This window comes from Abramis brama, assembly GCF_963993115.1.
Source record: "Abramis brama genome assembly, chromosome: 1".
NCBI classification, from domain to species: domain Eukaryota; kingdom Metazoa; phylum Chordata; class Actinopteri; order Cypriniformes; family Leuciscidae; genus Abramis; species Abramis brama.
This window is the reverse complement of record NC_139963.1, coordinates 67,994,067-68,066,155: the sequence shown is the minus strand read 5'-3', so window position 1 is coordinate 68,066,155 and position 72,089 is coordinate 67,994,067. Positions and strand designations below refer to the sequence as shown.

The following is a 72,089-nucleotide window of genomic DNA, read 5'->3' as shown; positions in this document are numbered from 1 at the left end:
CATGTTTCTGTTTAGGAGTAAAGAAGTGTAGCCTATGCAGGGTTTAAAGGGGACGTTTTTTTCTCCTCTCTAACCTTTACTTGGATGGGTAGGGGCCCATAGCCTACCTTCGCCTTGGGCCCCCGATTTGCTAAATCCGCCACTGATCACTAGAGCCAGCATGAGATAGGAAGAGAATACTAGACTCGAAGTGAGGCTTCCACACGAACCATACAAGACACGACACGACACGACAGGACTAGATTCACTTGATAAGAGAGGTAAGAGATAGCCTACGTCTTCTGCATAAAATAAATCGGAATAAACTGACAAAGAAACAGAGAAAGAGAGTGTTAGAAATAGCAGGAAACATCAGGGAGGAAAGGGGAAACAGGTGAGATGAGTGAATGGAGATTAAGGATAAATGGGAACAGCTGGTACTGATGAGACCAGGGTGATAGTGTGGTGAAACAGTGTGAGAAGTGGCCACAAGAGGGAGACAGAGAAAGAGGGAACCCGGATCATGACACTTACATAATGAAATGTTGTGTTTTTCTTACCTTAGAATGAGCCATTTCTATTTGCTACTACTACTACTAGTAGTATTGTTCAAGGGCCGTATTCACAAAGAATTTTAAGGCTAAAAGTAGCTCCTAACTGGCGAATTTAGGAGCAACTCCTAAAAATAATGGGCGTGTCACTCGTAACTTTAGGACTCCTAATTTTTTTCACTAAGAGTAATTCACGAAGCATTTTAGCCCTAGAAGTAGCACCTAAGCCTGGGACAGCTTAAAAGAAGTCGAGAGGACTCCTAACTCACTAAGACCTATTCACAAACCGCTTTTTGTGGCAGTTCACGTTGCGATGTTTTGAAATGCGTATATGCGGCGGCTACAGGAGCTTCCAATCGCGAGGGAACAATTTTGCATTGTAGGCATAACTAGGCAGAGGCGGACAGAGTACACAGCTTCATTACTTGAGTAAAAGTACAGATACCCCTTGCTAAATTTTACTCAAGTACAAGTAAAAGTACTACAGTCAGATGTCTACTTAAGTAAAAGTACTAAAGTACTTGTTTTTAAAAGTACTTGAGTATCAAGAGTACAAGAGTACATTTTCAAATATTGCATTACTACTGCCACAGTGCTTACATTGGTAAACACAGCAAACACTTGAAGCGAAAACTATCATTAACTTGTTCAGAAAATTTAAATAGTCTGGCGAGGTGGGGCCACGGGTTTTTTCCCAGGATGGTAGGGGAAGACTCATGAATATTCATTAGGGAAGTCATCCCTGATTGGTCTGATGACCTACCCATAACCCCACCCCTAAACCTACCCATCACTGGGGGTCTTATAACCTCCCTAACCCCGCCCCTAAACCTACCCGTCACTGGGGTTAAGACCAATCAGGGATGACTTCCCTAATGAATATTCATGAGTCTTCCCCTACCATCCTGGGAAAAAAAATACTCCCGGGATGGACCTGCTGCGTCTTCATCCATTGTTTCGTCCATGGTTTTGTCTCTTATCTAAATCTGACCATGGAGTTGACTTTGGCGGAAAGCTGAAGGTGATTGCTGATAGGCTGTCCCAATCAGTGGCGCCTGCACAATCCAATCACATTTGAGAGGGAAACAACAAATGGAGGGTTTCCGAGATTTCCGAGTTTCTTTTTTCCTTTTTTTTAATTTTTATTTATTTATTTTTTTTTAGAAGAAGTAACGGGTACTCACAGTTATGGATAGAAATGTAGTGGAGTAAAGAGTACAATATTTGCCTCTCAAATGTACTTGAGTAAAGTCATGAGTACTCCCCAAAAATGATACTCGAGTAAAGTACAGATCCCTCAAAATTATACTTAAGTACTGTACTCAAGTAAATGTACTCCGTTACTGTCCGGCTCTGTAACTAGGGATGCAATAACGCCACCAAGAACAACCAAAACTAGGCTACTCATTCATTGCATGTAAACTAATTGTAACGTTTCATTGTGAATCAAATTAAAATGTTCTTCTCTTTGCAAATGTAGGCAGAGGCATATAGTGACAGATTATCAATAATGTTGCAAAGATATTGCATCAATCCATATGTTTCATTAGGCTACTAGGCTATTTGTTTAACCTTACTCTTTATTCATTTAGGCTATTTATTCAGTTATTCATCATCTTCCGTCCTTCGCACTACTTGTGTAGCGCACGCATTCTCTGACCTGTCACCTGTCACTCATCATCGTAGGGGAGGGGTTAGGAATCATTCCCGCGTTACAATCATCAGCCAATCAAGGTGGTCACTTCAGTCAAGCTCGTGCATGAGTAATGACGTCATCCATAGCAACGAAGACTCACTCTTAGTTTAGGAGTTGTCATTTTTCTTTACTAAGAGTAGGTCTGAAAGGCGTTGTGAATAACTTTTAAGAGAAAACTCCTAGCTAAAATCTTTTAGTGCGATTTAGGAGTACTCCTAGTGATAAGATAAAATGCTTTGTGAATACGGCCCCAGATCAGTAAACTGCAGCAAAAATGTGAGCGTACGAGTTTCTTAATTTGTGATTTGTAGAATAGGATTTGTGAACCTGCAATGAAGAATTTGAGAAGGTGTAACTGTTGTTCTGTCTTTGAGGGAGAGAGAAAAAAGTCTCTGCAGATTTACTGATACACATGTGTGGCTATTCTCTACAACTACAAATTCCACTGTCACAGGCGTTCAGCTGATTTGCACCAAAAATACCTTCATAGTTCTGCTTTACTTATGAAATAATTGCAAGTGGAAGACCAGATTAGTTGTCTGAGGAACTGCATTAGTTCGGAGGAATTTGTTAATGCAATAGAGTCATTGCAATAGAAGAGAATGCTTTCTCCCATGATAAGTGGAGGGAGAAATCTCTGCTGTGGCAGTGAAGTAACACGGTTTAATCGAAAAGGATTAGATGTTGTACTGTTGCTGTCTGTCTTATCAAATTTGCTTTATACGGTAAATGAGCACGCTAGCGGTGTAGGTATGGCGTGATGAAGACATCCTTTTCAGATTCTTATCATGAGGCGAAGTTTGTAGCATGCTTGTATGGCAGATGCAGTCTCTTTAGCCCAAACTGAGCAGTTCATCTTCAGAAATAGGAAGGTGTGGTAGCAGTGACTTACTTGTGCTGTTTTTGTAGAAACACTTCAAAAGGGGAAATCACAAATTATTATTATTAGTTATTATTAGTTAGAAGAAAAAAAAGAAGAAAAAAAAAGTCAAGAGAGCTTTTTTTTGTGAAACACACCAGTAGCTGAAAGCAACCCATGCTCAGACCACCAGGGCCTGAGATCTTTGGAGTCATAAACCTAGCGATCATGCTCAGGCTCCTGAAATGAGACAGGCGGGAGGTCCACAGCGGTGGTGTGGGTCGGGTTGGTATGAGGGCGGCTGTAAAGAGGGTGTACGATGGCATATGAGCTGATGTAGGTAGTGGCTAGTGAAGAGGAGAGCAGAGGCAGGAACCTTTTGTGGAGGCAGCCTTTTATTATACCTTTATTTAACCAGGAGGTCCCATTGAGATTCAGAATCTCTTTTACAAGAGAGACCTGGCCAAAGTAGCAGCCAAATCACAACAAATGCATACATAACAAACACCAAATTACATTTTCACGATAAAAGAAGTACAAAATGTTAAAATAAAACTATAAAACACAATGAAACTATTAAGAAAAACAAGAACATGTCTCCATCACAACACTCTTTACAGTAGTTTTAAATTCATTTATGGACATAAGAGTTTCTAACTTTAGCTCTTTTGTTGATTATTCCACCCCGAAGGTGCTAAATAAGAAAAAGCAGTTTTTCCCAATTCGGTTGTAACTCGTGGCACCTTAAAAAGCAACCACTTTGAGGAGCGTAGCTGATAGGTACCAGAGCAAACAGAGAGGAGGTTACAGAGGTACAGTGGAAATTTGCCAAGTATAGCTTTATAAATAAAGATATACCAGTGCTGTTGTCTACGAATTTTAAGTGATGTCCAACCAACTAAATCATAAAGAATGCAGTGATTGGTAAGGGACTTTGTATTTGTAATGAATCGTAGTGATGCATGGTAAACTGAATCATAATCAGTTACAGGCAGAAAAGTAGCTTCCACAAGTTTCTTCTTAGCACTAAAAGTAAAGCAAGATTTGTTTCTGTAATAGAAACCGAAAGTTTCTTAACTAAAGCAGTAATATGTTCATTAAAAGGAAAGCTTATCATCTATCCATATCCCCAAGTACTTGTATGAAGACACTCTCTCAATTGATTTCCCATCCAATGACAAAAGGCCACAATTGTCGAGTAGCTGCGCTCAAGCTTTTGAGAAGACCATACACTTTGTTTTCTGTGTATTTAAAACCAGATTTAGACTCAATAATGTGTATTGCAATGCCTGAAATGCAGTCTGAAGTTCCTGCACTGCTACTGAAATGGTGGAAGCCTGGGTGTAAACCACTGTATCATCAGCGTATACATGTAATTTGGCTTGTTTTACCAAGCCTCACGCTGGGTTTAGCGCTACCGAAAGGAAAGTTGTTGGAGGAAACAAGAGGTGTGCAAAGGAGGAGTTGGAGCAGTTCCTCGTTGCGGAGGCAGCCTCACACTGTCTTTGGGCAAAGCTAAGTAAATCACCAGTGGTTAGGAGCGAAGACTGTTCACTTGGCGGCCATATTCGCAACGTCACTGGGCAGCTATTTCGGGCATCCAAGATGAAGTCCTATCTATTTGGATAAGGAAATAAAAAACTGCTTGACACAAGCATATTTATTATAACAGTTCAATTCAGCAATAAATCTGACGTGAACTGTACCATAAATATAGTTTTTATGCTAAAATAGCGTTTAAAAGGCTTATAATTTGTGCTGGATCCAACGAGCCAATGCACATGTGCAGTTTGTGAATCTCAGTACACCAGCTGTTTGTACAGCAACCGGAGCTTGGCAGATAACTGACATATTAGGAATGCTCCATTTTCATGGCATGAAAAGTGAACATTTTACTTGAAAATGTGATTTGTAAGAGCTTCATACTCAACCGATAGTTTTGTTTTATTTATATATTTGTGAAGATCTTAACTAGCAGAACAGAACATCATATTTGTTTGAATAAGAGATCAAACTACACTGAGTTGTTTTGTAAGAAGAAATGTTTTTACATAGGCAACTGTAAACAGTAGGCTATATATATACAGTATATACAGGAAAGTTGTCGCTGAGAAGATGCAGGAAAGACAGATCCGGCTTTATAAACACCAGCAGTAGCAACGAGAAACAGCTCTGGGGTTTCGTTTGAGACATGTACAGTGTTTCGCTTCCAGCTCAATTCAGAGGATCAAAAACTTACATTAAAATTTACAAAAACTTAAATATGACTGATCCAAACTACATTAAAAGCAGAACAGTCTGTTGAAAATCAAAACATGAAAGTAAAACATTTATACTATACACTATTTTTTATAAATGTGTAAAAGTAAAACCCTTTTTAAAACCTTGCTTTAAATTTTTAAGTAACTCTAACGGCGAGTTCCCCAAAAAGCTGTTTTTGTGATCAAAATCGTTGTACAGACAGAAAGAGGAACAATCTGACAGACGGAAAGTAACAATATTTCGATACGCCAGTCACTCGACTCTTTGTTCAGTGCAGTGTACAGCCTGAGGGCTTTCAGTGATGTCCTTTTCATCTGTTTCTGAGGTCTTGTTTTCATTGTCCTCTGCAACTGTATCTGATCTATAGCATTCTTTGCCGTTAATCATCTCTGAGAATGGGATGTGTATGTAGACTGGTTCATTAGGATTAGCACTGGGATTATGAACTGGTTCATTAGGATTAGCACTGGGATCTCCTCCAGACTGCTGTCTCTCCTTCTTTACATCATCAGACTGTCTTTTATTCTCATCATAACCACGACTTCTTTTCATCACCTGGAATAATATAGCAAGAGACCAGCATTTTCTTCTGTCTGAGAATGTGTGCATTGTTTCTGTTTTTCTCCAAGCTCTGTTGATGAAGTCATCTGGCCAGCATTCAGGCAGTGCTTCAGTAGTATCATAATACTTTTGATATTTCTTTGTAATATCTTTTTCATATTCTTTAAAGTGAGAAAACTTTTTTAAAATATGATGATACATTCTCAGCTATGTCATCTAGTGGGACATCCTTTTCTTCCTCTTTCCTGGAAGCATTTTTATCCCTTCCAGAAGATTTAGGATTGGAGGATTTACTTTGGTTTTCACGCATCTTAAGACAGATGTAGAGCTAAAACACAAGGTCTTCAAGGCCGGGATAAAATAATGTGTGCTTCTGGAAAAGAAAAAAATAACTTTTTTTCCAAATTTTCCTCAATTTCAAGACTTAATTTCATTCAGAGGAAAGGGAAATATTTACTCACGTCAACAGTCTGTAATCTGTCAGATAAACAGAAACTTCTGCTGCTCTGATTTCACTTCAGTTCTTCTGTCCTACACAAACACAGACACAAACTTATTATGTATTAAAGCAGAGCAACTTTAGACTTAAGACCAAAGCAGTTACTGAAATAATGATTCATCATAACATGTGTGTAAAATATTTCGTCATACAGAATAGCATTATCACGGTTCGCAGGTTTGTCTGTTCATTCTGTGTGTGTTCGGTTCTATCAGTGTCAGCTGTGCTGACGAGCAATCAGATCAGCAGCAGGTGCATCTCGTTTATGGATCCTATATGTAGTCTTGTGTTTGTCATGTTCATATAGTCAGATCGTTGTTACTAGTTATCTGTGTCTCGCTGTCTACGCAGTTCATCTATCCAGTTCCTGTTCCTGTTCCTGTTCCTGTTCCATTTCTATCAGACTATCTTGCCTTCAGTGCCTCAGCACAGGACGATTTGCCCGGGTTTGCTTCTCGCCGTTGTTTCCTTCAGCGGTTCCTGTCTTCTACACTGTTAGACTTTTCAAGGGTTTTTTACAGTAACTTACTGGCAACACTGTTACTGTAATTAAGATTTACAGTACAAAACCGTATTTCAGTTTTACAGTACATGATACTGAAATTGTGTAATACAGTGCATTACTGTAAAAACAAAGCTAATCAGTACACTACTGTATTTATTTTTATTTGTACTAAATATAAATTAGATTTCATAATTTTGATATATGATTAATTTTTATTTTTATCCTACATAATTATACTGGCATACAAGCCAATTAGACAAAGTTATCAGAAAATACCATTTTTTTATTTAAAACATTTCATATATATCACAAAATAAACATGCCAATGCTGGAAATGATGTGTGAAATTTTTACACATTAATGGGTGAGTTTAGAGACAACATTTTTTGTGTTAATTTTAACTCATTCATTGTGTTAATGATTTTAACAAAGTAAATATGTCAGAAAGGTTAGCACAAAGATGTGTAAACGTGTTAAATTAACACATTATGTGCTGTCCTTCACTGCACACATTTTTAAAAACATACATAAAACCATAAACAAAACATTAGTATTTGACACAATGAATGTAGAGTCATTGGTTGTTTAGCTTATACAAGTATTATAATGAAATATCAACCATTACATTCATAAAACTGCAGAATGTAAATATATTTTTAAGCAGTCAAAAAGGAAATGTCCAACACAGGACAAAACACAGTTCTTTTCACAATACATCACACATATGTACACTGGTGGCCAAACGAAGTATTTAAGTGTCTTAATGTTTTTGAAAGAAGTCTCTTTGATGCTCAAGAAACATTTCTTATTATTATCAATGTCTGACTGTCTACTCCTCCATCTTTTCTACAGCATAGGAATAAAAGTCATCATCAAAATAATCTTTAAAAAGCCAACACCTCTGTCCATCATGGCCTTCTAATCATCCCCATATACTGATATACTGATTGGCTTCATCACTGTCTCCTCTCCACCAGTAAGCTGGTGTGTGGTGGGCGTTCTGGCGCAATATGGCTGCCGTCGCATCATCCAGGTGGATGCTGCACATTGGTGGTGGTTGAGGAGATTCCCCCCCTCTATGTAAAGCGCTTTGAGTGCCGAGAAAAGCGCTATATAAATGTAATGAATTATTATTATTTATTATTATTAAATTCTGTCCAAAAATGCTGAGATCCATAGAGAGAAAGACTGACATCGATGATTTTAGCCCATTTCAGCTTGTCTGCAGTGAAGGAGTACCTGTTTGAGACAAATACACAGTAAGATACATGCAAGAAATCACTGAGTGATGATCGTTCTCCTTCCTACAGTAGTTAACCCACCTGTGCGCTGATATTAGGACCTTCCTGGTCAGGTGGGACTGCAATGTTAGAGAGTCTTTTGCCTAATAAAATATCTAAATAATGCAAAAATATTAACTTAAGTTGTTTAGAATGCTAGATTTGGTATGAATGAATTAGTGAGAGTTTTACTGCAGTGCTTACCTGAATACATTTAATCTGGTGAGACTGAACAAAGACAATGGTCCATCTTCTGATTGGTTCATTTGCTGTGTAATAAATATAAAGTTAGACATGATGCAAAGGTCACTTATTTGATATAAAGTTAGCCAATTTTATAGAGATTTTATAAGATATTGTAAGCTACCTAGTCTGCACCAGTGGCTCCAAAGCACTTATCACATATTGCTAATCATTTCAGCAAACTTATCTCTAAATATATCACAAATGGCCTACCTCCGGAATCTTGCTAGAAGTCACTGGTGTGAATTGGCGCTTTGTTGCAGTTGCCTTTAAACACATATAAAAATGGAAAATATTAAATTCCATTAAAAAAAAACCTATAATATGTTATAGTTTGCAAACAAATGCTAAAACTATAAAGGTTCTCATCAGTAGGCCAACATTATCTACAACAAAAACAGAATTTCACATTAGTTTATTCACATTTATTGTTAATGTAAATGCGTTGCTCACAAAACAAACACAAACATATTATGTATTAAAGCAGAACAACTTTAAAACTTGTTATTAAGACCAAAGCAGATACTAAAAGGGCCACCATGAATATTATTTTGTGTACAGTTACCTTCCACTTTATCACCATTGTTTAGTAAAGTCAGCTTTATTCATAATGGACCCTACAATACACTCGGCCCGACACAGTTTTAATTTTCACGTCCTGCGCCACTTTGTTTAAATAGTAAATGCATTTGTGCCCATCTGTGCACCCATGAGCGGCTGGTCTGAAAACGAGGTGTGTGTTCAGGCGCATTGATGGAGCGTTGCTATTTTGAGGAACGGAAATACACTGAGCCGTTGACCAACTGAAACCTGCTCTAAACAGTCCCTCCAGGATTTCACAATTTTTTTGTGTGATTTTTGCGATCAAAATGACTGATTTTGTGGTGGTAATTTCCAGAAATTTGCGAAAAAATTTGCGATTTTTATATTTTATAATTAGGACATCACATTTACCATAAAAGTATTATGTCAGATGCACAATCGTCATACATGACATAAATCACAAACAAAATGCATAAAGCTTGTTTATTTTGGTCTAATCAAATTCTCATCAAATTAACTTTTAAAACAACCTATGGGCACAACCAGGAACATCCAAGAAATGATTTAAATAATCAAGTAAACACTCAGTAATGAAATAAGAACACAGGAACAAATAACAAAAATAAACAAAACAGGACAAATAAATACAAGGATACAGTTACAAACATGGATAATTTAGTTTTTTTTTAATTGTGCTGTAGCTATTGTTGTTGCTTGATTAACATTAACAACACTGACAACAGCAGGTAAATTAGGTTACTGTCACTTTAAGACCTACTACAGTAATGACAAACGTCCCAATCAGTTATTACAGATAGTTTTACGTAAATACTCGCCAAGATTAATATTTTGAAGTAATTGTTGCTATGTGTATTTGTTCAAGCGCCATAAAGAGAATTTACGCTGACAGGCGGTGACACGCAGTCAGTCACACACACACACGCACACGCACGCACGCACACACACACACACACACACACACACACTGCAGTCAGGCAGTCACTCGGTCAACACAAAACAATTTACCCCCACTCCTCTCGTGCAGTATATCAGGATATTGCTTAGCCCGCTCCTTGGCGCTTATGTGAGAGGGCAGGTGAGACAAATTTTCTTTCGCCATGTTTCTGACAGACCGCTCACAGACATCACGCGTGCGCAACATCTGTATCCACGTAAAATGCATTGAAACTTTAATTAAACTAGAGATTTTTCAATTGGGTGATTATAATTTAATGTTTTGTGAGGTCTTTTTCATTTTTGTGATTATTTTGCGGTTAAATTAGGAATTATGCAGGATCGCAAAAAAATGTGACAATTTGTTGATTTTGCGTTGTATTCAGCGATCGCGGAATCGCGAAAAACTGGAGGGACTGTCTGAAGTCAATATTTATTTTGTTATTTAAAGAGTGCATTAATAATGTGAGCCTATAGGTGGGTCCACAACACACACACACACACTCTGCTTATTACACACACACACACACACTCTGCTTATTACACAAACACACACACACACACACTCTGCTTATTATACACACCCTGCTTATCACACACTCTGCTTATTACACACACACACACACTCATCTTATTAGACACACGCATTCTGCTTATTACACTAACACTTTGCTTATTACACACACTCGTAGGCTATTATTTGTCACGTGTCATGTTTAAGCCCCGCCCCTCACTTCCGGTTCTGGTGCTTCGGCTCTGCAGTGGTTTCTTCGGAAAACTCAAACACACGTGATCAGTCCAGTTGAGCACTTAATCCATAACGCTGCCTCTCAATCAAAACTTATGATGTACAAAACTCGGCAAAAAAACAAACAAATCTTTTCAAGAGTCTCTAATCAAGCAAATTTGTACTTTATATACACTCAGTTCTTGTGGCACTCACGATATGTCACTTACCGCGTCACTCCAGCAGCTAATGCAATCCACAGGGAAAAAACTGTCCTTTATCCAACTTTTACCCCGATAATATTCCTTATCGAACAAGCTTCTCAAACACGACACAACACACCACTCTTCACAATAACCACCCGTTAAATATAAAGATTTACCAAAAATTATTACTTTTTATTATACTTTTCAAAATGAGTATAAATGGGCTCGTTCTGGGCTTATCTGCTTGCTTAATCGATCAAGGGTGTATCCTCCAACATTACTAATGCATTAAAGCGCGTTCAGCACTTCCACATTGAGCATTTTAAAATCACTAATTTGCCTATAACCTGCGTGAGACACACACGCACAACATAAACATAAAACACAGGCTACATTATGAATAAAGAAAGAAAAAAAAAATTCTCTAGGCTCTGTTCTGGGAATGTTCCAACAAAACATTCCCAGAACGCACATGATTCAAAACAGGTTTTAGGAAAAGTGCAATAACACATTAATGTAAATGTGAAAAATCAGTGTTCCAAACAGCAAAACTGAGTTTTTCAGCTGGATAGTAAAACAGATGTCTTGTTTTTTTGAATTCCTTTGCTGCGTTCCTATGACACTACACTGAGGGCTTAAAAAAAGTGTACTCATGTAACATAAGATGCATGTCAGCCAAACAGGATCTGCATCTTACTGAAATGCCAGATGTCTGCTCTCTCTTTCCAGTAAATCACATGACTTATACCACTGGAAAAAAACACAGTATGGGTCTGGGTGGGAGAGTGGGAGGCAGGATTGTGACTGTTGTGGTGAGATCTGGTATTACTCTTACTTTCCTGATTAACCCCTAGTATCAATGTGTCTAGGCAGCCTTTTGCTGTCAGGTCAGAATAGGAATTATTCCCTCACTTGCTTGTTGTAATTTATACCAGTAAATCTAGGTGTAGTCCCTATACTCCCAGGGAACAATAATAATCATTACTTTCTAGACATATGAATGAAGTTCATGCTTACCTTCCAGCAGAATCACTCCTAGAACCCTTGTTTTTCTTTGGTTACAAAAGGATTAATATATTGCTCTGTCTTTTGTTAATAGAACTGTTTTTAATGGCTGAAGTAAGACTTAACAGTGATTGTCTTTAGAAATAAAAATGTATTTATACAAAAGATAAAAAACACTGGTTATACAAAGATTAATACTCGTAGCAAATTATAAGAAAAAGTTACAGGATATAAAACTTCAGCTTATTCAAACTCAACAGGGCAGTCCTGTATGAGTGAATGTCACAAAGGCTAATTACCTTGTAAGCAGTTCAAGCAATTGGAGTAAATATTAACTTGTTCTCATCCGAGGTTTTCCAAGTTACAATAATACAGCAGAGCAGTTTAAACCAAAAGAAATTTAGCTAGAATTAAGCTAGAAGAGATTTAATTTCTCTCTAGGGATGCAATCAACATCAAAATAAAAAATGCAGCAACTCAACAGTCAAAATGCAGTTATATTTATACGGAACTGGGTTACATTGTTCCAATACAGTTTATTGGGTTTTTTCCAGAGGAACTAAAACATGTGACATCAACCTTCTTCTGATGTCGACATTGTTCCCCATATGGGCATTCTTGCGTCCTTTCCGTCCTCTGCGCTTTGGGCTTCTGTGTAAGTGTGTGCGTGCATATGTATCTGGAAGTGTTTGTAGGTTCATAATATCTATTAAAATTCACATATTCCACTACACTGTAGAAAATAACATAAATGTCTTATTTGATCTTGAGATGTCTCAAGACACATAATCTATGTATACAAACCAGATGACTGTTGGATGTTCATTGAATGCATGGTTTGTCATTGTTATACATAACTATACTGTATATTATTGTCAATTTGGCACTGATTTGATGCTATGTGAAGGATGTGCTACTCCAGTTGAATCAGCTCACTCGTAATATTCCCCCGCCTGCTGGTTGAAGCTCTTCAGGAATGACAAAGACTCACTTGTGCTGCTTCATTATGGAGGTTCAGTTTGTAGTTATAAAAACCGTCCTTCCTCTGTCATTTACACTGATGTCTTCTTCAAGCTCTTGCTCTTCTTCACTGTAGTCTTCATCTGTCTGGTAGTTTCAGCATGTTCTCCTTACCCCCATGGTTGGTTAAGAAACATTAAGTTCAGGAAACTAACTTTCACAACTTCGGCCCCCGGAAAAGTCCCGCTCGTGAAGTTACTAAACAAGCTGCGTGAGAATGAAACCTGATCGCCGAACATGGAGGGGCGGGACGGCATATTTTCAGCCTTTTCAACAGCAGCCGCAACAGGAAATCCTTAAAACGAGACAAAAAAAAGGTGCTGCGTCAATTGCGTTATTTTTTGAATGCGTTAAACATCTCAAATTAATCGCAAAGATTAACGCATTAATTCCCCCAGCCCTAATATATATATATATATATCAGACAATAATACAAATCTAATGTTGTATTTGTAGCAAGATACATGAATAGCGAGATATTATAGCAGTCATGAACTAATCACTTCTGTTTTTGCATTCAGCCTATGGGTTTGTGACTTGAAGAACGAACGACTCGAACCCGAAAAGACTCGAGATGAACTAATCAATTCTCTTTCCGGGATGAGAATGGGATGTTGCGCGCATGCGCGGTCAACACAAAATGAATGAATCACTCTCTGAGACAAATTGGTAGTCCAGAGTCATATTAAAGATTCGTTCAAAATGAACGAATCGTTCATGAACGACACATCATTACTCAGGGTGATTTTCACATAGTTTTGAAGCAAATATTCTAGGCTACGTGATACAATTTTCAAAAGTCTTGTGAAGAAATAATCAGTATGGGTTTCATGACCTTATTTCAGTGACATTTTTTTTTACAAACCATGCACAAACATAATTTTCTCAAAACTACAAACTTTTACATACATGCTGCTGACATATTATTGTAGCAGAGTTTGTGCTAAATACAGTGTAATCAAACTTTAGCCATGAAAATGTCACAAGAAATAAGAAATAAGCACCACTAATTGCTCACTGAAAGAGCTTCTGAGTCCTTTAAAAACATTGTGTAGTGGATGGCCTTCAAAAAGTAAGACCATTTTTAGTTTCGACCTCATCCTCTTCTCCACAGTAACCTCAAATCTGGGGTAAGACCAATAACTGAACCAGCTCTCTTGATGAGCTTATTTATCCTATTTTTGTCATCAACAGATATGCTTGACCCTTGACTTTGATTAAGTTTGAAATTTTTTACAGTATAGAACCACTATGGTTTGAGGGTGATGTCATCCCCAAAGCCCTTGTTGATGTCTTGGCAGAGAATGAAACAGATGAAGATGAAGATGATTTGACTGATAAAATCCATACGAATATAGATGAAGAGGAGGAAAATGATGATTGAGAGTTTATATTCTTCATTAATACAATACACTAACATGACCAGTCGTCAAAGCATGGATAAGTAGCAAAAATATCTAAGAACCAAATAAATGTTTTCTATTTTATTTTTGAGCTGTATTTTAGTTTCACCATTTGGCTGTAAAGAATGTTTACCTGTACAGAAGGTTACTAACGTTTACTCTATTGAAGGTAGGCTTTTTGATAACAGACTGCTCATCTTTATTCCTTGTGTTGCGAGGACTTTGTGGACTTATGGAACCCATACGGATTGATAATGCTTGAAAGTTCTGTTTCCTCCGATTTGAGGCAAAGTGGAGAACTTTGGTTATACCAGCTGTAATCCTCTAGATAGAAAGGTCATCTTGGACTTAAATTGAAGCTTATAAACTTGGGAAGTTTTTCATGTACATTTGAGGCAGTGATATATATAATAAAATGCTTGAAATTATCACTTTTGATGACAATTTGTTAGGCGGACAGACATTTTTTTGTCTGTTGGGGTATGTTGAGGGTGATATTTGACAGCAAAAAGGCAGCAATCCCCAGAATCTTTTTCTGCTAGTTTCCCCTAAGTGTCAGGATACACCATGCAAAATCTTAGGGTTATATGGCCATTTATGTAGCTGCAGTACCTTAATATTCACAATTACATCATTCCACCAAAGGCTTTTCCCAAAAAGGGAGTTTTTTGGCCCCTGAGACCAAACGGGGCCGAGTTGGGGGTGGTCGTTATCAACTTGTGATGGCCCAAAGTATAAGATAATAGGAAATAATAGTGAAAAAAAGGTAGCAATCCTAAGGAGTGGACCTGGCTCCCGGCCTATAAGTCATTCCTCCAAACACATTCTATGTTTCAAACAAAGAGCTTAGCATTTTTTTCTAGTATAACAATTTAAGATAATTCAAAGCCCTTTGTCTAAAACAGAATGTGTGTTTGGTAAAGTATAAGATCATTTAATAGACTTTATCAAACACACGTTATAAAGCAGATCAAAGAACTATACGCATGTAAATGTACATATCTTCGGACTTCCTCGGCCAGTCGCTTCTCAGCTTGGTCAATCTTTGTTCTGAATGAATGAGGCATTTATATAGCACTTCATGTGTACTACTGTACACCCAAAGCGCTTGACAATCATATCAGGGAATCACTCCTCAACCACCACCAGTGTGCAGCATCCACTGGGATGATGCGACGGCAGCCACAGTACAACGGCGCCAGTGCGCTCACCACACACCAGCTATAGGTGGAGAGAGAGAGAGAGAGAGAGAGAGAGTGATAGAGCCAGTTCAGTGGATTTGGATTATTAGGAGGCCATGACTGGCAAGGGCGATTGGAGGGAATGTGGCCAGGACACCGGGTTACACCCCTACTCTTTACGAGAAGTGCCATGGGATTTGTAATGACCACAGAGAGTCAGGACCTCGATTTTACATCTCATCCGAAGGACGGTGCTCTTTGACAGTATAGTGTCCCTGTCACTACACTGGGGCGTTAGGACCCACACAGACCACAGGGTGAGCACCCCCTGCTGGCCTCACTAACACCTCTTCCAGCAGCATCCTGGTTTTCTCAGGAGTCTCCCATCCAGGTACTAACCAGGCTCAGACCTGCTTAGCTTCAGTGGGCAACCAGTCTTAGGCTACAGGGTGATATGGCTGCTGGTTTTCACTGTATGTCGCAAGCGGAAATGCGTATGATGAGATGTAACACTTTTGAAGATTTTTTTTAAACCTGAGGGAGGGGTTCTAGCAGACCAATCACAACGCTTAGGCTGACGTAATTCCTCTAATGTTGATTTCTTCATAGCAATTATAGAGGATTCAATAAAAGTTCTTAAATCAGGAAAGAACATTTCGATCTTTGGCTTTCTCTGATGTAGCTTTCAACTAAAAGTTGTTTAGTTGTTCCACAGTAACGACACTTTGCAAATTTTCCAACAGTACTTTCCTGTGAATTAATTTCAGACAAATCATCAGTAATCAAATCCGAACATTCACTATCCAAATCACTATCAATTACTTGTGATTTTGTCTTTTCAGCCAACAAATCATTATCATTGTCAGACACGTTCCTAATTGATGTCTGCGTCTCATTCGAACCATCACTCACTTCAGGCCCATCTCTGGATTTCTCTGACTCACCAGCAGCCTCCACACTGTCTTTTGTTCCACTCTGTCCAGCATCAGATATTTTCGCTACAGTCTCAGTGATATCAACACTACAACCTGGACGCAATTGTTCTCTGATTTCAGTAAGCATGGACTTTTCAGCTTTTGAATCGGCTGCTGTGCTTTCATTAGTAACTTCACCTGGATCATTATTCTCCGGAGCATTTGAAATCTGCTCTGAATTGGGTTCATTTTGAGGCTCTCTAACAGGCTGTTTTAATGTGACCATATTTTCCACAGACAAAGTATTTCATTGACTCAATGCTGATAAAGATCCTATAATCTTTTCCAAGCAATGTTATTTTAACAGACACCTCAAGCGTTGTGAATTCAGCATTTAGTATTATAACAGCCTGAAGTCTGAATGGCATGACCTTTTTCAACTGGAATCATTTTTATTGGCTCGAACCAATTTTCCATAACAAGCTAAAATACTCTAAAGCACTTTATCAGAGATAAACGGAGGTAAGTTTGACAACATCATATTTTTCGAGAGGTTAGACAAGGTATACAGAGTACTGTTGTTAGCCTAGGAAGGGTATTTTAACACTATACAGCCAATGAGAGCAAACCTGTCCTCCAGTGAATGCTGTTATTATATGTTTAGTCACAGTGAAAGTGATTTCACCAAGTACTGGAACAACATCTTTGTTGATCTTGGAACAATATGTCTAACTTGGCAAAACCACTGTGACTCTCAGTAGATGTACAGGAAATATTACATAAAAATAATGAAACAGTGTATGGGAATAGTCTGTTTTTCATTTGAGCTCCATGAGATGACGCATAGGAACATTCTGTTGCTGTTCACGGTCAGGGACTATTTTTTTCTAGCGGAAGGAAGGCTTTTAGTGATTTTACTTCATAAAAGATGCATTGATACATATTTTTTGGCTTTAATATTTGTATTGTGTGGTAACCATTTTATAAAAAACAATAAGGTACTGGAGGCTAGTGCTGTATTGTGAATAAGTCACGGCTGAAGGGGTTACTCCGCTTCACGTCATGCCTAACAACACCCTTTGGCCGTGACTTATTCACAATACAGCACAGCCTCGAGTATCTTATTGCTTACGTGTGCACTTTATATGCATCCCCGAATGCACTTTATTTGAAACCCAAACAAGCAGTTCATGCAGAGACTGAGATTGTGTGGAGCAGCATTTACTGTTAATGAAGCAGCTCTGAGAAACACGTAGTCACTGTTGCTCTGTCTGATAAGCCATGGGGCTCTCACGCCAAACATCATGTTCTCACGCAGTGAAAAATCCATCGTAGAGCAAAGAGGACACTGACAACATGCCAACAGATAAGACAGAACAGTTACTTTTGATATGAAATAATGTTTCATATTGTATGTAGCACCTCACTTTAAGCAGCATGTGAACCGATCATCTCTTCTAGTTATAGCACGTAATAAACATGAACGAACATCATGTTCTCACGCAGTGAAAAATCTTCACACAACGATGAAGATGATAGTCATTTGATAGTCATCAAATAAACGTATTTAATATATAGATTTCAACCAAAAATCAACGGTAATAGTACTGATTCAACATTACAAAGTGATATTTTTATCAACATCACTTTTGCACCCTCAGTTAATGTTGAAACAAAGGTAATGCTATTGAATCAACATTACACTATGATTGATTCTACATCACCGATGCGGAATCAACACTGAAATTAACAAAAATAATCAATGGTAATATTGTTGAATCAACGTTACACTATGATCTTGAATCTAAATCACTGCTGTTGAATTAACACTGAAATTAACAAAAATAATCTTTGGTAATATGGTTTGATCAATGTTAAAATGTGATGTTGATTCTAAATACATTTTGTTGAAACACTGAAAATACAACAGAAAAGGAATGTCAAACAATGTTGCCATCTGATGTACCAAGTTAATGTTGAAACAACATTAATATTTCAACTACACTTCAATGATGCGTCAACAAATTCCTGACCATTTCAAAACTTGGTGAATTTAAAAAAAAATATATAAAATGACAATTTATTTTATTCAATCAATCAATCAATGACAAAAATATATATATATATATATTAAAAGATCATTCTTTAAAAAAGAAAGGGGGAGAAATAGGACAAAAGCATTTCAACCTTTAAAAATAAAATTGGCTTCAGAAGTCTGATGTCATAACTACAGGTGGTCCAACGGTTCAGGTCTTACATCAGACTACTGCCTCTTTTCCTTTGGGTTCTCTGAAATCTGAAAAAGAAAGCATGATGTTACTCAAGAACAAGTCAATTCAGTTGGCATACAGTACATACATACATACTAAACACAATATGATTCACTTTTTAAAAAAAAGTTGCTCAACACAAAACATTCTAACTATGAGTTTAGAGTCGTTACATTCTATTTATTTAATTCTTTTTTCTAAAATCTATTAATGCTTCAATATAAAAAGAAAGCACTATGACAGGGGTGTTATCTCTTCCTCTTCTTCTTCTTCTTCTTCTTCTTCTTCTTCTTCTTTGGTTGTTTAACGGCGGATGCGGACTAACTTAGCGCACTACCGCCACCCTCCAGATAAATTGTAGGTGTTATCTCTTATGGCAGGGGTGTTATTTTATCTCCAGCCCTAATTAAACACATCTGAAGCAGCTAATCAAGCTAATCAAGGTCATTAGGATCAATGAACACTTCCAGGCAGGTGTTGGAGCTAAACTCTTCATGAAGAGAAACAAACACCTCTGGGCCCGTATCCCTAAAGATTCTGAGAATCCTCTCAGAGAGCTCCTAACTTAACCTAAAAATTCCTTGCCAGGAGTTTTAGCTTAGAAGTGATTCCAGAACATTTTCAGTGAACTCTGAGCAAGGAATGGATGGAAAATCCTATCTTAGTGAGGAGGTGTGGTTGACCCCGTTGCTAGGTATGAGTCATCATTTCAAAAGCCGTGATTGGTTGATCCTACAAGTTTGATGAAAATGAACTTTTGGTGATAATGAGCAAAGGATGTACCCTCAAATCAATAAAGATAATTATACACTCTAATCTTATGCAGACTGTAATTGTAAATAATATTTCACATTCAATAAAATATCTGGAAAATTAATAGTAAGCTGTAGGGGTTAAAGCCTAACATTAGAATCTAAAATATGTGAAAACTTAAGCTCATTACACCCTGTTCAAATAATGATTCGTGTCTTATTTGCTCATATTAATATCCTAGCTGGCATATTTTGTACTTTCACTCCCATATGGACCCCATTGAAAACAAGATGGCCTATCTCAAGGGGCTGTCCTTAATGAAGTAGAAATTGCAACGTTACAACTCAGTGTGGTCTTAACGAGGGTAACACGGCTCAGCTTTTATCAATGTCTGTGATTGCTGGCTGGTCTATTTATGAAGGCTTGTTAACAAATATCCTACAAACACAGAAAATGGAGAAAAAAAGGAATCGCAAGCCGAACTGGACTGAGGAGCAAGGTTTGTTGCTGGCCCAGTTGGTGAACGAACATAAAGGTATACGAGGAACAGCTGCTTAGGGGAACTCCTAAGCCACTAAAAGTCCTCTTCCCTGCTCTTAGCAGATCTCGCCTTAGGAGCCCTTTTAAGCGCTAGGGATCTTGAGGAATAGCTTTTATATTAACTGGGATTTTCGTGTCTCTTTTAGGGGAAATTCTAAGAAAACGTCATGACTCTGAGAATTTTCTTAGAATTTGGCCGCTAGGAGCCACTTTTTGCACAAAAATTCTTTAGGGATACGGGCCCTGGGCCCGTATGTATAAAACTTCTAAGAAATGCTCTTAAGAATCAGTGGCGTGGCGTGGGGAAAATTTCTGAGGAAGCCAATTAAGACACAACCTCTAAGCTGTGTGTTTTAAGGGGTGGGGGCAGAAAATCATACGTTACCATTTATATGTTGTTATTTGGATGAACTATTAGAGCGCCCAGCATCATCTTACCGGGACTTACGCTTCTTACAATCCAACACTTTGAGCACGGACGCGCTCTCTCTCTCTCTCTCTCTCTCTCTCTCACACACACACACACACACACACACACACACACACACACACTCACACACACACACACACACACACACAGTCTCTTAAACATCTTTCATGGTGTTTTTTATTAAAACATTCGTAGATAGGAAACGCCAACGGTAAGCAACAAGAAGATAACCTTTTTCATTTAATACACCCTTAAATCGGTGTGACGCTCATGTAAGGATATACAATAGCGGTTATTCACAAACAATCACAACAATAAACAACAAAGTGCACTCACATGCTGCTTAATCAAAGCACGCAAGAAACAGTAAGAAGAACTATAATCACATTAAAAAACTAACACATCGCTAAATGGCAGTTCAGACCAGACGCGCTCTCTCTCTCTCTCTCTCGCTCTCTCTCACACACTGCTGCTGTAGAGGCAGTTTAGTAAAATATTTTTTTATCAAATACTCCAAATCTCCACCCTCCATAATTACAATGAATTATTTTAGCTAACTAGCTAAACAAGATGTCAACACAAATCCACAAATCTTCCGCTATTTCATTCATTGACGATGATAACGTGATGTGATTGGCCTGATGCCAACAAGTTCATGGCTTCCCTTGACACTGTCCTGACCAATCACAGGGGAGCAGTGTCGTGACAATAGCTTCACCTGATTGGTTAATCATTCTTTTTTTTTCTATCAAGGGATGCCAACTCTGCCTGGCCTCCTCACAGACACAGGGTGCAGTACCATGTTTTCAACGCTCATTCACCATGTCACTTTTATAGGGGCGCTGTTTTACACATCATAAAACGCTCAGTAATGAACAGGTCCGTAGCCAGCCAATTGAAAGGGGGGGTTCTTTTTTTTCAAAAAGTGGACCTTTTTTCAGTTTTTCTCCTCCTTTTGTATTTAATTATGAGGTTCAAATATATTTAGGTGCATCAAAAAGCGTGCTCGTTCAGATACCATTGTTGTCAAATTGCTTTGGTGGCTTATCCCAAAACTAGGGGGGTCCGGGGGCATACTCCCCCGGGGAGATTTTTTTCCCATTTACGTCAGCTAAATGCACTATTTTTCAGGCTGTTTTAGATAATAGAATGCCTAAAAATCTATACACTATCTGGGAAAACAATGATAGTTACTCATTAAAAAAATAAATAAAAATAAAAATCACCCAGTAGAGCCTAACCTATTTTGTATTTAATTGTTCTCCAGCGGCAACTAAAAAGAGGCAACCATTATCTGACTATTTTTAAGTTAGCCAACCTACATAGGTAAACTTGGAATTTGGTGTAAACATCATTACATCATATCATTACATTGTCCGCGGTTCGTCTGACGCTGCTTCTGAATCTCTCTCCGGTCGGTGAGGTTTACTGTTAGTGTTCCGTATAAAAAACTTTGATATTAACTTCAGCCGGTTAGCCAGTAAGCTCGCTACGACGCCGGTGAAACATACAACAGCCCGCCAGCCCCTGATGACAACGACGTTCGTTAGTTTTTATTGGCAGTTGGCAAACAAGCTGAGTTATGCGCGATGCATTACCGTCCGCCACCACGCACGGTAATAGAGCTTGTGTTTCTTCTTTTTGCCGCTTTCGCATTGCGAGAACTCTCTCTGAACTGCACGCGCGGCACACACACGTCCAGCTACAATAATCAAATTTGAAATAGCAACCTAGAATATTTGTCACAAGCATTGATTAAAACAATGATGACAATAATCACATGAAAAAAAAAAAAAAAAAACGACCTAAATTCTGGACCTTTGGCAGTGAGAGGGGGGGTTCGTTCGAACCACCCGAACCCCCCCTGCCTACGGGCTTGATGAATGAAGAGAGACGATGAGGAGATGACAGAAGGATTACGTAAACTGTGAAAACAAAAGTGTTTATTAAATGACGATTATATTCTGAAAAAGTGAGGAAGCCTGGCTTCCCTTGGCCTCCGCAAGAAAACGCCACTGTTAAGAATAGTCTTAAGCTTTGACTTAAGTGTCAGAAAATACTTAGTAAAGAGTAGGACTTTTCTAAGAGTAGGAGACTTTTATAAAGCAGCTAAAAGCAACTTTCAGTAAAGTATAAGACTGATTCTTAAATGCTGACTGAAGTGGGACTTAAGTGTTGTGAACTAAGGACTACAATGATGTCAACCCAAAATGGCCGCCCTCAACCACTGAATCAGCCAATAGTGAGCCTGCAAGGATGAGGTCACTGCAGCATGACACCAATCATTTAATCTAATTATAATAAAATAATTTAATTAAGACACTGAAGCTTTAATATTTAAATTTATTTAAAAAAATGCTTTGCAGTGCATTGTGCAAAATTATCACAAATTAGTATTTATGCTGTGGAAACCCTTTTCTATTGATGCGTGTCTCCTCATTTACAGTTGGAGCAATTATGCAAACATGAGTTCCATCAATGGATCCAACAACTCAGGAAAGCCCGAAATACTCAATAAAGTGGCTTTATTTTACTGCGAGATTTGAAGATCAATTGGAAAGTCAAAGAACTGCCATATAGTATTGGCCAAAAGTGAGGCCAAGGAAAATTGACACTCACCCTTTATTCAAATAGTATTAAAAATGTGTTAAAGATTTTGTACGCGTATTGTGTAGTTGTGCTTGGAGTCAATTGTTTATTTGAACAATGACATCACTGTTTTCTCAGAGTGGCTGTATAACGAACTAAATAGATAACTAATGATCTTTTACAATGGAAATGAATCATCATTGAACTAACTTAAGCTGCACGATGACACTATTTTCTTCTAGAGCTGCTGTACAGCCCAAACTTTGTTGCATTATTTTCCTGTTATCACTGTAAAGCTGCTTTGAAACAATCTGTACTGTAAAAAGTGACTTGACTTGAAATAATTTTGTCAGATAAATATCTTCACTAAGTTTTATTTTCCTTATATTTTGATGGTTTAAGCAAACTTGTAGGGTCATAAAAAAACAATAAAAAAAACTCTGCACATCACTTTTAGCCACTAATGTATTTGATGTGGTCAGTGCCACAATAGTGCTATTAAGACCCTGCTTACTGTGGAATGATGAGCTCAAGTCATCACCGGGTGTACTGCTGTTTTTTTCCAGTCAGCAACAATGTAATTTTTACTTTCCTTTCATTTCATTGCTATAAAATCAACTCCGTCATCATTTACTGTAACTCCAATACATCATATTTTCATTGAAACGTGCGTGGCCTCCTCCTCTCTGCGGCCATCTTGTTACTCCTAACTAGGTTAAGAGACCTCTTCAGCTCTCTTAAATAATTTAGGAGCTGAGACCTAGTCTTGACACTTAGGAGCCTTTATGAATCACACTTATTCTTAAGTCTAGGAATAAAAGTAAAATGACGTCATTCTTAGAATTTTGACAGACTTGAGACTAAAATTTTACTCTGAGTGGCTTTATACATACGGCCCCTGATCTGTAGCCATTAACTATATCTCAGTTCATTTTCTGTGAAACTACATAGAATTCAAGTAACAAGTTTATCTTGTAGAATAAAAGAGCTTAGGTTTTTTTCAATGAATATTTCTTTAAATGGATAGTAAAATTCTGTCATCATTTACTCACCCTCAAGTTGTTCCAACCCTGTATTGTGGTGTGATTATTATGTGTTTATTATGGGCCTCTTTAAGAGAGGCCCATAATCAAGGCAGAGTCTGAGGCAGAGTCAAGGAATGAGAGGTGGAGACCGGAGGGTTAAAGTTCAGTCAATAAAATAATAGCAAGTGAGTTAACATGTTCAATGGGCCTGAGCTCTGTTGTTTAATAGCACGACAAACATGACACTCAGCTTCTCCATTGCTTTGAACAAATCTTGGGCTGCTGGTGATGTGACTAAAGCCATAGTCCGCTGCAAAGCTTGCAAATATCTGGCTTGAAAATTGAGGTCCGTTATCCATGAAAAGGATCTCTGGAATTCCATGGCGTGAAAACATAAACTTTAAGTGTATAATCACATCATCAGATCTTGCAGGGGCTAGTTTGGCAATCTCCACAAATCTGCAAAAATAGTCCACCACCAGAAGATAAGTGCTTCCATGCATTGAGAACAAGTCTGCTTAAGCCACGGTCTGGCTGTAAAATCAGAGGGCATTAACCCTTTAGAACCTGAAGCTAAAATAGGTGTTTTTCACATAATTTTTATTTATACTACAGGGCCGTTGAATGCTTGAATCTGATTGGTTGACGAACGTTCTAAGGCGTGCATTATTTTCAGGGAAACGCACGGCTAAAGTAGTTTCAGGCAGGTCTTGACCGCATTACAGTTCCATATCACTTCGCGTAGTCAACTGTAATAACGGAAAATACGATACAATTCATAACAAGAAAAAAACATGCAGCCCCATGCGCTTGATCTGGAATTTTCAATGTCTAGCTTCACAATCAATAGAAACATGCAGTTTAGTTTTAATAAATAAAGTATATAGTCCTATCTATATTATAATCAATACACAATTAAACTAAATATAGACTAAATAAATGGATAGTCCTGCAGTACGGATTTTTATTGCAGATAATAACAAATAAATAATTATTGATAGGCCCACTTGGGCTTTGTGTTTCATTTATTTGGCTATAGTCTAAGGGTGTCACGATTTCGATTTTAAATCGAAATCGATCGAAATTAATGCTCAATCTCGATCATCGAATCAAAAAATGGAATCGTCGATGCTGCCACGCCCCATATGTCATGTCAGCTCGGCTTGCCTGTAATAGGTAAAACTCCTTTTCTCAAGAATATTGAAGCCTTTATTTTAAAACGCATTGCAGCTGCACAGCGAGAGCATCATAGCTCGTCTGAGCGAACTGTTTGCCTTTGCTGCGGCAACTGCACGAACCTATGGCGAGTTAGCAGTGGCGTGCGGTCCAACGGGAGCGCTTGGCGCCCTGCCAACCTCGAGCGCGCCAATTTGGACGCGGCTGAAGTGTATACATTCAGAGAAAACTCGCCAAAGGACTTTAGGTTTAAATCGACTCAAGCGAAGTACCTGATATGAGCGAAATAGCACGGCAAGGCAACGCAGTACTCGTTCCCTTATCTCTAAGGGAACCGAGGTCAAGTAACCAAGTACGTTCCCTCACGAGAACGTTCTCTCGTACTGCGATGCAAACGCTGTGGGAAAACAATTTAAAACACCGTGCTATTCGCCTGTGACTGCTCTGAGGAGTCCAGGGAGCCCCGGGACTATAGTAGGTAATAGGTTATATTGTTTAAGTTTCCAATTGACTTAAGATATAAGTTATTGTTACATTATGTTGTTAATAAACGTTTTAAATTTGACAATGTAGTGTGTGGTACATTGCGAACAAAGGTCAGATATTATTATATTGCATAAAAGTCTAAAAATGTCATAGCTTGTGCTTTCAAATTTTTTTTTTTTTAAATCGAGAATCGAATCGAACCGTGACTTTAGAATCGAAAATGTAATCGAATCGAGGATTTGGAGAATCGTGACACCCTTAGTATAGTCTACTGCCATCTGTCAATGAAAAAAAAAAGAAGAATGAACGAATTAATTAAAACGAATTAAATTAATAAATAAATAATAATATTGACGCAAATGCTTTTCTGTCTCATTATTGCAACATCTCTCTCTATAACTGCTGCATTAATAACTGCATAAAGCCGGGGACACACTAAGGCCGGTTATGTAATTTGATACTTATGACTGATCATGTCCAAACGCGTGTTCAGCGCGTTCAGTCTGTGTTCAAAGTCGTGTTTAAAATCTGCTGCTGCGATGAAAACAGTCAGAGAATGTGTCAGCTAGTCGTGTGTCCCAGCTTTAGTCTGCTATCAGTGGCTCAAACCTCCGTTACTAACTCTAAAATGACGTTTTGGAATTAGCAACGGAGGCATGGGATTAGATGCGTAAGAAATTAGTCCTACATACAAGAGCGTTTTAATGACAAAACTTTACAAACGTCTTGAAATACATAATCTGAACAATGTTTCGAGGTGTGGTAACTGTAGTATAAGCGGAATAATTGACTTCAGGCCGTTGAATTATTAGAAAAATAATGCACACCGAGGTGTAACGGCCACTCCGCTTCGCGTCGTGACCGCATTACCACCTCGGGTGTGCATTATTTTTCTAATAATTCAACGGCCTGTCGTCAATTATTCCTTACTTATTTTTTTTTTACTGTAAAATTCTAAAACAATGTGCTATCTTTGTGTGTAAGGTGTCATCTTTTTCAGAAAAAGATAAGATTTCAACAAATTACAGTTATTGACCATTGATGTGTGTGGTGAGTTTGTAAATAGAATTTAAATAGACAAAAAAAAAAAAAAGAGAATAAATGTACTGATCTTTATTTAGAAAAAAAAAAAACAGAAAAAATCATGAATGAAAGAAACTAACACTTTAAAGTTGAAAAAAATGAACTATAATACATATATACAAGTCTTTTTTTATGACATTGGGTTGCACAGTTTTCATTTAGGACACTTTTTTCATACACGCACACATACAAATGCACGCATTCATAGGCACGCACACATACACATGCACGCACTACATGCTTAGATACGTGAAATATAACGGCCATCCGCCTCCCAGGTTTCATTAAAAAGCATCCCAATCCCCTCTTCTGCTGTCTAACACTTTCGTCATGTATTTGTTTGTTTCTTTTATTATTTTATGCAATCCAAAACACTCTAACCTGCCGCGCTTCATATCTCTCCGTTCAAAATCCTTCCTTCCCGCGCTGCTGTCATTTGCAGACGGAAAGCATGAAATTACCGTAATAAGCCATATATTGCCGAAAAGCGCATGTCGTCTACTGTCAGGGACAATTTGAATGGTTTTGATAGTGCAAACAGTTGAAGAGTTATGGTAAAATTAATACAGCTTGCTGGTATGTGTCGATGACGACACAGCCGGTTTTAAAGGGTTAAAACCTCGGTTGGATTGATTCGTTCTTTAATACATGTTGTGCAATTTTGAACAAGATCATTTATCTTTCCACTCAGGCCCCGTTTACACGTACATGGTTATTTTGAAAAACGGAGACATTTCCCTTCGTTTGCACCCTTCGTTTACACGCAAACGGAGGATTCGCCAATGAAACCGATTCTTTCTAAAAACTCCGGCCAGAGTGGAGATTTTGAAAATCTTCGTTTGCACGTTTGCATGTAAACAGAGAAAAACGGAGTATTAGGCAGCGACGTCACAGAATGTGACTATTTTCGGGATTCTGATTGGCTAACGTGGGCTTGAGCTTCTCGTTACACTGCCACCTACAGGTTTGGCATGCTCTTGACAGCATATACACAGGTTCGTGCACAATGTTATTTTTGAAAACGAAGAGGGGAGAAATGTCCGTTTATGAAAATAGCCATCCACGTGTAAACGTAGCCTTAGACCCGGCCACCACACTGAGTCTCGAGCATGTAGTCTACATCTAGCAACCCCCTGGTGCCCTTCGTGCAACTTCTCCAGGACTGTACTACGCATGGCTGCGGGTATCACCAGCCGGGAGCCTTTTAATAGAAGACGATCATGGACTGTGAGAACTGCTCTTTCAGGCCAGAATTTCCTTACCTCTCCTGTTATGTGGCTGAGGTCTGGCCATCCTGACTGGCATCGTCTCATCACCTCAGAACAGGTGGGGTCCATTTTCAGCTGTTCTCTGAGTTCAGCCAAATAGTTAGTGCTGGAAGGCATGCACCCCATGACAGTCTCTACATAGATGACAGTTTCAGTTCTTGGTTCGGGTTATACAAAGCTAGTACAGATGGGGATGGAAGCTCATGTTTGAGTTCGTTGAAGGCCTTTTGCTGAGCTCCACCCCAACACCAGTGGTTTCTTTTTGAAAGAAGGTCCCTCAACGCCCTGTCCTTCTCTGCAAGACATGGTATGAATTTACCTAGTTGGTTTACCATTCCTAGGGAGCTGCGAACTTCATTGATGTTGGATCGCTCTTTCATCTCCAGCACCGCTCTAGTCTTGTCTGGATCAGGTCTCACCCCGCTTTCTGAAACTATATGACCCAGAAACTTGACCTCACGTCCGCCCAACTCACACTTCTTCAAGTTCGGTGTGATGCCAGCTTTTTCAATTCTAGTTAGCACTGTGTGTAGTCTCTCATCTCATGGCATGAAAACAAAACCAAAGCATGAACATGAACTTACACGACAGCAGACTACAGGAAAAAATACTTAACAAAGACACATGGCAAACATGAGGGCTTAAATACACAGACTAATGACAAGACAAAGGACACCGGTGAACAATGATCAGACAATTAACAAATGACAAGACACATGGCAGGATCACATGACAAACAGGGAATCACATGACAGACATGGAAACATGACAATGACATGAAACGTGACCAAGACAAGACCAAATCGTGACACTGGTTACCAACATTCTTCACTCAATCTCTGTTTGTGTGCAGCAGAAGAAAGAAATTCATACAGGTTTGGAACAACTTGAGGGGGAATAAATGATGACATAATTTTCATTTCAGGCTGAACTATCCCTTTGAAGCTGCAGATTCACCTTATGTAGACCTTAATCTCTTTAAATATCACAAAATAGCCATGTCAGTCACTTTCTTAATAAACACAAGATGTTTTTTGTTATTGTGTTTCAGTGATTACCTGATTAAGCAGTGATAAGGCACAGGATATCATCAAGTCCCAGGTCAGGTAATTATGCTGTCGACAACAACTCAGTGTATAATCAATAGCTGTGTGCCATTTCAAAGGCTGCATCCTTTAAAGGACACATTTAAAGACTGATTGTGTCACCGTGGACGCGACGAAGGCTGTCCCAATTCAACTCTGTACCCTTCGAAGGTCGCATTTGAAGGCCGATTGCATCACCGTGGCGTGACGAATGCTGCCGCAATTCGAAAGCGACTTGAAATGCGCCCTCCCACTTTTTAAACCAGAGTATGTGAGCTGAGTGATTTTAAATGGAGCTCAGTGTGGGTTTTTTAAAAGTCTGAGCAACTTTTCACTCTTGCTCTGAGCGCACCTCTACCACTCCATCAAGAGTAAAATGCATGGCAAAAGCCCAGAATGTAACTGTACTTTTTTTTTTTTTTTTACCAATAATTCACAGGTTAGACTAGCTTGATGGATCACTCAAATCAGAAAGTGCCGAGTTAGGAGCGAAAGTTCACCGGGATATGGCACTGATGGGGGCCGTGATTTTGAATCACTCCCGGTGGTTTATCGCTCATATCTCGGCGAAAACTCCACTAAAACACCTGAAATTCACACCGGGGATAGATCTCTATTAGACGATTCGAACGAGCTCAGTGCTGCCATCCGGGGTGGAAAAAGCCCTTTAACTCAACTTTCTTGCCTGTTGCACCTGTGGAATTTTACATTTAAATATATATATATATATATATATAGCTTTAGCTGGACAGTAACTTTATTCTAGAGCTTCTATAAAGCCAAAACAATCTCTGGATGAGGCTGCTTATTCCACCGATATATATATATATATATATATATATATATATATATATATATATATATATATATATATATATATATATATATATATATAACAATGGATGCTTTATTCAAACACTTTAATAACTTTTTAATCTATCTAATTACAGTGAGTAACAACACAAATCAAATGCAAATAAGCACGCAAAACAAAGGAGCAGAGAAATAAGGTAGATGCACCATTGTTTGAAACTGTGCTAGAGAAGTCATGTAATTATGTCAGGTGCTTCAACAAACAAGACTTCTGTATAGGATGCACCTACTGTATGTTTTCTCTCTAATGAGGAAGCATTACACTACTGAGAAGTGCACATGCAAAACCAAAATGGGAGTTTATCAAGCAGTGGCCAATTTCAAACTACAATAAATGTTTTTCAACCATTTTTCAACAGACTTGCTAAACCACCCCACCCCTAAATCAAGTCCCCAGTGGATTAGAGCAAATCAGGTAAAGTGGTTGAAAATGGCCATTGTGGCTTGAAAACGCCCCATTGATAGAAAAACACCCACTAGTGTTCTGCAGAGATACCTGCCTGATCTTGTGCTAATCAACCACAAATCACTGTTAGTTCAATGTCACTGTCTCAACCCATGTGTGCTGTTGGCTTTCATCAAAATATCAATGCTGATCCAACACACTTTAAACATTTAAATGTCAATCTCAACAAAAATGAAGTTTTGGATCAAAACTCAACATTGTATCAATGTCCCCATGCTATCTGGGAAACAAGGTCATTAATCACACACAGCTGCAACAGAATGACGAATCAAATTAACATCCATGACATTAATCGAAACTAACTTTAGCTAGACAGTAACTTTATTCTAGAGCTGCTGTAAAGCCAAAACAATCTCTGTGACTAAAATTTCCTATTATCACTGTAAAGCTGCTTTGAAACAATCTATATTTTTAAAAGTGCTATATAAATGATTTATATAAATGACTGTATAAATGACAAACTAACCAAAGGTAAGACAGTGCAAACTGAAAACAAAGTCCATCTGATGTGTGTGAGTGTGACAGTCATGCATTCTAATAATGCAATGCATAGATTCTCGTCTATGGGACGCAGCACTTCTGTTTTTTTTTTCTTTCTTTTTTTTTTCGGTTAATAGTCATGGATTGTAAATTGATTTGATGAAAAAAAAAAAAAAAAATTCAACTCAACTACTCGAATCTTGACAGCACTACTGCTTTCTATGTGGTCTCCTCACCAATCAGAGGCCAAGAGTGAGTTTTTTTCCGAAATATTTTTTTTTTTTTTTTTGCTTTAGAAGGATGAGAGAAGTTTCTTATTTCAGCTTTCCCACTGTTGCCACATTCTCATTTTGTGAGTCACCAGTCCAGCAGGATGAGGCTGCTTATTCCACCGCTTTTGTGGATACTGTTGGTATCCAATTACCAGGTTTCTTCTCAAAGTCAGTAAGTTGAATTTTAAATATACTGTTTAACATTTAGGTTGTGAATTATTATTATTATTTTATTTTTTCCACTTATGAATCAAATAACATCAAGACAGATGAGGACAATCTTGGGTTACTAGTTTCAGTAGTTTAGAAGAGCAACAGAAGCCCATGATTAATTAAAAAAAAATACATAAAAAGGTAAAAACTTGCAACAGCACGTGACACATTGAATTAAACATTAAATTATTAAATAGAAAGACTAAAGTTTTGTTTTGTAAAATATATATATAAAAAAAATGCAAATTAACTTTTACAGTGTAAATTAAATCTGTTTGTAATATTTGAAATGATCTGCTCTTCTGAAGACTTGGATTAAACTGCTCAAATAATATAGTTTACTTGTACAATATTTTTATGAACGTCAAAGTTTTGGGTGGATAGCAAAAATATCTGATGTGTCATTAAACATATATTTTTGGCATGTCTTATAGGTTTGAAACGACATGATAAATGATAAAAAGGGGTGAATAAATTACTTTTTTTGGATGAACTAACCCTTTAAATACAATAGAATATTAAGTATTTTGTTTGTGTTTACAGTGGCAATCAAGCTCTTGACTCGGCACCAGAGTAAGTACATAACTTTCCAGTCTGGTCAGTGTTAACACATACAAAACCATAAAGCAGATCGCAAGTGATCCAGTATGCATGCATTTTTACTTTATGCAAAGCTGATAAGTACTTTTAATGAAACTATTCTCTGTCAGGTTTATCATGCTAGTTCCAGCAAGACTGAGACTTGGAACCAAACTGAATATCTTTCTAGAGGCGCACAGCCTGTCCGAGCCAATCACAGTCAAAATCATTGTCTATACATTCGGGAAGAAATCCGTCCTGACGCGGGATTCTGCCATCCTCAATTCAGACAACTACTATAGTGCTCTCAAAACCATTGAGGTTGGCTCAGAAGACCAAGTGTATTATTGTCTGTGTGTGTAAAAACTAGAAATGTAAATCAGGTAAAGCTTTGAGATAAGTAATTGGCATATAAAATATTTTTTTCTTTTCTTTTCATAAGATCAATCCAATCCTGTTGAAAAAAGATTCGGACAAATCTGTGAGACTGGTTGCGGAATTTGGGAGTTTCCACAAAGCTGAGAAAATAATCACGGTGTCGTTTCGGTCTGGATACATCTTCCTTCAAACTGATAAACCGCTTTACAACCCTGGAGACACAGGTCAGCTGCATTAATACTAAGCACTCTAGGGCTGGGTTAAAATGATAGATTTCTCGATTTTATTCAGTTATCATTTTGAAGAGCTGAATGCTTAAATCCCAAGAATAGATATTTCAGTCTATGCTGTTTCCAGCTGATGAATGAACAAAGGATATTGCGCCTCCTATCTAATAAATTGCAAATTGCTTTGTGCTTTGTTACTTTTGATATGAAACCAAGAATATTAAACGTGTAGTTATGTGTTTTAATTCCCAGTTCACAAACACTTCAACTGATCATTCCACAATGTGAAATGAACTTAGGCAAAAACTGTATTATAAATACAGTATAAATAAGGCTGCATCCATGTACTGATCGAAGCAGATTCATAAAAACTTGACATGAACCACATGAACAAATACTATAATTATTTATACTAAATACTATAGTGTTTTTGAACCATACTATAGTAAAGTACTTGAATTAATTTGTTGTGGTAATTCTGTAGTTGTTGTAACAACTATAGTAATATATACAAATTACTTTACCCAATACTTTACTAAGTTTTCTATAGGGTATATTATACTGCAATGCACTACAGTTCACTGTAGTAAAAACTAAAGTATACTACAGTATTTATTACAGTTTATGGGTTCACTATAGTTAACACTACAGTATGCTGTAGCATTCTTTAAAGTGTTGTAAATACTATACAGTATACTACAATTTACTATAGTTTACTATAGTAAATATTATAGTATTTTCTCATTTATTGACTAATTTATTCATATTGCATAAGTTCAATGACGTGGGAAACCTTAATTTATATAGACAAAATACTTGTATTGCCTTATGATTTTTGTAGCACAAACTGATTTATTATAAATCAACCAAATAATGGCTAGGTCATCTGGGACATAAAGGCAGATTTTCCACCTTTTGACCACAAGATGTCGTTAGTGTGCACCTTGTTGAAAAGCTTTGAGTAATGAACCATTTTACGCTTAATTTCACCATCACTAGTTACAGGAAACAAAGCTAGACAAAGGAACAATGAAAAATGAGAGTGTGGTAGCAAACACATTTCTATCACTGAATAAGAGACAAACATTTCCAATAGTTCCAATAGGCCCTCCTGTCACGACCAACACTCTTTACCATTCCAATACAATTCCATATTAGAATAAGGTTTGTATGTGCTCTTTTACTGTCATATGATGGTCACACACATTACCAACCTGAAGCTGCTGCTGCGATTTACACTATTGGATGTTAATAATCAATATAGGATATGTATATAGTTCATTCCTGCTTCTTTTTTTACTTTCTGAATTATATAAAAAAAAAAAACAATTATTTATAAATGAATTTCACTGTATATAGTCTAAAGTATAAAAGAAATGTATGTACAGTTTTAGAATTGACACAACATCATTAAACACAACAATACGCAATCGCATTCACGACTCTCCTGTGATTAAAGGCGACACTTCCGGTTTTCTTCCCACCGGAGCCTCGCTTTCGATTTCAAATTAACGGCTGCGTGAAATCAGCGTCTTGCTTTACACAGACTTAACAAGAAACACCTGAAAGCAATGAACCAATGAGAATGTGACGCATGATTAAAACAACCAATCAGAACATGACACATTCACAAGGGCAAACAGGAAGCAGGGAACATGACTAAGGCACATTACAAAATAAAAGACATATCAGTAGGTGGCGGTAATGCACCTTTTTCGTTGGTTTGAACCAACACCAGAAGAAGAAGAAGAAGAAGAAGAAGAAGAAGAAGAAGAAGAAGAAGAAGAAGAAGAAGAAATAAAAGACATGAACACAAACAAAACCCAAACGAATTTGACAAGGCCCCAATTAATCTTTATCAAATCAAATTGATTCTAATCAAAAACTCCTGAATTGAAATCTAATTGAATCGTTAAATTTGTGTCAGTCAGCACAGTGCTTGTTAAATTACAAATCTGTATCACTATTACTTCTCACTTTCTGTCTCTGAATCTCTCAGTTCATTACAGGGCTTTTGTGTCCAATCATGAATTCCAAGCTTTCAACAGCAACATAACTCTTGAGATTCAGGTAAATATCTTAAATCTTAAAATCGTAAAATTAGCTTCATTTCATTGCATAATTCTATTTCATTATTTATACTTTTTAATATATTCCTCCATGGAACAATCAGAACCCAGATGGTGTTGTAGTGCACATCAGCTCCAATGCCAGTGCAGGCAATGGGATTCTCTCTGAAAGCTGCAATCTCACTACTGTGAACAAGTATGCAAAGAAAACCATTAGATTTGTGTTTTCATTTTTGGTAACACTTTATTTTGATGGTCCCCTTTAGAAATTATGTTGACTGTAAGTAACTTTGAAATTACATGCCAACTAACTCTCATTATATGAGTAAAGTATTAATATGTCTGTATTAATATATTAATATACAGTATTAATATCTGCTAACTCCTTTTGATGTATTTATTTTATTTTGATGCTCCATAACAGATGTAAGTTAGTTTCCAACTATATGTCAACTTCTATTAACCCGAACTCTATCAGTCTACTAATACTCGTATTAAGAATCAAGCGCATGTACACTTTTGAACAAGATTATTTGTATAAGTTGTTATTATTCTGTCTTGTAAACATTTAATGTGTGAAGCTAATTCTGAGAAGTACTAAAAATATATATTCTTTCATTTGACATTCTATCTACTGTACACCAATTCTGGAATTAAATATATATATTTTTAATTCATAGAGAGGGAAAATGGAAAGTTGTTGCAAAGTTTGATGATGTTGAAGAAAACCCATTCAGCGTGGTGTTTGAAGTAAAGAAATATGGTAAGTTATTTACATTCTTCATGGTGCAGACATATAGCTGCTGGCATGCATGGCTTGAATAACCCTATTTATCCTTGATCCCAAGTTCTCCCGGCATTCAACATCACTTTAACGCCAAAGAAACCCTACTTTAGCCTACATGAGGAAAAGTTGGAAGTAGAAGTCAGAGCCAGGTGCGTGTCAATTACAACCGCTTTTACTGTTACTCGACACTCACCTGAAATACAAGCATTTTCAAATGGATGTGACATCAGTTCTAAATGTAATTATTGGGCCTTGACCTCGATAAGCTACTTTCTGAAGTGAAACAGCACAGTTGTTATAAAACTGCTATGCCACCAGTAAACTGTATATATAACATAGAAGTACTCACAAAGAGGCAGTGGCGCTGCTGGTCTTTCAAAGAGGGGAAGCTCATTTTCAGCCTACATCATAAAAATTGTCCATTTATTTATACGTAAATTCTACGTTACTTTTCAAGAAAATTTCATACCAACTAGGCGTCTTTTCCAGTGACTTGACCAGTGTCCTCTCAATGGCCAGCAGAGTTAGGTATAATTGTATGAATATAATAATATAATAAAGGTATAATTAATAATATAATAAAGTATAATACTACTACTACTACTAATAATAATAATAATAATATTAGTAATAATAATAATATATATTTTTTTATTATTTTAATAATTCTTTTGAATTATTACGAATAGCTCGAATAGCTTCAGCGACTTTATATTGTATGAAATCGCTGTCAATCAAAAGGAGATGCAGCCTTTGAAAAGACCCTCCATTCATCACGCAGAAGCCTGGAGTCCAGTGGCGTGCACATGCACATTACGAGTTCAGTCTATAGGTATGCGCATTTGAATATATGTGAGCAGGCGTGTAGTCCTTGCCTACAAATCAACCCTCAACAAACTACTTGTCTGGCCTTAAAATTAATAATACAGAATCTTTATCGCTTCCCGAACCGGAATTATCCTGACAACGCTTTATCTGTAGATAGGTAAAGGAAGGGGAGGGAGGCCTTCACAGGGAAAAGCTTAGTTGACATTTCAGGACTGTGCTGTCCACACGCGTCCAATCACAGGTCTTACATCAGATCTGGATACGGCCTGGATCCGGCGGGCTGCCGGAAAACCCCTGGGATAAACAGAGAGACTAATATTAGCGTAGATGCCATTCTTATGGCGTAACGAGTACATCAGGATTTATGGGAAGTGTTCCCGGTTCCGGCTGATCTAATCTATGCAGCCTAACATTGAATTATAGAAGTCTATAATGTGTTATGTGAATGCTAGGTCAAAGAGATGTGTCTTTAATCTGGCTTTGAACTGAGAGAGTGTGTCTGCTTCCCGGACAATGGTAGGAAGTATGTTCCAAAGTTTTGGTGCTAAATAGGAAATGTATTATCAGCTGGCTGGAATTTTGAGATTGCAATAGACGTGAAGGACTATAATGCGTTAAGAGCTTGCTCAAGTATTGCAGAGCTAAACCATTTAGTGCTTTGTAAGTAATCAGCAATATTTTAAAATTTATATGATGTTTAATAGGGAGCCAATGCAGTGTCGACGGAACAGGGCTAATATGGTCATACTTCCTGGTTCTGGTAAGAACTCGAGCTGCTGTGTTTTGAACTAGCTGTAGTTTGTTTATTAAGCGTGCAGGGCGACCACCCAGTAGAGCATTACAATAATCTAGCCTTGAGGTCATGAGCGCATTAACTAATTGTTCCACATTTGTCAATGAGAGCATATGACGTAATTTAGATATATTTTTAAGATGGATAAATGCGGTTTTACAGATACTAGACACGTGACTTTCAAATGAAAGATTGGTATCAAAGAGCACACCCAGGTTCCTAACCGACGACGAAGACTTAACAGAGCAGCCATCAAGTGTTAGACAGTATTCTAGGTTATTACGTGAGGAAGTTTTTTGTCCAATAATCTCTGTTAGAATCTCTGTTTTTTCAGAGTTAAGTAGTAGGAAATTACTAGTCATCCAATTTTTTATATCACCTATACATTCCATTAATTTTGTGAATTGGTAAGTTTTGTCAGAGCGAAAAGAAATATAGAGCTGAGTATCATCAGCATAACAGTGACAACTAATGCCATGTTTCCTAATGATATCTCCTAAGGGTAGCATGTACAGAGTGAACAGCAGCGGTCCTAGTACTGAGCCTTGTGGTACGCCATACTGAACTTGTGATCGAAGAGACATCTCATCATTTACTGCTACAAACTGATAACGGTCAGATAAGTATGATTTAAACCATGCTAGTGCATTTCCCGTAATGCCAACATAATGTTCTAATCTATTTAAAAGAATGTTATGGTCGATAATGTCAAATGCAGCACTAAGATCGAGTAACACTAATAGAGAGATACAACCACGGTCGGATGATAAGAGCAAATCATTTGTGACTCTAATGAGAGGAGTCTCAGTACTATGGTACGGTCTAAATCCTGACTGGAAATCCTCGCAGATATCATTTCTTTCTAAAAAGGAACATAGTTGTGAGGATACTGCCTTTTCTAGTATCTTTGACAGAAAAGGTAGATTCGAGATCGACCTGTAATTGACTAATTCTGTACGATCAAGTTGCCAATCATACAATCATAGCCAGCTTAAATGTTTTTGGTACGTATCCTAGAGACAAAGATGAATTAATGATATTAAGAAGAGGATCTATGACCTCTGGAAGCATCTCTTTCAGTAGCTTAGTCGGTATAGGGTCTAACATACATGTTGTCGATTTAGATGAATTAACGAGTTTAACAAATTCTTCCTCTTCTATAGCAATGAATGAATCAAAGTTTTCCTCCGGGAGACTACAATGCACTGCCTGATGCGATACTGTAGTAGACGGTTGCATAGTTATAATTTTGTCCCTGATATTATCAATCTTATAAGTGAAGAAGTTCATAAAGTCATTACTGCTGTGTTGCTTGGAAACTTCTGGGCTTGAAGCTTTATTTTTCATTAGTTTAGCCATTGTTTCAAATAAACACCTAGGATTATGTTTATTTTCTTCTAATAGGGTTGAAAAATAAGCAGATCTAGCAGCTTTTAAAGCCTCTCTGTATGCAATCAAGCTCTCTTTCCATGAATGCGAAATACCTCTAGTTTTGTTTTCTTCCAGTTGCGCTCCATTTTTCTGGCTGCTCTCTTAAGGGCCTGAGTGTGCTCATTGTACCACGGCGTTGGACTATTTTCTTTAATCTTCTTTAAGTGCAATGGAGCAACTGTGTCTAAAGTGCTGGAAAAGAGAGAGTTAAACGTTTCTGTTGCAATATCAAGTACTTCTAAGCTATCCGGGATGCTGAGATGATGAAACTGATCAGGAAGATTATTAATAAAGCAATCTTTAGTGGCAGAAGTGATAGGTCTAACATATTTGTAACACGGAGTCGGCTTTGCAGCCTTTGCTAAATGCAAATTACACGAGACTAGATAATGATCTGAGATGTCATCGCTTTGCTGCAGAATTTCAACGGCATCAACATTGATTCCGTGTGATAATATTAGATCTAGAGTATGATTACGACAATGATGGTTCCCGGCACATGTTGTCTAACTCCAATAGAGTTCAGAGTGTCTTTAAATGCCAATCCTAATGCATCTTTTTCGTTATCTGCATGTATATTAAAATCACCAACAATTAGTACTTTATCTGCAGCCAGTACTAACTCTGATAGAAAATTAGCAAATTCTTTGATAAAGTCTGTTTGGTGGCCTGTATACAGTAGCCAGCACAAATCTTAAACATGACTTATCATTTACACTAGATAGTGTTACATTAAGCACCAACACTTCAAAAATAGTATATTTAAATACAATACAGTTAAACAACACAACTTGTGACAGAAACAAACATATGGATGTCGAATTAAACTTGGTAAAAATATATTCTGTTTACCATCTTGACTGGAAACATGAGTTTGATTGCCAATTTTTTATTTATTTTTGCTAAATTTAGTGAAGCATTTAGTGTGCACATCCTACTATGCTGTAATAAATACTGGGATTGGTTGAAAACTGGAGACCTCTCCTGGTGGGAGTTTGTATTAAAAGCAATTTAAAAGCGGGCTGTATTTAAAGTTTGAATAGGCATGTTTACATTAGCTGTAATGAGCTATATTGCTATTACAGTTCAAAGAAGTGGCAAGAATGAGGCGGGGACCAGCAAACAATAAACAAACTTTAATGCCAAAATAAACATACTCATTCTTCTGACAATAAACCAGTTCAAATTGATACTTCCCTTTGTGTTGTTCTGACCGAAAGACCTGGTTCACTGCAATCCGAGCTCTAACTGCTTCAGGTAGCCCTTCACTACAGACAGCATGGTGAGATAGTTTAACATGTAAATGAAAAACATTCAAAACTTAAAAATAATCAGTCATGTCTTCTTCTCAGGTATCTTTATGGTGAACAAGTGCGAGGTGTTGCAAATGTGCTGTTTGGTATTGAAAAGAATGGTCAGAAAAGGAGAATCACTTCTATGAAGCAACTGAAAGATGTAAGTGAAAGAGTGAGAGGTGTGAGTATAACAAAAAAAAAGTAATGTATTATTTGCAGTGGTGGGTGCCGTGCATTTCACACCTAGGCCTTCAGTGGTGTCCTACCACAATTAATCACTTTTAATAGTGTAGCAGCACACAGACTCTCTATAATTGTTGTGAAATTGCAGTTTTTATGTTGCACCGTCAGTTAGGTTAATGTGGTGAGTTCAGAACAGGCCGGGTAGAGAGAAACGAGCGAGTGAGTTCGGCTTGTGCGTTAATGTACAGTGGTTCTTGTGTTCCGATTATAAGTTCAGAAACAGAGCCTCCCTTGTCTTATCGTTCAAGGGTCATAATAGTCTCTTGTCATACGTTACAATAGTTTGAATGTTTGTAAAAAAAAATCGATCATAAATGTACAAGAAAAAATAAAAATAAAATCATATTCACAGCAGAAAAAAAGGGGGGCAAAAAAAAAAAGCATTATACTCACCGAACCTACTTATTTTTTACAAAAAAAACATCCTAATTTCTTTCCTCAAAAATACTTCAATTACCTCTGAAGTAGATGCATGGGCATCAAAACGTTAGTCGTTTTGTAACAATAAAAATGACTTAAAACGTTATGTGCTCCGGTCCTGCTCCTTGGTCCTAGCTAAACCTTGGGTCTCCTCTTTTGACTTCAATTACTCTGTTGTAGCCTACAGGTTATCTGTGCATTTCAGTTCCAACAATAAGTCTTTTCTATCGAGGCTAATGCTGAAAGTCAAGTCTGTCCCGTTGCATTTCTGGCATAAGTTTTATTTTGCTTTAGGGCTGAGACTCAGTGTCTGCTTGAAAGAAGCAGTGGACACAGGGACGTTCACCGCAAAACATGACGATGTGTACAGCTGACCCATGCTCTCTTAAAATTATTAAATCTACAGGAATATATTTTAGTTTATGAAGTTCGCTACAGATGCTAGATTGCTAGCGCTCTGACCATCCAATCAAAGGACGTGAAAATGCCGACATTATTGTATGTCTGCTAGATGGCCCTGATGCAGTCAAATCAAAATCTGATTGGCTGATTAAATCTGACTGATTATCTGATTGGTTAAAGCAACGGTTCCATTGCCATTCATTTTAAGCAACAGGCGCCCGCACTATCGATTCTGAAGGCCTCAAGGCAGATTTCTTTGACCCTGGCAAGACATGATTGGATAAAAGCCCTAAAATAAATATACACTACTGGTAGCAACGCAACCAAGAGAAAAGCTATGAAATTAAGAGAATGGACTATTAGGAATAATACTCATTCATGAAAAAAAATATATATTAAAGTGCAAGTCAGTGATTCTTATAGTGTTTAGGCCATCAGAGAAGGCCTTGCTGGCCCTGACGGCCCACCAATGATTATTTGGTACTTCAGATTCACCTGTTTATTTTCAGCTGAATGGAGGGAGCGTCAGTTTGACTATGGAAGAGATAAAGAAGATCTATCCAAATTCAGACAGTCTACTGGGGCATTCTGTGTATGTCAAAGCATCAGTAATGACCAGCTCAGGTGGGCAAATCATTACCCTTGATATGAGGCTAAAATTATGTATTGCATATTTAGAAAAGTAGCATGAGGATCATTCTTATAATTTTAAATCACAGGGACTGAAGTAGTCCAGTGTTGTGCCGAAAAAGCCCCCGTCGCGGGCAACACTTTACTAGTGGGAGGTATCAGGGGGGCATTTCCTGCCAGACTGTCTTGTCGTGAAACGCACCTGCACACTATATGTACTACATAATACACTATGCATATACTATACTACATCTAATGCAAAACATAGTATTACTGCACCCGTCTTTTCAACCAGAATTTGCAGTTATTGGATTGAGTAGTTTGTTTCATTACATTGGTTCTATTTAAGTGTGTGAGTTTTATGCTGATACATTTTTACAGTATATCAACATGCCACTTTTAACAAGCTTCTTTTGTAGGCTGAACTAATCCAGACAAACAGTAATATTTAATGTGCTGAGAACATCTAGTGAATTTAAACAGCACTGCAGTCTCTGCCCTCTGTATTTAGAAAAATGTACAAAAAGTTTGCTGCTAGCTTGTCTAGTCCTCAATTAACCTGCTAAACAATATTCCAAGACACTTTTTTAATTATATCTGAACTTTAATGAGAACAAAATGAGATTCAGAATAAGAATGCTAATGATTAGTGTCAATTGATATTTATCTGATTTTCAGTTTAAGGCGACTCTTTTCAAATGCGGGGGTGCTTTTTTCAGCACAACACTGGCCACAAGGCCCACTCATGGCGTTATTTGTTTATTGGTTTGGGTTATGTTTTTGTAACATCTTAAGACTTTCTTCTCAGGTGGTGACCTTGTAGAAGCAGAGAAATCCGGCATTAAAATAGTAATGTCACCCTACGTGCTCTCCTTAAGTGACACACCCAAGTATTTCAAACCTGGCCTGCCGTTAGGCATAGTGGTAAGTTTGATACTCTGACATTTACTGATTGATCTATGTTAGCATTATTCAATCAGTGAATTATTAGAGGAGGATTATTATTATTATTATAATTTTTGCTCAGGTTACAGTGAGTAACCAGGATGGATCTCCAGCCCCAGATATCCCTGTTAAACTCAACTTCCTTCAAAAATCAATCAACACACATAGAGGCACTATCAGGGTCTCCATCAACATGCCTGACGAAAACAAGAATCAACTGTTGAAGGTACATTGAACACCATAGAAACTCATTCAAAGTTAGGTATTAAGTTAAGGTCCATGACTCCACACTGGCATTTGGGACAGGACTAGTATACACCCTTAAAAAACAAGTTCCAAAAGGGGTTATTCACAGTGATGCCACAGAAGAACCATTTTTGGTTCTACAAAGAACCTTTAGGTGAACAGTTCTTAAAAGAGCACTTCTTCTTAGATTAAAGAATATTTTAATAATCTAAAGAACCTTTTTTCCAATATAAAAAGTTTTAAAAGTAAAAAAAAAAAAAAAAAAAAAAATTACAATTTTATTTCCATTTGCATACAAGGAAGCTAAAAAAGGATGCCGACACACAACAGAGTTAGCTTCTGTGATGAAGCAAGTACAGTACAGTACAGGTGCATTTGAATTATTGTGGGTTTTTTAGAGTCAGCTTTTGTTAAAAGGTAAAGGAAAGTAAAATAATTTAAAAAGTACGAAAAACGCTATGTACAAGTAAACTTCTCGATTAAAATAGATACACAAATACACTTCCTAAATAAAATAACTACACATTATAAAAGTAATAGGTAAATAAGTAATATTGCACATTGTAGACTACGCCTATATTGCACATGTTGTTCGACAGAAATAAAGTGAAATGCCCCAGGATTAATACACTTGCTGTATATGGTTGATGATAATGCACATGGATTAATATACTTTTTTACATTGTATATGATTGGTCACAGAACAAAACACAACAGAGTTAGCTTCTGTGATGAAGCAAGTCGCTCCCATGCAGGGGGAGGCGTGGCAAAGGGACGCAGTGTCAAGGGTTACAGTCGTAACCCGAGACGTTCCCTTTTCGAGGGAACAACTTAGGACGAGAGCACTCATGCACCCGGCGTAGAAGAGAGGTCCAGACTGTAAAACCTTGTTGAACATGTGCAGCGTGGCTCAGCCAGCCACATCACATACCTCCTGGATAGGGGCCCCTGAAAGGAGAGCTCTAGAGGATGCCATGCTACTGGTTGAGTAAGCCCTCACGGCCAACAATGAAGGCAAATTGCACACCTGACAGGCCAGGGAAATAGCCTGAACTTTCCAGTTGCTGATGTACTGTTTAGAAGTGGGAAGCCCCTTCTTGGGTGACCCGAAACACATAAGCAACTGGTCTGACTTCCGTCAATGAGAAGACTTCTGAACATAAATATTGAGAGCTCTGACAGGGCAGAGCAGATGAAGTCTCTCATCTTCCGCAGTCATGTGAGGTGGAGAATGAAAAGCCTGCAGAACCGTAGGCCATGCTGTATTAGAAGGCACCTTAGCCCATAATCAGGCCTGGCATGCAGGATAGCCTTAACCCTTCCAGGAGTAAACTCCAGGCACTCATGAGATATAGAGAGGGCCTGAAGATCTACTACTCTTCTAGAGAAGTGATAGCTAAGGGAAAGGTTCGAAGGGGGCTACGACTCGCCCTTCGAGAACCACTGCCAGGTCCCATGTAGGAAGTCTGGTCCGAGTCGCAGATCTCATCCTCCAAGCCCCATGGGGGAAATGTACGGCCAGCTGATGGCCTGTCTTCCCACTGGGCCATCACCCAGAGGAGTGTCGAAAGCCGCAATGGCAGCCACGTACACCTTGAGTGTGGATGGGATAAGACCAGCAGAGAAGCGATCCTGGAGGAACCCCAGCACTGAAGCCTCTGGGCAGTTAACTGGGTCCACACTGCGCTCTCTACACCAAATGGTGAACACATTCCATTTTAGGCCAATTTTGGACAATTTCCTTGTGGAGAGATCTCTAGAGCTGAGTATGGTCTCGATTACTTCTGCTGACAGGCCAGCTTCTAGGTACTGTGATCCCTCAGGAGCCCAGAGTTTCCATAGCTCTGGCCGAGGGTGAAATACTGAGCCCTCTGCCTGCAACAGCAGGTCCCGCCTGATGGGTATTACCCATGGAGGGCCATCCAGGACCGATTTCATGTCTGAGAACCATACTCAGGCCAGCCACAATGGGGCTAATAGCAGTAGACTGACCCTGTCATGACGGACCCTCTCCAGAACTCCCAGGAGCAGAGCGATGGGGGAAATGCATATCGGTGCGGCTAGATGCTTGAGAGAAAACCACAGTGGACAGTGTGTTGTCTCTTGAGATGCAAACAGATCCACTTCCACTGGGCCGAACCTCTTGCATATTGACTCACAGAGACCTCATAGAGGGCGCCCTGATGATTTGGATAGGACACCACTGACATATTAGCTGTGTCCCAAAGTGAAGGCTGCATCCTTCGAAGGACGCAGACTTAAAGGATGCAGCCTATGCGTCCTCTGAAGGACGCACCATGTAGCCTTCCTCGGATTTCCTAATTGTGCAACCAGGTGTTCCCGATCACCGCTCCTGGCGCCAAGCAACAGTGCGAGAGGACTGGTGCTATGCTGATCATTCATTTTGATAACTGAGTAAACGGTTATGGAGCCAGAATTGGCTATTGTCATTTTTATGTTTTATATTTTACTGGAGGACATGGTGAGGATTTTTTAGTCCCGGCACTGCCAGGTCGTGTATTTTCGGTTTAGCCCTGTGCATATAAAACCCAATTGAATATAAAAAGTCCAGTATTTCTCCCGCTCGTCATCTGCAGCTGTCACGGTTGCCAGGCGACAAGAACAATCCTTCGTAGGCTAGACCGGTCCGAGCGCGTCAGATGCGCCCTTTGATATGGGACGCTGCTGTAGTTAGCAACAATTTGATAATATTGTGACAATAAGCCTACATTTTGTTACTTTAATTTTCAGAACTGCATATTTCGTTAAGTATTCACTTACAAATGTGAAGTAACCTACTGAAGTACTTTTTTCCCTCACATCACAATATGATTACATTAAACTACACAAAAGTATATAATGTAACAACCAGATATTACTGTATATTGAAAATATACAGAAGTAAAATGCAACATAGCCTACGCAGTAATGCAGTAGTAGCCTAATATAAATACAGTAGTTATTAAAAGTACTTTTTTCAGAAAGGCGTCAATTGAATCAGCCCTGCAAACCTGTTGGTAGACAACTTAGTGGATAGTGGAAATATGCACTTAAACACTCTGGAGACCGTCCCAGATGATGTCCCACCAGCAGGAGGCCTTACCAGGGACAGCCCATCCCGGTCCAGCAGCTCAGCTCATATTTATATTTTTCAATCATTCTCTCAAATAAGGAAACCGCCTGTACATCCTCTCCCTACTCTCCTGTGCTCTCCTCGCCTCTGCCTCCCTCTCTAGTTGCATTTCTTCTCTGATCAAGTCCAAAAACTCATCCTGTCTCGCCGCCTTCGTGCTGGTGGTGGTGCTTCTGCTGGTGTGGGTGCTAGTGCTAGTGCTGCTACTGGTGGTGCTGGTGCTGCTGCCTCTGGCTCCTCCTCACCGTGTGCACCCACTACTGAACTCGGCCCTGGTGTGTCCTCAGTGATTGATGGGATGAGGACAGGGGGTTTGGTGCAATGTCTCTGTCCCAACACTTCATCCATGAGGACAAACCAGGGCCAAGTTTCAGCAGTGGGTTTCCCACTCACACCCGTCCCTGTCCCAGGACACTTGTAATCCTAAAGGCAGAGCAAATGAACCAAGGCTTGTTAACAACAACAGGACCATACATTTCAGCAAAGATGTGTGTATTAATTTTCTTTATATTTTTATATATATATATATATATATATATATATATATATATATATATATATATATATATATATATATATATATATATATATATATATATATATATATATATACAGTGCTATGCATAAGTTTAGACACCCATGCTAAAGCTGACTAAAAAGAGGAATAAAAAATCATCTTTTATAAATTGAACTTAATGCCTTAATTTAAAAAATTAGGAAAAATCCAACCTTTAAGGACACCAATTTTCTTTGTGAATGAATAATGTATTGTAAATAAATAAATGTTCTTCCTTAAAATACATGGTGCATAAGTTTGGACACCCCTATGTTAAATTCCCATAGAGGCAGGCAGATTTTTATTTTTAAGTATTTTTTTTTATTTTTTTTTTAGGATACTATGCATCCTGATAAAGTTCCCTTGGCCTTTGGAATTAAAATAGCCCCACATCATCACATAGCCTTCACCATACCTAGAGATTGGCATGGGGTACTTTCCATAAGATCATCTCTCAATGCAAATCAAACTAGCTATTAGGCTAACTGAAATAAAACCATGCCAATCTCTAGGATATATAGATATATATAGACCCATTTTTTCCTGAATTGTTCTAAAAAAGCAGAAAAGGGTACTTAACACAGAGGAGCAATCTTAAGTGCATTGTTAACTAAAATTTGGTTAAAACCACATAGCTTGCATGACAGCACTACAAAAACACATAAAAGTGAAACCCCATTGCCCATCTACTGCTTTTCTAATTGTTTTGGGCTTTATTGGGTGAGTGATATTTCTTATAATACACAAGTGCAAATATTACAAATAGGTCGTTAAAGGAGAAGTTCACTTTTAAAATGAAAATTCTGTCATCATATAATCACCCTCATGTTGTTTCAAACCTGTATGTATTTCTTTCTTCTGCTGAACAGAAAGGAAGATATTTAGAAGAATGTCAGTAACCAGGCAGTTTTTGGGTCCCATTGACTCCCATAGTATATTTTTTTCCTACTATGGAAGTCAATGGGACCCAAAAACTGTCTGGTTACTGACATTCTTCTAAATATCTTCCTTTCTGTTCAGCAGAAGAAAGAAATTCATACAGGTTTGAAACAACATGAGGGTGATTATATGATGACAGAATTTTCATTTTAAAAGTGAACTTCTCCTTTAAACTAATAACGTTATTACCACAAGTTTTGCCTAAAACTACCTGATAAATGTAGCCACGCAATGGTGACGAAGGAGTTAAGAAGTTTATAAGAAACTAACTCTGGTTTCGCTAGCTATTTGAGTAAATGAAAACATAATACTTACATTTAAATGCTGTAATGTAAATAATGTAAATGTAAATACTTACATTTAATTGCTGTCCACCACCGATCTCTAGTCTCGGCCGCCTTTAAAAATAAATAAATAAATGCTGTTGTCAACGGCGCACAATGAATTATGGGGTAGAATAGGGTAGGATAGGCCACTAAGTGTCCATTTATGTATCCTTCTTTTCACGGGGAAACGAAGGGTGCATTTGGCGTCGCTTTTGAATCAGAGTAGTCTTCGTCGCGGCGCGATGACGCAACCGGCCTCCGAATACGGCCTTCGAAGGATGCAGAACTGAATTGGAACAGCCTTCATCGAGCCGTGGTGACGCAATCGGCCTTCAAATACGGCCATCCGGCCTTCAAATACGGCCTTCGAAGGATGCAGCCTTCACTTTGGGACACAGCTATCGTCTGTTCTCACAACGTGGTGACCATTGAGGTCTGTCAGTAGCTTCCGTGTATGCCGTCATGACGCAACACTAATCACGATTGGCTTAGTTTCATTCACACTGGGGGATCCCCAAATTGTAGTTTCGATGCATTGCGAGTTCCCTCAAAAGGGAACATTATATATGGGGGTTGGGGTAGAGAGTAAAGAACCTTGTGGAAAGATTCCATGGATGTCAAAGACAGGTTTTGTGGAACCACAGCTGAAAATTAAGAACTGTCTTATTTTGCTTAATATGTCTGTACATCTGTAGGTAGAAACAGCACTTCCTGGTGTGAATGCAGAAAAGCAGGCTGTCCAGGAGATGTCTCTGGAGCCATATTTAGGTTTTGATGGCCACAGTAAGAACTACCTGCACATCTCAGTGGGCGCCAACCAAGTGGCGGTGGGCAGCAGTCTTAACATCAAATTGTACATCAAAACAGCCTCACCAGAACACAGAAAGCTTGTGAAGCAGCTGACATACGCCGTGAGTGTTGGTAATATTGGGAAGCGTTATACTATATGCTATTGCTATGACTGCAATACAGTAATCTTTACATAAACAGTGCTCTCTTTTCCTTACTTCTTCCTGTCTAGGTTTTGAACAAAGGGAAAATAATAACAGCTGCCAGGGTAGATGTATGCCAGACTGACACAAATATTCCATTACTAGTTACCACAGAGATGTTGCCTTCATTCAGGCTGGTGGCGTACTATATGTTGCCATGGCGACCACGTGCAGAAGTGGTGGCAGACTCCGTGTTTGTGGATGTGGAGAACCAGTATGTAGGCTCAGTAAGTACATTTTAAACTAAAAACTACTATGAAGAATACATATAGTCTACTCATTATAGAGTGCAATAGTGCCCACAATTTATTTATTTTTTAACAGCGCTGGTTCTGGAAGTATTTGTATTTCATAAATCTTTTAAAAACGTTTTACTTTTGGAAGCCGACTGCTGCACGCTAGCACCACTTGACACAAACTCAGTTCCACGAATCTAATTTATAACCATTGCATCGAACAAAACAGGCATACTCCACTTCTGACGGTTGTGAAGTTGTGATTTATAAAAACAAACTTGACAAGAGAATGTTCACCCCTGTAAGCAAATTCTGAGCCATACAAATATATAATAAATATAATAAAATATAAAGCAATTAAAAAAAAATGTATTTGGCCAGTGGAAAAGATTTAGAAAAACTTTCTCTGAAATGTATTTTATACTATTTGATTTATTTATTCAAAAACAAGGCATGGATAGGCTACCAAATGATGTTTAGCAATGTAATGTGACACACATCCATATCTCCCATTTTCCTAATGTCTTGTACCGTTAAACATGGTATCATCACATGGATGAATATGCATATGCAAATGATATGCAGATGAGGACATGCATAGTAAAATAAGGCTTTGTAAGCTCCACATATGGTGGAGATGCATGTGAGCACAATCTTCCACTGGCTGGGATTCATAAAGGGAATTTTGTGCAGGTTCTGGCGTACTTTTATAAATCATAATAAAAAAATAAAAAAATCTAGTATAAATGAGGCCCCTGGAGAAGCCACAGCACCAACCCTAATCAAACACACTTGATCCAGCTAATCAAGGTCTTCAGGATCACTAGAAGCTTCTAAGCAGGTGTGAGTTGGAAGTAAACACCTCAGGGCTGTGGCCCTCCAGGAACGGAGTTTGAGACCATTGCACAGTATTTTGTAAAGTATCTAGTAAAACAGTGTTGCTTGATAACCATATAGTGGTATAATTATTTGTACTTGCACAGATATGATTCACCTATATATAATTATGATCGTTTTAGCTCAGTTTAGGGCCAGTGGAGGGAGAAAAACTGAATTCACACTCACCAGGAAACAGCTTTATATTTCAAGTAAATGATGACACGGGAGCAAAGGTTAGCCTGGTGGCTGTGGATAATGCCATCTTTCTGCTGAGTAAAAACCGCCTGACGCAGAGGAAGGTCAGTTACAATACACATTACTCTTCATAAATGCAAGACAATATAGTCAACTGCTGGTTGTCTCTAGGAGATTTATGGATACTCATGACTCCTTTATTCAGGTGTGGGAGGCGTTGGGTCAGGGTGACATGGGTTGCACCGCAGGAGGAGGCCGGAATAATATGGGTGTTTTCAGCGACGCGGGACTGATGTTTGATTCCAGCACAGGAGGATCCACTGACGCTGGATCAGGTGCTTCACACACAGCATTCTTTCTCTGTTAACTTTAAAAATAAATAGATTAGGTATATGTATTGTAGTAAATTTTCCCCCTATGCACTTGACTTAAGTCTACCTGGTTCATCTCGTAATTGACGCCCCTAAACGCCTCCTGATTGACGTTCAATAATATGTATCCTCTAGCGTGTCTCCCAATCGACGTTGGCTGAGTCGGTCAATGTCTTAACCCCAATGAACACTAACACTTGATCTCTAGTGCTCCACTAACTTGCTGTGCAGAAATAACTAAACAGACTCAAGACAATGGGTCTCATTCATGAAACATTAGTAAATATACGAGTAAATATGTGAGTGATTTGCGCGTAAAGAGACATTCCCGAAAACTCTTCTCCTGATTCACAAATACTTACTAAACCTCAGATGTGATAGTGAAATGTGTGTGTGTGTTAATGAATTCCAATCAGTCGTAAATGGGACGCGCGTGCACGCTCATTCTCAATTACCATAAATTCCGCCCATTAAATCTGACTAACAACTATATATGGGCATCATATTATGACACCAAATGAAGGATTTCAACATGTCTTCTCAAAAGCGAAAGAAAAAGAGAAATTTCTCAGATGCAGAAATTGAAGTTTTATTATCAGAAGTTCATTCAAAACGCCACATTTTATTTTCAAGCGTACATATAGTGGCGCATCAGGTCCTAAAAAAAAGGAAGATTGGCAGCATATTACAGATGCAGTTAATGGAGTTTCATCTGTTAATCGAACAGTCCGAGAAGTGAAAAGAAAATGGTTCAACATGAAGCTTGACTGCAACACTAGTGACTTGCGGACTTCCGTTGCAGATGTTCCAGTGTTCAGTTTGCAGATGCTATTACTGGCTCTCATAATAAAAGTAAAAAGAAAGAAAAAGCGTATGTAATTACTAGGGGAGCGCGGGGCACAACCTAACGCGGGGCTAGTTGTAACACGCTTGTTTTAAATACTTCCTTACATGCTTGGATGACGAAACTTTGTGTATTTACTAGTTGCCATATCAACACTATATAGAAAAAAAAAATCCGCAAAATGTATTTATTTTTTTTGGAAGATATCCATAGACATTTATTAAACCATATCAAAAGTAAATTTCTTACGTAAGTTAATTTTTCATCTCTATTTTTTGTGTTTATTTAAAATAAGTCAAATCTGATATTATTCTAATCTCCAAGATGTTATTTAACAGTTGAGAGAGTTCTGTAATGCTTCGCTAACTAGCAGAAGACACTAACAGGGTTTTAATCCCAGTTGTGCAGGCGGGAGCATGTTGTAACACTGTGTTACAATGTGCCCCTATTAGAAATATGCTATTATATTCTATACTTTTATTAATTTTATTGAGAAAACGTGAGAAAAAGGTGAATAAAGACTGAGAGTCAATGTCCAGAAATTACTAATTATTTATTTGTTTTGAACTATGTTGTATAGCTGTGTTTTCATGTGTTCATAGTCAAAACTCAAAAATGAGTTTATATTTAATTAAAAATTGGCATTATTTTATATGAAAAGTTTTTTAATTGTATTTTATTTAGAAAATATTTTAGTTTGTTTTGTATATTTTTTTTATTAGATCAGATAACATTTTAAGCTGTCATATGTAGCATAAACGACTCTGGGGTAAATGCGAATTAGCTCAAGCATATAGGCAATTTTGGAAATATTAATAATCATAACTCATGGTCATAATTCATAAGTCGCATGTACATTTATTTTATAATTATCGAGATTACCTTGTTCTGTAACTGGTATGATCATCAGTTATTCGTCCAGCGAATAAATGTAAGATCATCACAGTTAAGAAGGGGTATTTACAAACTCCAAGAAAGTTTTATCTTCTGGCCACGAACATCAAACTTTCTGGGTTTATGAATTAAGAACTACTCAATATAGTCTATATATATCGAGCTTTGTAGCTTATAATTGGATCTTTTAGTTTCATTGACTTATAAAGTGGGTTTTCAAACACAGAGACAGTGAAAAGTATTAATGAATTTTAATAAATGTAAGACTAGAGATTATATGGGCTACGAATATAAACGTACGTAAAAATGCAAACAATAAACACAAACAAACATTTAACCGAACAAGAACATAAAACAATAACGTGGTCAGAATACATGAAAGAAAGAAAGAAATAGAGAGAAGGGAAAAGCTAGTAATTATTACATACAGAAACCTAAGTTCACGAGACCCCTGGAACAGCTTTTATAGGAATCAATATAGCCTACTTGCAAGATTCTGTGCTCTTTCAGGTGAGGCTGAGGCTGAGGCAGGAAGCGAGGATGGTGTCCTGTTTCTGCTGCGTCTTCCAGTGTCGCGGGAAGCTTAAAAAGGCTCACTGAATGTAATGTTACCGAGAAAGTTCAGATTCATCTCCCGGGAAGGGAGAGGTTGCAAATCTTGGTTGCAAAGGACGGCAGCTATGACTCGAACATGTGTTCGTTCGATAGAGAAGGCCAGAGCCTTCTTCAGATGTTCCTTGGAGAAGCGCTGCGCCGGGGCGAAGAGGAGGAAGGGTGAGAGATCAGGGTGAGAGAGGCCGGAGAAGAGAGTGAGAAGTGGGGGTCTCTTCCTTTTAACAGACATCTGTTTACGCCCTGTTTTGTGACACAGCAAATCAGCTCTTCTGATCTGAAGTGGGAAAAAGTTTCTTTGTGTGAAGAAGAAGACGCCTACTTTGACTTTGTCATGTGAGAGATAGAATTCGTATTTCCTCTTTCAGACAAGATACTACCTGTAAGAATACATTTCATTGTAATCTCATACATATATGTAATTCCGTGAGATCACTACGATTAGAATGATACCAGACATGGTGTACAGAATATGGGAATACAGGTATGCATTTCTAATGTAGGATTCTGAGCATTTTCAGAGTCAATTGATTTCTATGATAGAACATAGAAAATCTCAATATGCCATGGAAATTATACACACATAAACATACATATCAAAAACATGGTTCTTGGATCGCCTGTGTGGAAGTGTATGGAATGTGGGCTTGCAGAGGAACTGGATGAGCTGCAGCTTTGGAGCCATAAAAGTTTATGACCAGGTCGAGTTACAAGACACTATGGAGTGATTTTCTTTCAATGAACCTTCAGAATTAAAGATTTTACTCTAGCAACCCACACCTCTATTATAAATTTGTAATGAATGGTAAAATAAAAATTTTACTATGTGGAAGTCCATATATGGCAATGTGCCTCAGTTGCATCTTGTGGTGGGTTTCTGGTTGAAAGTCCACGAGTGTGTGTGTGTGTGTGAGTGTGTGTGTGTGTGGAATGTCACGAGGTTGTAAAGTCGGGGGGAAGGTCATGGGGGTACCAGCCACACGGGCGCTGGTAAATTGCCGCGTGGGGAATTATTAACCAGCGCTGTTGTCCTAAGGACAAATGTGCCCCTCACATGTTACAATGTACCCCACCTATGGGGCATGTTGTCACATTTCACTTCCATTCTTTCGGGGTATATCAAGAAAAAAGTATATACTGTATTAATAAAACAAAACCACATAATTGTACTAGACATGTGGGAAATTAATGTGGGAAAAAATAAATACTCTGAACCATAAGTAGATTTACACAAACTGAGAAAGTCAAAAAGCGTTAGTTTGTGCCCCGCTCTCCCCTATATATATAATATTTTTTCAAAATGATGTGTAAATATGTAGGCCTACCCGATTAAGGTGAATTAAAATGCAGCCTTAATTATTAATGAGCAAAACGTTCGGATGTTAAACGCACTATTAATGCGTGGCTGGGAGCAGGTGTAGATTTCTTTCGTACCAACTAACATTTGGAAAATACGAACATTTTAATGAATCCGAAAATTTACGCCAGAACCACTTTACACACGATTTACACAAATTCGTTCTGCTCGTGTTTCATGAATGAGACCCAATGCCTTTGAATATGCTTTAATCACGGCTGGAGGATCTCAGACCAATTTCAGAGAGAATCCCGCCAGCAAAAATACTATATGATTGGTTCCTCAAATGCAAAATTCAGCAAATGCTTCTGTTACTAGGTAAAAGCAAACTCTGGATTTCTTAATTTACTTCACTTACTCAAGGTCATGAGTTACTGTATAAATTTAGATATCTGTCTAGTTTAATTTCCCTTTTTGTTATATGCGGACATGATTCACTAACACACACTGACTGACTGAGTGTTTGGGGACATTCAAGGTTTTAAAAGCATGTAATTGGTAATCCTGCAAGAAAATTAAATGTTAGTTTATGATTAATTAAAAAATGCATCACAAATACAATAGTTAGATATGTGTAGGTTTTTACCATATCTATGTATAAGTATGTAGAACAGTGGTCATGTAGCGGAATGACAATAAAACTCACTTGACTTGACTAAAAATATATTTTCTTCACTCAGTCTAACCAAGAGAAGGATGAGCGAGTCTTCTTTTCTGATGTTTAAGCTTTATTTTGGTTTTATGGAACAGATCATTGCTCAAAAAAATCTAGGAGGAAAAGATCTTTAAAGCAAAGAGCAATACATTTGGAAAAAAGAGAGACGTTGGGTGAGTCAGAATAATCTTCACAACATCACAATATCAGGAATGCATAAAACACAACTAAATGTATCTGTTCATGAGAGCAGGATTTAGTTTTATAGTACAAACATGTACAAAATCCCTATGAAGAATAAAGTCAGTAGTCTCACACAACTGACAAACATTTACCGGTGTGTTCTTATCTCCCAGGGAATATCTATTCTGGCACGTCCGTGGAGAGGTGTTGTTTGGACGGCATGAGGGGGGTTTCCATTCACTATTCCTGCTTGCATCGCTTGCATCGCTCTCGTCACTCTCGTCGTTACATCACCGAGGACGTGTGCTGCAGGTTAGCCTTCCTCCACTGCTGTGAGGAGTACAGAGGGGAGGAGACTGGTGTTGTGACCAGGCTTCTAGAAGGAAAAATAGAAACTTGCCCTATGTTTATGGGTTTGTTACCGGGCTCAATGGAGGAAGAAGAAGATGATTTAGCTGGCATGCACAAGTTCTCTAAGCAGTGGCCGATGACTGACATCAGACTGCCCAGCATAGCAGACAGGTAAGAGTTTGACTAAGTAGCCATCTTTCCATGCACACAAATTTTCAGATTGATGAAAATGAATGCATGTAAACACACCTAGTGTAGAGGTCATTTTGTAATAGTCTGTGTCGGGAGTGACTCTTCATACATTTATTGCAGGCTGGCTGTACTTCCAGAGGACACCGTTCTTCCAGACAGTATCACTCAGTGGGGGACAGGTAAACAGCCCTGTTCTTGCTTGTCTGTCCATCTGTTGTTTGTCTTGGCAGCGACTGCATAATTATAATATCTCTGGTTTTTGCATACACAACTAAACAGCATGATGTCTGGCAGGTTTCTGTGTAGCTGAACCATATAATGTGTGTGCGTTCTTCATAGACATGCGCTTGCCTCACTCAGTGTCCAGAAATGAACGCTTGCGAATCAAAGCTGGAGTCCACAACTACAAGGATGAAAACCTGAAGGCAAGTTTCCTTGACTGCTCAACTTGTTCTAGCATCAGATCACCCACTTAGAATCTCACCTGCACGTACACAACAGCGATCGCACCCAGATCAGCTGCGTTAAAGTACGGGTCACTGCAGATCACATGACCATTATTAAACAGAGCTGCGCTGTCTAGTGAGAAGCATCTGAATTCAGCGCAGAATTCTCTATCTCTACTACAAACCCTTATATGACTCTGATATAAATTGGTTTTACACCAGATTAAACAGTACTGACATTCTCAACTTATTGATGCGAAAAACAGGAGAAACATTGTTCTAAGAACAAACCAGTTAGAAGACATTCACTCCACAACTCATGGATTTACTTTAGTAAAACAAACAGGTTTTTTTGTTTTTTTTAACCTGCACTGTAAAAAACACTGGATTAAAAACAACCTATGTTGGGTTTTGGTTTAATTTTACCCAGCAAATTGGGTTGTTTATTTAACCCAGCATAATGTGTTGATTAATTTTTTTCACTGTAGTCCGTATGTGGAATCCGTATGATTGTTTGGCTGGAAGCTAGTTATTATATTACACAAATGCATCACTTCGCTTCTGTCACGAACTGCTCCAAGACACGAAGGTTGAGAGCCAAATGCAGCTTTAATTAAGGGTCAATCCAGACAGGTAATCCAATATACAGGCTGTAGAATTGGATTTAAACTTTTTTCCCGTTATTATTTGATTCACAGGACTGGACACCAGTTATCTTGCCAAGAAAAATCTTTATTCTTATATGTCAGGAGAGAAACTCTGAAAATATGTTATATTCATGCCAGGTCTATGCGTTTCCGTGTTTCTCTGCTGCAGTACAGTAAGATTGAGCTTAAATACACAACTGAGCAACTTTCGTCTTCATTTTAAGGTATCAAAAAACATATAGCTTATGTTTAAAAATGGAATACATACCTAATTCTTACACATGGTGCAATCCACTATCCTTCTGTGTATACATTAATACATTAGTGGTATACAAATGGTACATAGCTTATGTTTAAAAATGGAATACATACCTAATTCTTACACATGGTGCAATCCACTATCCTTCTGTGTATACATTAATACATTAGTGGTATACAAATGGTACATTTGCATCAGTTGAAACATTCATTTTCTCGCAAAGAGCATACCAACTGTACACATTTGAAGTATCATCATCATTGGAACTCTGCTAAGTGAACATTGCATTGCACACATACCTTTAAGCAGAAAACAAAATCCTCAGAGCTACCCTCCTTGTGTCCAAAATATGTTCCTTAAACACGTGTCCATGCAATCTATAGTCTAACTTGTGCATTTTAAACTTCATAAGATAATACAACTAATAAAGAATAGTAAACTAATAAAGAATAGTAATAAAGAATAATAATACAGATACATAATATAAAATAATGCAATTATATTCAAAGATGAAATTTAGTCAGTCAAACACAGGTAGGCTGTCCAAACAAACAAACAAAACAGGCAGGGGTCAGAGGCAAAAGAGTAATCCACAGAACAGGCAAGAAATCCAAAAAACTCGGCAGGGCTGACGTGGAGAAGCTCAGGCTGAGGGGATGCTGTGAGATTGTGGGACCCCTAATTCGCAAAGCCCACAGTAAAGGACAAACCGCTTATCCGAAGGGGGAGGTCAATATATTGTGGGGTGTGGTCAGGCATGAGGTACTCTAACATGTCCTCAAGCCCATATCGGAACATGTCCTTTAAGACCGCATCGTTTAAATCCACCCCATGGCAGAGCTCACAAAACTCTTCAACATATTCCTCTATCGGGCGGTTACCTTGGCTGAGGCGGAAGAGACGGATTACTGGGTCCATGGTAGTTCTGCGTCTTACTCGGCTGTTGGATCTATGTTTGGGCGTGAAGTTTTCTGTCACAAACTGCTCCGAGACTCGAAGGTGAGATCCAAATGCAGCTTTAATTAAGGGTTTTATAAATCAGAATTTTTTTTTTTTTTTTCATAGGCAAAATCTTAATTACAGGCAATAGGTAGTGATGTGACATTTGAAGCGAGGCGTCGGAGCTTGTGGCGAGAAAAAATGGGCGTGCCAGATGAAGCCGCGATTCGAGGCTTGTGTTGTTAACGTGAAAATCACGTGACTAATGACAAACGAGGCCTCGGTTTGTGTGGATACGTCATCGGTTCGGTCTGAGTGTCGCTTGAGAAAAAGGAGGTTCGAAACTCGCGCCACTTTGTATGTGTTGTCAGCAGTAGTAGAAGTAGTTGTAGTAGTTTCAGAGAGTTAGATAACTATCATTGTCATCGTTATTAAGAATTGGTTCAGCACTGGTTCACCATTCAACACTGGTTCAGAATTATTAATTTGTCTGCTATTTCTTTGCACAGTAGCTAGGTGTCACTAGTGAGCAATGCTGAATGAAGCTTCGAGTAATGAACCTTTAGCTGAAGCAATGGGCTGCGAGGTCTCAGTGGTTCAGGAAGCCTCATTTTGCCATCACTAGCAATAGGTCAAAACACAGGTAGGCCGTCCAAACAAACAAACAATCAAAACAGGCAGGGGTCAGAGGCAAAAAAGTAATCCACAGAACAAGCAAGAAATCCAAAAAAAACCAAGAGACATGAAACCAGGGAGAACGCTCGCAAATGTAGTGCAACAACATACAAAACTTTGCAGAGAGTAAATGAGAGAACATGGAATAAATAGGCTGAGACTAACAAGATAATGAGACACAGGTGAATGTGATAACGAGTGCTGATGAGTCCAGGCAGAGAATGATGGGAAATGTAGTTTGTGAGTGAAACATGATAGTCTGGTGTGGAGTGCCCTCTGGTGGCTCTCAAGTGCACTCCAGCTGGTGACCGTTACAGCTTTGATGTGTGATACACATTCACAATTAGTGTAACCACACAAATCAAACCACAAAACCTGTAAGGGCTCTATAAAATTTTCTCCACCGACAACAGTGGGTAGCTACCCCAGCTGCTTAATAAAGCCCGTTAAATTAAATGCATAAAAAAACCCCCCAAAAAACAATTCCACTAGCCAGCTACAAACCGACCAATGCATTAAACAAAACCACGAAACAAACAAAAAACACACACAGAGCTGGCTAGGAAATTAATTTATAAAAAAAAAATAAGGGAGCAGTCATAGTTTCACAATTGTCACTTAAAACAAAAACAAACATAAGAAACAAAACAAAACAAAAGAGAACAACGACTGGCAATTAAAATCCAACATACTAAAACAAAAAGTTATATTTTTCATGAATATCAGTCACATCCAAATAACAAATAAACAAACACAAACCACAAAATGAATAACCATACCTTAAAGGAGCACAATTGGAAGTCGCTTTACAATCCCCCTCCCCTTCTCCATCTTACCTTCTGTAACCCGCAGCTACCAGTTTATGGCGTAATAACTTGGGTACATGTGATCTATTTATGTCTAGGACCAGATTACAGAAGGTGGGTTCGACTCACTGGAGTATAGGGAATTTATAACAGAAACTAAAGAAAGCAAGCAACTCAGACGCAAAGGTAAATGTTAATTACTAGGAAATTAAATGTATTGTTATTGAGAAAAATAAATTAATTGAATCTTTTGACAAATAAAAGAATATGAATAAACACAAATAAAAAGCAATAATAAACAGTAGTTCAGTTCACAATTGAAACCACAGTTTAATTTGGAAATGTAGATTTCAAAATCAAGATTCAAAACCAGATTTCACAGTTCAAAATCAGTTTCCAGAATAAATAAAACATGTTCAGGAATCAGATTCAATGTCCAGATGTCGCTGAATGTTTTTGTTCAGTTTCAGTACATTTTCAGTTCTCTCAATAGAAAGGGATTCAGGAGAATCCCGAGGAGAAGACAAAACAATAGAAACAAAATAGCACAGTTCAGGGTGAGTGTACTTTGTCCTACCAGTTCAGCAAGATGATTGTTCTTTTTACAATCAAGTAGATCCCTTTATGCTCCAGTCGACTCCATTTTCCCATTTATTCCCTTTTATATTCCATTCTCTTTTAAGAGCTATGAACACGAATGCACTGTCTAGCGCCAGTCTGCATCATTTTCCTGCTGATCCCTGATTCTGCTGTTATTGTTGAGTATAACAAACAAGTAGCCCTTTAGATTATTCTATCCCTTGAGGTAGCCCACGCTCACAAAAAGGATGGAGACCTCTGTACTAGATCATCTGAGGGATTTCACTGAGCTTGTGTTGTGGTATGAATATTACAGACATGAATACTAATGATTGATTTCTGTTGCTGCAGGATCACAGAACTGCTGCTATTGAAAAAGAGATATTTCCACTGGATATGGCTCTGGATTCTGTTGATGATCAATATGACGGCTGTGCAGACAACATGAGACTCCAGGTGGAAACAAAATATCTGAAGAAGGAACTCGCTATCTCTAAATCTGATTTTAAAGGAGCTTGGCAAGCTGGTGAAAACAACTATAAGCCGCCACAACAAAACTTGACAAAGATTCATTCAATTGCCATTTATGTGTACACAGACAGAAAAGTCTATGTTGTTTTCAATATAGATACTCGCCATGGTAAACAAAACTACCCAATCGAGACATACGAATGGTATTCACTTTACTTTCTGTTAACTGAGGCGATACAGATTCTAAAGAAAACACAAAAGGAATGTATTTGGTCTTATCGCCGTACAAATGTTAAATTTAATGAGAATGTACTGAACACAGCAGTTCGTTTTGGCTCATTTGCATCCTCTTCTCTTGATCCTAACAGTATGTTTTTTGGAAATGTATCTTGTTTTGACATCTACACTTGTTACGGTGCAGATGTGTCAAAATATTCTAAGCTTCCTCGTGAGAAAGAGGTGCTGATTCCTCCGTATGAGACGTTTAATGTCACTGATGTCAAGTCAAAAAGAGATCAGAAAGATCTCCGGTGTGAAACCGTCTACACTTTGAAAAGCATTGGATATACAAGTAACCTGAACTGTTCTTTATTCCCAAGGCCATAAAGAAGTCCAACGTTTTGCACTCAGCTGAACAAAGTGCTTTGAATGTACATCAGTTCCACACAAAATAAATGTATTTGTCAGAAAACATACAGCACTTTCAACATAATGAAATAGTTATTGATTTTATATACGTTTTTGTACTTTGTAGCAAACTCTTCTATATCAATGCAGCATAATACATATTACCAATATCAAATATATAAAAAAAAAAAAAAGTGTTTAATTAAAATTAAAACAACTTACTTTCATCCCATACAAGACCATTCTGTTTCATTTTTTTGCATGCTAACGTTCACCATTGCTGACAAAAAAAAAAGCTCAATATGTACGATTTTTTGCATTAAAATATCCAAAACCCAATAGAAAAATGTTATATATTTTGTTGACTTTTACTAACATTATCACAAATGTTTCCAACAATATTTAAATCCAGAGAAGTCCGCAATTGTAACCAGTGTAATGGCCCGTTTCATTGCGTCGCCTATCAATAATGTCATATCCGCCTTACCCCCTGATTTCTGGTTTTACATAAAGACGATTTAATATATTATGTGTGTTAGAGCAATAACTACATTCATCATTTTGTAATATTTTCCTTATAGTAAGAATGATTGTTTTTGATACTTGTATATTTTGTATTATTTGAATTGTATCATGTGCTTTTGACTAGCTTTTTATGCATAACATATGCGTTATCATTTTTTAAGAAGAAGAAGGAAGGGTTGGTGCTAGACAGTCTTTTGAACGTGGAAATGGATAGAATTTATGGTTTTGGAACGTAAATAAGTGTGAATTACTTTTTGAGTTTGATTTCTCTTAACCTGTTAACGTGTAACTTGACAAAGAAAAAGTAACGCTTTACAAGGCAAGTTATGGGTTCACGCATCAACCCAACTAGCAGGGAACGTTCTCAGAACTTTGGCTAACATTCCCTACAAGTTTGGTTGATGTTTTAACATTAACCAACATTACATTAACATGTAAAACATTTAAATGTAATGTTCAAAGAATGTTTTAAGGATGTTTTCTCATTTCAAATAATGTTCCTATTAGGCTAAATGTAAATGTGACAAAGCAAGGGTTTTAGGGCTGGGCGGAGCACTAATTATGCCCGTGCTCAACAAACAGATTGCTACAATAACCAAGTTGATAAAAAAGGGAAGGTTGAAAGGTTCAATTATCACTGACAAAGGAACCGGTGCTTACCAACATGGGCAGTCTCAGACAGAATAATGACCCTTAAATAAAGAAATCACTACAATCACACGCACACACACACACTGTGCACACAAATGCTGCCTTGCGCACACACTAGCACACACACCGACTAATGTCAGTAAAGAGCAAGACACACGGTGAAGGACACACCACCACCCAGAGAAGGTCACTCGTCTGCCCCGGTGCCCAGATCCTGTCCAAAACAAGAGAGAGGTATTAAAATAGAGCAGAGATATGTATGAGCAAACAATAATTCAACAATATAAAGTATAAATTAAATGCAGTTCAGGGAAGGGACCAAATACTCTGTCCTACCCGGGTCTGCATAAATCAAATCACAAATAACAAAAACCAAAACATAAGCAAACTCAAATTAAAGAAACATAAACTTATAAACAAATAACCAAATATCTTCAGCTGTACAGCTCAACTGTAATGGTCCGTGTACTTTTGCGTCCATTCCTTTTTCCTTTTTTAACTTGTAAAACGAAAAACATGTCTTCTTTAATAAATTTTTATACTGTTGAAAAAATAATCACATACTTATTTTCCTTATATACAATGCTTATTTAATTGAAAATCAAATAATTGACATTCAACTTTTTTTCCGTTTTACAAAAATGTAAAATTTGATTTCTGCATTTCATTTGCGTATATCATGGTCGATGTATTGTCCGGAGGGCTCGTCCAACCCGACTTTCTGCGGCTAGAATTCCCTTTGCTGACAAATAACCGGTCATCAACTTACGACAGTAGGTTGGTCCTGCCTGTAGAGTGGTGGAACAAATTAATGGCCTGGTTTCACAGACAGGGCTTAGACTAAACCAAGATTAGGCCTTAGTTCAATAGGACATGTAAGTAGCTTTTATAAATGTGCCTTTGAAAAGAAAAAAACACAGTACTGGTGTGCATCTTGAGACAAAATATCTCAAGTCTCTATCTGACTTAATTTAAGATATCTCAGTACAAGTTGCTTTCAGTTAAAACATGCATGTTAGTCTGGGACTAACTTAAGCCTTATCTGTGAAACTGGGGGTATATGGACTACAACAGACAAGCCTATATTATTTGACTTTTTCTCAGCGGAGTTGGTTCACTCAGTGTTTAAGCAGAGGCAGATCTTTGAATGCTACTGCATTTAACTGTCATTGTGAACAAAATAAGATGCGCGATACCAACGTCTGTGTGCTCTAGGTTAAGGTGTAATCAGATTTGTTTAAACCTGCCATCCAGTGTATGTTAAGCCATCTTCCAAGTCAAATACACATCAATGAGCATTATTGACGTATAATTTTTCTTAACTAAAAATTAGATTTGTGCAATTTAAGACTCAAAGCACATGCTTCATGTTTACCCCTTTGAATTCAGATAATTTAAGTTTAAGGGCATATGAAAACGGGTTACAGATCACTGTACCCACTAAAATGTCACGATTCCAACAACAACAAATACTTTATCTGTAAAAATAAAGTATTTAAAAAAATAAAAAATAAAAAAAACGTAAAAAAAAAAATAATCTGTACCAACAGGGCCAGAAGGATTATCAAGGATCCCCATCACCCCTGCAACAAACTGTTTGTAACCCTCAGGTCAGGCAGACGCCTGCGCTGTCATAAAACACGCACAGAAGAGGATGAGGAACAGTTTTTTCCCTGCGGCAATCAGAGCCCTGAACTCTGCACTCTGAACACTTTAACTTTTAACACTTTTAAACCCAGCCATAATTGAACTTTAACATTTGTACATCTGCCTGTCGATCTATAATAATATTCTTCATTCATAACTATTGCACATTTATTTCATTACTATTGCACATGTAAATTAGGCATAATCATAACTTAATTATAACTTAATAATAACTTAATTATAACTTCCGCTAAAGCCTTTATTGTATTTAATTGTATTTATTGTATTCTATTGTATTTTATTTTACTTACACTGCGTTATTTCTATTTTTTATTTTTACTTCAATTGAGCACAGAATACAGTACATGTCACAAAAACATTTCACTGCACATCTTGTATGAGTATGTGACAAATAAAAACAGCCGGTCTGACTACGAACTAAATCGTGGCTACGCACAGCCTACACACAGAACATGTCAAAGAAATGAAACCAAACACCTTGTAATCACAGTTGACTGTGCCTACATGATGGAATATCATACATCTCGCAAGTTATTTTGCAACAAATGCCATGTAACCAGATTCAATGTTATTTTGGCTGAAAGTGGGTTGCACATAGCCGGACTATATCGGGTCTATAGTTCACAGAAACGGCAAAATGACGGCTATTGCTTTCTGGGAACAAACTAGTGAAATACTGTCTCGTCTAGATGAAGTAAAACCTGAATCAGTTTTATGAATTCTTTAAAACAGTGTGAATGTGAAGAGATAAGAAGGTAGACTTATTTACAAGTCATGTTTTTAATGTTTTCACAGTACATATCGTTTCAAAGCAGCTTTACAGAGATCTGTGTCTTAGCGTCAGTAGCTTTAATGCATTTGACAGTAGCTACGTGTTCAGTCTATAGGTATGTACGTTTGAATATATGCGATGTTGATATATGTGCGCAGGCATAGTCTTCCTTTACAAATTGGCATCGTCAAAATTACTTAAAAATTCATAATACAGAATTTTTAGTCGCTGAATTACTATTCAAAATTTTACAAAAATCTCAAAAACGTACGACTTCAGTCAATATTAGGTAGTTATCATGTTTTTCACTTTAGATACTGATCCAAATAATTAGTAGCTTAGAACGATTTAGTAACACTTGAGTCATTACTAGTGAGTTACCATTAACCTTTATTATAAATTATGCAGTATTCGTGTTATTTATGAACCTGTAGATAGTAGTTCTCTGGAATGTATGAAAGAAAAAAAAAGTTATTGATTAGCTAATAGTGAAATACCACATTCAACTGAGCGCTATTACTTACTAAATCATTAATCAGAGTTTATTTTTAGTTAATAGTAGTTACTAGAATGCTCATAGTGTGTTACTCATTTGTTACTCATGATGATTTTAACAGTTTCGAAATTACAACTGCTAAAACTTCAAATGGACACTGTTGTGCTTTATCATCCTCCTAAAGCACACAAAGATTTTTCTAAATGAATTTGTGAATTTTCTTGGAGACATCATATCAAACTTTGATAAAGTAATAATTCTTGGAGATTTCAACATTCATGTGTGCAGCCCGTCAAACATATTTGTCAATTAATTTATTAGTCTTACTGACTCCTTTGATTTAATTCAGTGGGTGAAAGGCCCCACTCATTTCCAGGGCCACACAAGTGTATCCACTGAAGATCTGGAACAGGGCGATTTTGGTATTTAAGTCTCCTATGAATTACTAAGGAACAATCTTGCTAAATTCTGATTTTGGAAAGCACACCTATTACACTGGTTGCCGGTCCACTATAGAGTAGATTTTGAAAGGATTTTTTAATTTTTTAATGGTCTATAAATCTCTGAGATCCAAATCAGGGACTATTAGTGGTTCCAAGGACTAAATTAAAACTCCATTGTGGAATAGTCTGCCGGTTAGTATTAGGACTGCGAGTACTGTGGGGAATTTGAAATCAAAACTGAAGGCTTATTTGTTAGAAATAGCTTTTAATCGATGATACAGTGGCATGTCATCTGTTTATTGTCTGTAATTTGTTTTGATTGTGTTTATGTCTATGCGATGTACAGCACATTGGTCAACAGTTGTTTTAAATAGTGCTTTATAAATAAAATGACATTGACAAATCTAGATAACACCCTTTCATGCATGAATTATCATAACCTCAGTCAGGATTTTTTTCCTATGTGTTTTTATTGCTCTTAGGGCATGAAAAACAAGAATTGATTTTTATTTTATTTTTTTTACAAATTTTTCAAAGAGATCTTCAGATGTCCACTTGAGTGGACAGCATGCGGTTGGTTTAAACTGAAGATATACTGTATTAAATATAAGACAATAATCAAACAGATAAAGTATGTGAATTTAACAAACTAATCAATGCAATTATATCAAATCATGTGAAAACTATAAAATATATACAAAAAATAAAAATGCAAAATATTGCAATGGCTTCATACAACTTCATACAAGTTGCGTGATTCCATCAGAATTTTCTACAGCCTGTCAAGCTACAACTGTGGAAACCACTCAGATGCTCCCTCCAGTGCACCAGAGTATGGAGATTTACCCTTATTAGCTGATAATTCTGATTATGTTCAAGATGGACATGCACATTTCTATCATAGCCCTCCTCTGAGAAAACCTAGCGATACGTTTTTTCAATCTCATCTGAAATGATCAGTGTTGGGGGTAACGCATTACAAGTAACATGCATAACACATTCAGATTACTTTTTTGATGTTACAAGTAATGTTACAAGTAACATGCATTACCTAATCAATTACTTTTTGATCTAACAAGTAATTAACTACAAGTAATGTGTATTACCTAATCAGATTACTTTTTGATGTAACGAGTAAAGAAACGCATTACAAGTAACATGCATTACGTAATCAGATTACTTTTTGATGTTATGAGTAAAAAAACGCATTACAATAATGCACATTACATAATCAGATTACTTTTTGATGTTATGAGGAAGGAAAAGCATTAAAAGTAACATGCATTTATGTAATCAGATTACTTTTTGATGTTATTAGTAAAAAAACGCATTACAATAACATGCATTATAAAATCAGATTACTTTTTGATCTAACAAGTAAAGTAATGCATTACAAGTGTCATACATTATGTAATCACATGACTTTTTTCGATGTCAATGAAAATTACATTCTAATAATACATACATTTATTTACAGTAAAAAAGTCAATGCATATTACGTTTTTAAGTTTTAAATTTCAAAACCAATATTCACATTATAATTATGAATTGTAGCTGAAATATAGCCATTGCATGCATGACGTCCACTACAGTGGACATGTGATTAATCAGAGTTTTCTCTCAATCTAAAATCAAAACTTGGAAAATTTTACTGTTATGACTCATTAGATATTGCTTTATGCTGCAATATTTTTTTTACCTACAAGAGTCTCCTAGGATAGAAGGAATCGGTGGATATTCTGGAGCAACTTGGCATGTCTGACTGACCCTTGACCATCACAACACAACGGCTTGCCACTTGGTTGCAATTTATAGGATGATGCACAAGGGTCCAATGAAGAGGCTGATGTGCAACTTTGCCATAAAAACCCGTGCAAATTCAAGAAAATGCTTTTTTAATAGCTGTCCACTGTAGTGACCACTATGCGTGAAAGGGTTAAAAAACAGAGACATCAACTTGCCGACAAAGGTTCGGATAGTCAAAGCTGGTTTTCCCAATAGCAACGTATGGCTGTGAGAGCTGGATCATAAGGAAGGCTGAGCGTAAACTAGAATTGATGCTTTCGAACTGTGGTGTTGGAGAAGACTCTTGAGAGTCCCTTGGACTGCAAAGAAAATTAAATCAGTCAGTCCTAAAGGAAATCTGTTCACTGGAAGGACAGATACTAATGCTAAAGCCCAAACTCAAATACTTCGACCACATAATGAGGACCCTGATGCTGGGATTGATTGAAGGCAGGAGGAGAAGGGTAAGGCAGAGGATGAGATTGTTATAGTGTCATTGATGAAATGAACATGAAATTGGGCAAACTTGAGGAGATAGTTGAAGACGGGGAGGCCTGACATGCTGTACTTCATGGAGTCGCAAAGAGTCGGGCACGATTGGGAGACTGAACAACAACAACAACAACAACAACAACAACAACAACACACTTTGGCCATTATTTATTTGTCTTTAAACTTAAGAACACTTGCTTATAAGAATATTCTCATATTTTGTGTATATCAAAGATGACCTTGGAATCCTTTAGATACAGGTTTGACATTAGTTTATTTAATTATAAACACACTGCAATCAGTACATATAAAACAAATAGTAATTCATAAATGCTAATTCATAATCAAACCTACACCTCTATTTAATAGAAAACGCATTTGTATAATGGATATATAGTATATGATATCTAGTTTTTTTCTCCATTCTTTCACCTGATGGAGTTTTGGTTCCTTGCCACTGTCGCCTTTGACTTGCTTAGTTGGGGACAGTTAATATTCAACAATATTATTAATCTGCCTGCATTGACACCATTATATGAGAACTGAACTGGACAATGACATCACTGTTTTATCCAGAGCGGCTATATATATATATATATATATATATATATATATATATATATATATATATATATATATATATATATATATATATATATATATAATTTAACTAAATTAATTACTTTTTTACAACAAGAATGAACCATCACAGAACTTACTTAAGATGGGGTCCGTTCTTCGTACGTCACTAACTCAGTTAACTGGATTTGATTGTTGGCGATTTGGCATGATCTTGGATTGTTTGGTTCTTCGAAGCTCATCCTAGACTTGCTGTCATAGCAACAGGTGCGCAATCTTAAACCTGCTCGGGAGCTTATTTCATGTAAACAGGATTAGATCCCGGCTTCATAAGCGGAGCTGATATGGGAAGTCCAGCGCAGCGCAATAGTGCACTTTCTGAGATATAGATTTATTCTCGTGACTCGTGAGATTGTCGTTTACATTATTAATTTGTTGGAAACGCACATTTATTTTCGACTTGTCGGAGTCTGGCTTTAACTACAGCACAAACTGTTTGCATTGCCCTAAGATTATTTGCGAGTGGCTCTTTCCTTTACACTATTGGAGATGCAGAGAAGTGTCATTCGGAGTTTACCTGGCACTTTTAGGTTTAAAAAACAGTTTTAGTTTTTTTGTGGCATGTCCAAGCCACTGAAGACCCAATGTTGTAAAGCAGTTTTTTAAAGCAGTTTTTTTTTGTTTTGTTTTTTAAGGCTATCAGAATTTTTTTATGAAGATCATGCAATCATGACCATGCCGATTACAGTAGGCCCTATATGTCACTCAGGCTTCACTAACGTGACTTGTACCATAGGCTACCATAGACTGCCATCAAGGCCTCAATGAAGGGGATTACGTGAACAGAAAGGGGGTTCACAATGTAAATGTGCAGCCCAGTTACTATTGTGATTCTTAATATTCCAGATTAGTAATATTATATCAAACTAAAAAAAGGAAGTTGACTAAAATCTTCCATATCACAAGTGTGAAAGCAAAATGGCCAGGATCTGTGCATGACTTAAGCATTTTCAGAGATTCACATTTATGCACATTATTTGAAAGTGGTAAGGAAAGTTCCACAATTAAATATCAAGCTCACTGTATTACATACACTTATGCTGATCCTAACAGAACTGCATTTCTTCATAGGTGATTATGACATGTTCCTGCCTGCAGACAGGTGTTTTATGACCCCATTCCCTGACCCAAACCAGTTACAATGCAGCTCTAGCCAGGACAAAGGCACACAATGAAATGAACTTTGGCTAAAGGGAAGATGTCAGTGTCTGATAAGTCTGAGGGTTGCACACCTGACAGGGCCTGTGACATTGTTGAATGTGCCATATTACACAACACTGGCAAAAAAAAAACAAAAAAAAAAAACACTTTTCATTAAATGTTTAATAAAAGACAAAAATGTTTAGTTCCTTGAGTTTTATTTCAATTGTTCTTTGTAAAGAAAAGCCAGTGGTCAAGTGCCTGCAACAAGAGATATTAGACACATGCCTCATGCAACAAATAAAAAGGAAAGGTTGGCTATTCACTGCCCACCTGTAGGCCTATGTCTCTCTGTCTGTGCAGACTCTTCTGTAGGCCTTTCTGTAGATGTGGAATCCTGCAACTTATATTGCAGCCATAAAGCATACAAGTATAAATTAAGTAAAGTTATTTATGCACTTGCAGGTAGGCTAGTTCCTCCATATGACAGTTATCTGAGAGGGTTTATTCACTGTCCAGTGCAATGGAAACAAATGGACATTACAAAGTCTTATACTTTCTTTCCTTTGGAAAGTTAGAAAATGTCCACTTACTGCACATATTTCAGCCACCACTTTCTTGGGAACAGATACAAGTGTTGGTGTATTGTGTAAAAGTGCACAAAAGAGGAAACACAATGCATTACAATGAACTACACACGGGAAACGTGATGGCAAAATATTTTTACATTAACATAAGTTTATCAGGTTTCACTTTCAGAAGTCGAAGCAATTCATCATTACTCAAGATTTAACAGTTGAAATGACTATACGGCCTTAATTTAATGCAGCAAAAATTATTTTACAGTGTAGGCTACTAAGATCTTTTCTTTTTTCTCAGCCTTTTTCTTGGTTGCTTTAACAGACAACCATTTTTTTAACAGTGCCTTTTATAAAAGAGACTATAATATAACTAAAAATTACCATTATGTAGAATATTTTTGTACTTTTGTACCCATGTTCTAGTGTGGTGACTCTGACATTACAGTGAACAAAGTAATTATGCAATTATTAAAATACAAATATATAGCCTAATAAGTGATAAAAAACATCTAACATGGCCACTTCTAACGGATTTACATTGTCTGCTACTTTTTGCCAGCCCTCTCTCCTGGCTTTTGCAGACTTTGAGGTGTTCCCTGGCGTTTTGATTAAACATTAAAATTCCGAATAAACTTCGACTATTAGTTCTTGCTCTGCTGAGGAAAAAACTAAGCCCGCTCTTTGGCCACGCTGAGCAGCCAATAGCAGCGTTGCTGATCAATGTTTCTACTATCGACACATATCCCCTTTTAAACCAGAGCATGAACGCGCAATTATCTCAGATAACTCAATCCAGCGATACTAATCATAAACAACAGGTGTGTTCGAAGAACCCAATTAGCCGGATCATGATTAGCACGATGATATCATCTTGGATGTGTCATTTGATCTCGGATGTAATAAGCAACGTACGAAGAACGAGCCCCTGGACTGTGACGCTATTTTCTTCTAGAAACAAAAAGAGCTATATAAATAAAGGTGACTTGACTTGATATAATCACAAAAACTCAACCTACACACATGAAGTCTGGTTGTTTCGGAGCAACATATTAAATTTTTAGAATGATTTATACAAAAACTCTTTTTTTTTTCTCTTCACTCATGCTCATGTATAAATCAGTAATAAATCAGTAGGATGTTACCCGATTATCTGGCTGGAATCATATCTATATGTTTAAACAATTTAAATCATTGTCTAATTCTCTGTCAATCCTGGCCAATTCTATATAGTCTTTTAGTTCCTCTCTTGTTTTTTGTATTTCCTTCTGGACATTGCAGAGCTCATTATGTGTTCTTCTCATCTCTGCAATGGATTTGAGGACACTGGAGTTGACCTTTTCTGGATCATCTACTTTTCCCTGTCTCATCTGGTGAATGTCTACAGAATCCATCACTATGAAGGCGACATCAAGGATGACTAGTAGTCCACTTAACACTCCTGAGACTGCTTCTGCCACAACTCGTCCTACTCTTGCAGTCTGAGTAGCAATTCTGCTAATGTTTGCCAACAGACCTAAATTCATGAGTTGTGTGGCACACAAAACATTTCTCTTTTCTAAATTGCATGATATTTGTACATTGTCAAAAGTCGAGTTGCCGAAAAAAACACTGAACTTTGTGATTTTTCTCAGTACCTTTCTCAGTGTGTTCAGTGGTGTGAGAATTGGTTCGCTTACAGATTTATACTTCTGCTGAATTTGTTTAAGGCTCTCTCTGAATGATTTTTGTTGTACAGTATTAGTAATGGTGGATGCAGCACCTGTTACTCCACCTGCAACTCCTACTCCAACACCAACACCAGTAACAATCAGAGACACCCCAAGAGTGAATGGAGCCAAGATTAAACCAACTAATGCAGTGATTCCTCCAGCTGCTCCAATCACTGAACCTGACAGACTCCCCGCTGTGGCGCTGTAATGTGCAGACTCCATCGAATCCGTTATTCTTCCCCACTCACTAACTAAGTCCTCAATGTCTTTATGGTGCTTGCTGTAGGCCTTATCGAAGGTGCTGACGGACTTCATGAAACTCTGTAGCAGTGCTTCTGGCGTTCTGCTGTTTCG

General features: G+C 37.7%; 2 protein-coding genes across 2 annotated transcripts in view; one reads left to right on the top strand and one right to left on the bottom strand.

The window, feature by feature from the left end:
• Positions 1 to 31,264: 31,264 nt before the first annotated feature.
• On the top strand, positions 31,265 to 61,067 carry LOC311094231 (complement C3-like). Its single transcript, XM_084132039.1, has 21 exons — positions 31,265 to 31,356; positions 31,941 to 31,970; positions 32,108 to 32,297; positions 32,419 to 32,578; positions 34,581 to 34,651; positions 34,755 to 34,846; positions 35,331 to 35,413; positions 35,499 to 35,586; positions 39,842 to 39,944; positions 41,359 to 41,473; positions 42,288 to 42,403; positions 42,507 to 42,650; positions 48,320 to 48,535; positions 48,646 to 48,843; positions 49,872 to 50,030; positions 50,132 to 50,261; positions 54,755 to 54,832; positions 55,016 to 55,364; positions 55,506 to 55,564; positions 55,725 to 55,810; positions 60,088 to 61,067. The coding sequence occupies exons 1-21, from the start codon at positions 31,286 to 31,288 to the stop codon at positions 60,811 to 60,813; spliced, it is 3,264 nt and encodes a 1,087-aa protein (XP_083988165.1). The 5' UTR covers positions 31,265 to 31,285; the 3' UTR covers positions 60,814 to 61,067.
• An 8,579-nt stretch (positions 61,068 to 69,646) lies between these two features.
• Positions 69,647 to 72,089, bottom strand: part of LOC311079095 (uncharacterized protein) — a 21,725-nt gene continuing 19,282 nt past the window's right edge. The window contains exon 10 of the mRNA XM_084108288.1: positions 69,647 to 72,089. This exon is cut by the window's right edge and continues 183 nt beyond it. Within this exon, the coding sequence (XP_083964414.1) occupies positions 71,193 to 72,089 (897 nt within the window). The 3' untranslated portion in view covers positions 69,647 to 71,192.

What these genes read in the sequence shown, in the direction of transcription:
- LOC311094231 (XM_084132039.1), top strand. Translation starts at nt 31,286, where the DNA reads ATGAGGCTGCTTATTCCACCGCTTTTGTGGATACTGTTGGTATCCAAT. An exon ending in ACATAACTCTTGAGATTCAG is followed by an intron (nt 34,652 to 34,754) that starts GTAAATATCTTA and finishes TGGAACAATCAG; the next exon opens with AACCCAGATGGTGTTGTAGT. An exon ending in AGAACCAGTATGTAGGCTCA is followed by an intron (nt 48,844 to 49,871) that starts GTAAGTACATTT and finishes TGATCGTTTTAG; the next exon opens with CTCAGTTTAGGGCCAGTGGA.